Source organism: Microcebus murinus, chromosome 17, assembly GCF_040939455.1.
Source record: "Microcebus murinus isolate Inina chromosome 17, M.murinus_Inina_mat1.0, whole genome shotgun sequence".
NCBI classification, from domain to species: Eukaryota; Metazoa; Chordata; class Mammalia; order Primates; family Cheirogaleidae; genus Microcebus; species Microcebus murinus.
In genome coordinates, this window is record NC_134120.1 from 57983385 (window position 1) to 58042306 (window position 58922).

Genomic DNA, 58922 nt, shown 5'->3' on the forward strand with positions numbered 1-58922 from the left:
TATTATTTTCTTTCTATTTTTAGTAGAGACGGGGTCTCACTCTTGCTCAGGCTGGTTTTGAACTCCTGACCTTGAGCAATCCTCCCGCCTCGGCCTCCCAGAGTGCTAGGATTACAGGCTTGAGCCACCGCGCCCGGCCAAGGGTCTTCTATCTTTTATGTGATGCTATACTGGAATCAGGTTGGGAGTCATCATAAAAGCCTGTTTACTGTGATTTTATCATTTGTAAGCATGACTCACCAGGCCCCCTTAGAAAGGAATTTTTGGACAAAGAAAAGATCAGTGTTCAGTACTCAATAAGCTATTCTGGTCAATGTTCTTATTCCTAAGGACTAATATAATAATAATAATAGAATAATAATAATAACAACAATAATAATAATAATAATAAAAGAATGCTCTTGTTCTTGAAAAATGTTCTAAAAGCATTCTTGTCTAATGGAATAGAGCATACTGAATATAATCAAAGAATTTAGTATTCTGGGGGAGGCTCATCAGTGCAGTCTTTAGTTCTCCCCACAGAGTAAACTAGGTAAAATTCAGAAGGTCTAGAGCCTGAGCTTTTCCTACACAAACTCCACGACAGTGTTTTTCCTTTAACTAAATCTCTGATAGCTGTTTCTTTTGTCTTTCTCCTAAAAATGGAATGCAGACATTCTATTTTGGTTAAATAAGGATTCTGGTGTTTTGAGTCCAGGATAACTGAGCTTTCATTTGACAGTAACACCTAAGAAACAGCTGTGTTCTCTTCAACTCATCCTCACGTATGTCTCTGGGTGGTTGGGTGCTTTCATTCTCTAGCACATGCACTCAGGACAGTTGGAACGAATATATCTTTTAATAATCCTGGACCAAGGAGAATGGTTTATATTTAGTTCTTATTCTAGTTCTTACACAAACTTGGGAAAACACAGCTGCCTGCTGTGTGTGTGCACCAGTCTCAGCGGAGAGGTGCAGATGGATGTGGGGCTCTCCTTTGGTGTTCAGCAGCGTCTGTGCGTCAGCACCGAGCTGCCCTGCAGGTCTGAGCTGTCCTAGCACAGCTGGAATTCGCTGTGGCCAATACACATCACAGGGCTGAACGGGGAGGCATGGCCCCCTTGCTGTGTTTCCAGGTAAGCAGAGGCAGTTGCAGTTGCTCCTTCCAGTTAGGCCAGGCAGCCAGTCCGAGGCTGTGGCTACCTGTGTGACCCAGGGTGGGACGGGAGAGGAGCATCGTGGGGCTCCAATTCATTTCTAATAGCCATCTTTCCACACGTCCATTGCTAGCCTCCAAAATCATATGAACATTTACCCAGGCCTGGGACATTTGGAGACATCAATACCAAATCTAGACTTTTCAGAAATACTCAGATTGTCTGAGAACTGATAAAAAAATCTGAATGTGTCAAGTGCAGCCACATTTGGAGCTGGGAAACAAACATGCTGTCAAGGTTCGCTAGCACAGCTGCCTGGTCGGCTAGGTGATGGGGGCATCCATAGATGAACCTGCGTGCACGATGCACACCTGGGGGAAGGGTCCAAGTGAGAAATTTTAGTTTTACCCACATCTCAGCTGTGCTGCCCGGGAGTTTGCTCTACCCTTACCCTGCCACACCAGCGCCCAGCTCACGTCTGTCTCTCCCACATCCTTCCCTCCTCCTTAGCAGCCAACGTCCAGTTCTTCCTTCCTCTAATATGCAGAGCAGTTGAGCTGCTTTGGTTTCTGCTCCTTGTAACAAGTGTTTAAAGAGCACACAAGTGGCCGGGTGCAGTGGCTCACACCTGTAATCCTAGCACTCTGGGCAGCCGAGGTGGGCGGATTGATTGCTCAAGGTCAGGAGTTGGAAACCAGCCTGAGCAAGAGCGAGACCCCGTCTCTATTATAAATAGAAAGAAATTAATTGGCCAACTAATATATATAGAAAAAAACTAGCCGGGCATGGTGGTGCATGCCTGTAGTCCCAGCTACTCGGGAGGCTGAGGAAGGAGGATCGCTTGAGCCCAGGAGTTTGAGGTTGCTGTGAGCTAGGCTGACGCCACGGCACTCACTCTAGCCTGGGCAACAAAGCAAGACTCTGTCTAAAAAAAAAAAAAAAAATAGCACACAAGTGTCATGATAATGAGTCCTCAATATGCCCAGTATATTCTGTTCATTGTTAATTGTCACTGGGCCCTCCCATTTGAAAATCCCCGCATATGCAATTGTTTATTCACTCAACAAATATTTACTGAGCAAACTGCCTGTGCTAGGCATTGGGGTACAAAGCTAGAGTGCAGAGTCAGTGGTGAGACTCCCTCGTGAGCATCAACTCCCCTGTCCTGCTTCTTGGCTTGAGGCTGTGTACAAGCCGTTCTCTCTGCCTGTGAACACTTCCTCACCCTCAGTCCCTTTTGTTAAGCTTGATTCAACAGCATCCTGGATGGACTAAGATGGTCCTCAAAGTTTATCCATGTTGTAGCATATGACAGGATTTCCTTGTTTAGAAGCTGAATAATATTCCATTGTATGTTATACAATGTTTTCTTTATCCGTTCATCTGTCCATGGACAGTTAGGTTGCTTCTACGTCTTGGCTATTGTGAATAATGCTGCAATGAACATGGGTGTGCAAATAACTCAAGATCCTATTTTTATGTCATTTGGATGCATACCCAGAAATGGGATTGCTGAATCATATTGCATTTGTATCTTCAGTATTTTAAAGATTCTCCATACTGTTTTCTACAGCAACTGTACCATGTTACAATCCCACCAAAAGTGCACAAGGGTTCCAATTTCTCCACATCTTCACCAATTTTTGTTATTTCTGTTTTTCCTTTTTTAAAAAATGGCCAGACTAATGGGTATTAGATGATATCTCACAGAATTTTATTTGCATTTCCCTGATATTAGAGATGTTGAGCATCTTTTCATATGCTTGTGGCTCATTGGTACATCTTCTTGGGAGAAATGTCTGTTCAAGTCCTTCAAATGTTTATTGAAATATTTTCTGCCATTCTAGAGATTGCCTTTTCACTCTATTGATTGTTTCCTTTGCTGTGTAGAAGTTCTTAAGTTTGATGTGGTCCCATCTATTTTATATTTTGTCACCTGCACCTTTGGTGTCAAATCTAAGAAATCATTGCCCTTCCAATGTCATAAAGTACCCCCCCCTCCTTTTTTCCGTTTAGTTTTGTAGATTCAGGTCTTAGGTTTAGGTCTTTAACACATTGACTGCCACATTAGAAAACAATTTTCCCTGGGACCACAGTTTTTTATTAAAATAAAATGATCCTTTTTTTTCTCTTGGAGACAGAGTCTCTCTCTGTTGCCTGGGCTAGAGTGTCGTGGCGTCAGCCTAGCTCACAGCAACCTCAAACTCCTGGGCTCAAGCAATCCTCCTGCCTCAGCCTCCCAAGTAACAGGGACTACAGGTCTGTCTCACCATACCCAGCTAATTTTTTCTATTTTTAGTAGAGATGGGGTCTTGCTCTTGCTCAGGCTGGTCTTGAACTCTTGACCTCAAATGATCCTTCTGCCTCAGCCTCCTAGAGTGCTAGGATTACAGACATGAGCCACCAGGTCGGCCGATTCTTTCTAATTTGTTATTTTTTATTGTTTTCTCTGCATGAGTTACATGCAACACAATCCACATTTTTAGAATTTAATTATCAATATTAATTGTAACAATAAAAACAACAAGTAAGATTTTTTTTCTTTTTTATTTTTTTTTATTATTTTTTTTTATTTTGGCATATTATGGGGGTACAGATTATAAGGTTTCAATAAATGCCCATTTCCCCCCTCCCCCCAAAAGTCTGAGTTTCCATCATGACCATCCCCCAGATGGTGCACATCTCACTCATTATGTATGTATATACCCGCCCCCCTCCCCCCTCCCACCTGCCCAATACACTATTACTGTAGTACCTATGTGTCCACTTAGGTGCTACTCAGTTAATACCAGTTTGCTGGAGAATATATCTGGTGCTTGTTTTTCCATTAACAAGTAAGATTTTCATTAACAAACTGCAGGGTTTTCTTCACACAGCCCCAGGCTCAAAACTAGCCTGAGTCAAATATAACTCACATGGTAGTCAACGTGTTAATCCATTTTGAGTTAATTTTTGCATAGGGTGTGTCTTCTTTCCCATGTGCATATGCAGTTTTTCTCAATAGCATTTGTTGAAGTGACTATCCTTTCTCCATTGTGAAGTACTGGCACCATTGTTGAAGTTCATTTGACCATAACCATGAAGGTCTATTTCTGGGCTCTGTATTCTGTTCTGTTGGTCTATATGTCTGTCTTTATGCCAGTATCAAATTGTTTTGATTACTATAGCTTGGTAATACGTTTTGAAATCAGGAAGTGTGAGATTTCCACCTTTGTTCTTTTTCAAGATTGTTTTTGTTGTTCGGGGTCCTTTGAGATTCATTATGAATTTTAGGAGTTTTTTTTTCTCTTTCTTAAAAATACGCCATTGAGATTTTGATAGAGGTACATGGAATCTGTAGATTGTTTGGGTAGTATGGACATACTACCAATATTAAATCTTTCAATCCATGAATATGAAATGTATTTCCATTTATTTGTGTTTTTAATTTCTTTAAAAAATGTTTTGTAGTTTTTATTGTGTAAGTCTTTAACCTCCTTGGTTTAATTTATTACTAAGTATTTTATTCTTTTCTATGCTATTATAAATGGGATTGTTTTCTTAATTTTCTTTTTGAATTATTTATTGTATAAAAGCACAACTGATGTTTGAGTGCTGGTTTTGTGTTCAGCAACTTTGCTGAATTCAGTTATGTTTTAACTGTTTGTGGAATCCTTTGGGTTTTCTATGTATAAGATCATGTCCTCTGCTAACAGACAATATTTTATTATTCCCATTCTAATTTTTTTTTTGGCAGGGGGAGAAGGTCTCACTCTGTTGCCCAGGCTAGAGTGAGTGCCGTGGCATCAGCTGAGCTCACAGCAACCTCAAACTCCTGGGCTCAAGCAATCCTGTTGCCTCAGCCTCCCGAGTAGCTGGGACTACAGGCATGCACCACCATGCCCGGCTAATTTTTTCTATATATTTTTAGTTGGCCAATTAATTTCTTTCTATTTTTAGTAGAGACGAGGTCTCACTCTTGCTCAGGCTGGTTTCGAACTCCTGACCTTGAGCAATCCGCCCGCCTTGGCTAGGATTACAGGCGTGAGCCACCACGCCCGGCCTGGTATATTTCATTTATTATTTTTCATATGTTGAAACATCCTTGCATCCTACAGATAAATTCCACTTGGTTATGGTGTACAATCCTTTGAATGTGCTATTGAATATGATTTGCTAGTAAAGGCACAACTCGTTTTATTGCACTTTGTGTTTGAAAAATGTTTTTTTTACAAATTGAAGGTTTATGGCAACTTTGTGCCAAGCAAGTCTATTGGCATGATTTTTCTAACAGCACGTGCTCACTTTGTATCTCTGTGTCATGTTTTGGTAATTCTCACAATATTTCCAACTCTTTCATTATTATCTGTTATGGTGTTCTGTGATAAGTGATCTTTGGTGTTAGTATTCTAATTGTTCTGGGGCATCATAAACCACACCCACGTAAGATGGTGAACGTAATGTGTTTTAATGACTCAGAAATAAAGATTCCCTTCAAAACATTACTGCTCGTTGACAATGCACCTGGTCATCCAAGAACTCTGATGGAGATGAACAAAGAAATAAATGCTGTTTTCATGCCTGTTAACACATCTAGTCTGCAGCCCATGGATCAAGGAGTAATTCTGACTTTCAAGTCTTATTATTTCAGAAATATATTTTATAAGGTTATATTAATAGCTGTCATAGATAGTGATTTATCTGATGGATCTGGGCAAACTCAATTGAAAACCTGGAAAGGATTCACCACTCTGGAAGCCATTAAGAACATTGATGATTCAATTGCAAAGCTGTGGAAACAACCCAAGTGCCCATGAGTGGATTAATAAAATGTGGTATATGGATACCATGGAGTACTACTCAGCCATAAAAAACAATGGTGAACTAGCACCTCTCATGTTATCCTGGATGGAGCTAGAGCCCATTCTTCAGAGTGAAGTATCACAAGAATGGAAAAACAAGCAACACATGTACTCACCATCAAATTGGTACTAACTGAGCAACACTTAGGTGCTCACATGGAAATAATTCATCGAGTGCCAGGCAGGTGGGAGGTGTGTGGAGGGGATGGGTAAATTCATAACCAATGGGTGCAGAGTGCACTGTCTGGGGAATGGGCACTCTTGTAGCTCTGGCTTGAGCGATGCAAAGGCAATATATGTAGCCAAAATGTTTGTACCCCCATATTCTGGAATTTTTCAAAAAAGAAAAAAGAACATCAGTGATTCATGGGAGGTCAAGATATCCACATTAACAGGAGTTTGGAAGAAGTTGACTCCCATCCTCATGGATGACTTTGAAGGGTTCAAGACTTCAGTGGAGGAAGGGTGGAAATAGCAAGAGATCTAGAACTAGAGGTGGAGGCTGAGGTGACTGAATTGATGCAAAAATCATGATAAAACTTGAATGGATGAGGGGTAGCTTCTTATGGATGAACAAAGGTGGGGTTTTTTTTTTGTTTTTTTTTTTTTGAGACAGAGTCTCACTTTGTTGTCCAGGCTAGAGTGAGTGCCGTGGCGTCAGCCTAGCTCACAGCAACCTCAAACTCCTGGGCTCAAGCGATCCTCCTGCCTCAGCCTCCCGAGTAGCTGGGACTACAGGCATGCGCCACCATGCCCGGCTAATTTTTTATATATATATCAGTTGGCCAATTAATTTATTTCTATTTATAGTAGAGACGGGGTCTCGCTCTTGCTCAGGCTGGTTTTGAACTCCTGACCTTGAGCAATCCGCCCACCTCGGCCTCCCAAGAGCTAGGATTACAGGCGTGAGCCACAGCGCCCGGCCAAAGGTGGGTTTTTGAGATGAAAACTACTCCTGGTGAAGATGCTGTGGACAGTGTTGAAATGACAACAAAGGATTTAGAATATTCCATAAACTTAGCTCATAAAGCAATGGTGGCATTTGAGAGGACTGACTTCAATTTTGAAAGAGTATATTAATAGAGTTTTCTTTTTGGTTACTCTAGCACAGGGGTCCTCAAACTTTTTAAACAGGGGGCCAGTTCACTGTCCCTCAGACCGTTGGAGGGCCGGACTATAGTTTTAAAAAAACTATAAACAAATTCCTATGCACACTGCACATATCCTATTTTGAAGTAAAAAAACAAACGGGCAAAAACACCCGCATGTGGCCCGCAGGCCGTAGTTTGAGGATGCCTGCCCTAGGGCTTACATAAAACATCTCATGTAACAATCTATTTTAAGCTGACAACTTCAACTGTATACAAGAACTCATTTAACAACTCTACTTTTACATTATTGATGTCACAAATTACATCTTTGGCTGGGCGTGGTGGCTCATGCTTGTAATCCTAGCACTTTGGGAGGCCAAGGCGTGCAGATCGCTGAAGGTCAGGAGTTCAAAACCAGCCTGAGCAAGAGTGAGACCCCCGTCTCTATTAAAATATACAAATTAATTGGCCAACTAAAAATATATAGAAAAAATTAGCTGGGCATGGTGGTGCATGCCTGTAGTCCCAGCTACTTGGGAGGCTGAGGCAGGAGGATCGCTTGAGCCTAGGAGTTTGAAGTTGCTGTGAGCTATGCTGATGCCATGGTACTCTAACCCAGGCAACAGAGTGAGACTGTCTCAAAAAAAAAAATAAAAAAAAATAAGCAAATTACATCTTTATATGGTTTGTATCCATCAAGATATTTAACATATTTTTATAGTTATAGGTATTTTTATGTTTTTCTTTTAAATTCTACATTAGAATTAAATATGCTTGATGCACCATCATTATAGTACTAAAGGATTCTGTATTTATCTGTATTTACTATTACTATCAAACTCTATATTTTTGTATACTTTCATGTTGCAGTCTGTCATCCTTTCATTTCAACCTGCAGGATTCAATTTAGCATTTCTTGTTAGCCACTTCTAGTGGTGATGGACTCCCTTAGCTTTTACCTCTCTGGGAAATTCTTTATTCCTCTTTCAATTCGAAGGACAGTTTTGCTGAATGGCACTCTTGATTGGCAACTTTACTCTGTCACCACTTAGAATATATTGTCCCACTCTCTTCTGCCATGTAAGGTTTCCACCAAGAAATCTGATAATTTAGGGAAGTGCCTGCCCTTGTATGTGTGTGACAAGTCAGTTTTCTTTTATTGCTTTCAAGTTTCTCTGTCTTTGACTACTGACAATTTGATTATGTTCTTGGTTATTTCTTAGGTTCATTCTATTTGGAGTCCTTTGAGCTTCTGAAATTTGAATATCCATTTTCTTCCTTAGATTTGGAATGTTTTGCCATTATCTTTAAATAAGCTTTCTTCTCCTTTTAGAACTTCCATAATTAGGACAATCTAGGATGGAAAGCAATGAAAAAAAAAAAAAAAAAAGAACTTCCATAATGCACATATTGGTCCACTTGATGGTGACCCATTAGTCCCTCAGGTTTTCTTCATTTTTCATTCCTTTTTATTTTTTGTTTTGGTGGTTGTTCCTCTGACTCAATTTCAAATGACCCATCTTCAAGTTTGCTAATTTTCTTTTCTGCTTGATCAAGTCTGTTGTAACCCCTCTAGTGAATTTTTCCATTCAGCTATTACATTCTTCAGTTCCAAAATTATTTGGTTCTTTTTTATAGTTTGTTTCTCTTTGCTGATAGTCTCATTTTGTCATACATTGTTTTTCTGGTTTTGTTTAGTTGTCTGTATTCTCTTGTCGATCACTGAGTTTGTGTTTAAGACAATTTTTTGAATTTTTTGTCAGGAAACTAATAGATCTCTGTTTCCTAGGGGTTGGTTTCTGGAGATTTAATTTGTTCCTTTGACTAGGCTATGTTTCTATTTCTTCATTTACTTTGTGATTTTTGCTGTTTTATGCATTTAATAAAACAGCCACCTCTCCCAATCTTTACATACTGGCTTTGTATAGGGAAAACTTTCAGCAACCAGCCTGGGTAGAGATTTTGGAATCCTGTTAAATGTTTTTTGGAAGATTTAACTTCTCTGGCTGGTGTATGTAATTTCCCAATTAGAGAGTTTTGCTGGTTTTTCAGCTTGTAATCTCTTGCTCCCTCTGGTGTCTGTCTGCAGTATTGCAGGTTATCTGGTGCTGCAGGAGCAAGATTATGCGTAAAGTGACTGGTACATACAGTGTAGGCACTCAAAAATGAAAACTATTTTTTATTATTTCTTTTATACTAAAATCCTTTTGAGATGATGAAATTATCCTAGATTATTGTGATGGGCCCAATGTAATCACAAGGGTCCTTATAAGTGAAAGAGAGAGGGACATTTGACGATGCTGGGCTGCTGGCTTTGAAGATGGAAGAAGCCACCATGAGTCAAAGAACATGGCAGCCCCAGAAGCTTGAAATGGGCAGGAAACAGATTCTCCCCTAGGGCCTTCAGAAGGAACACAGCCCTCCCGTCACCTTGATGTTAGCCTAGTAAGACACATTTTTGGAGTTTTGACTTTTATACCTGTAAGTAAAAATAAATTTTTGTTGTTTTAAGCCACTAAGTTTGTTGTGATTTATGACAGCAGAAATAGGAAACTAATTAGAGTTTGAGCTTTTAAAAGAGGATATTATTTAAGACAAAATTACTTGGGAAATAAAATTTTATTGTACAAAATTTACATTTGTTGTATATGATGAAAAGCATGGCAAAAACAGCTTGTGTTAATCCTTTTTTTTGAGATTTTCCGTGAAAAGCAAATGTTTATTTCCTAATATATTCTCATATTATACAAATTTTTGTACAGAATGTTTAGCAGTTGTGTTGATAATAAGTGTCTTGGGATATAAGGTACAAAAACTGAAAACACATCAAAAAAGTGCAGGGGGAAGACCACTGCCAAAGAGTAATCTCCAAGAACTTGGTATTTTCCACCTCAAGGTAGATGCTGTGGGATCATCACTCTGTAAGTGAAGAACATAACATTTAATCTTTCAATTTTATCATCAAATCCCCTTCTAATGTATATTATGGTTCTCTGACACTTTTTGTCAAGTTTTACTTTAAGGAAAAATAAAGTAGTAAGTTTCTATGTCTTCATGTCAACTGAAGATAAATTTGTTCAAGTTCCAAATCATAAAGATATGCCAAGAAAGGCTGCAGATGGAGTCTATTAAGTAAAATCAAATTTAAAAGAATATGGGGTTTAAAAAAATGAGAGTCATCTGATTTGTATCAATTTTTTTCTTGCCAAAAACATGAATTAAAAAGATAGTTACGAGGCTGGGCACGGTGGCTCATGCCTGTAATCCTAGCACTCTGGGAGGCCGAGGCGGGAGGATCGCTCAAGGTCAGGGGTTTGAAACCAGCTTGAGCAAGAGCGAGACCCCGTCTCTATTAAACATAGAAAGAAATTAATTGGCCAATTAAAAATATATAGAAAAAATTAGCCAGGCATGGTGGCACATGCCTACAGTCCCAGCTACTTGGGAGGCTGAGGCAGTAGGATTGCTTGAGCCCAGGAGTTTGAGGTTGCTGTGAGCTAGGCTGACGCCACGGCCCTCTAGCCCGGGCAACAGAGACTATTGTCTCAAAAAAAAGAGATAGTTACCACTCATCATATATTGTAGACTTTGGTGCCTCTGTCATGCCTAAAGTCTGACTCATTTCCCCGGGTGCAATGCTCTCGTTTCATAATACAGAAACGTGTCTTAATTATAATACATACTGAATTTTTGCTTCTCTAAAAAAAATCCTGAATTCCAAAGACTTGTTTATTTTTATAAGAATCTGTCTGGCATAATTAATGTAACATGAACAATGAAAACAATGAAGAATTAGGATTTTCCTTTTTGGAAAATCAGCTTTAGTGAAACAACTGCCTTCTCTTATTTTTAAAAGTTTCACTTAAACAAAATTTTATGTAAAGATGTGTCTATATTTAATATAACATTTCACCTATATGGTCTACTTACATAGTATATGAAATGCAAGTTAATGACTACATAACCAGACAAGAAAGAGGCTTAAGCTGTAGTAAAACTTACACATGGTTTGATTATTTGAAGCCATTCATTAAGATACTCAACAAGACCTAATGCATCTGGGATATTGTCCCCTTCTGAAACAAATTTCAGCAGAACTGCCATTTGGATTTCTTTAGAACAGCTACAGGAAATAAAGAGAATAATTTAGTATTTTTCCACTGATAAAAGATGCTGACTCTAGCATGTCTGTCTTTATAGCTAAGTTAACCTGCCAGGTTTTAGGAAAGGAAAATATACCACATCATAAGATCACTTGCTCATCTCCCTTTGCCTCACGAATATTCTTTTATTTGTGGGAACAGGATTAGGAGCTATGTAACACCCACCTGGGGAAGATGCAAGTTCATGCCTTACCCCAAGGCTACATGAAAAACCATTCTCTCTGTCCTTGGATATAGCAAATGAGATATGTTTGACCTACTCCCAAAATCTACGTTAGAAGAGAGTGAGTTTTAGAAGCACCACAGTAAAGAGACAGAAAGAAAATAACACCCAGGTTATTAATAATCTACAGCAGTGAAGGAAAACTGCAGAAGAGGATGGAATAAAGGAAAGAAAACTTACTATTGGTTCTTACAGATACCATTTTAATGAAGTGATTATTATGTGCTTATGTGCAAATTTTATGATTCAATCCTTATAACAATTCCAAGGAAGCTATCATTATCTCCATTTTATTAATTAGTTTAGAATAATGGGAATAAGGACAGAACCCTAAGATTCAAATTCTACCTTTCCCACTTACCAGACATCTTGGGCAAGTTACTTAACAGGGCTCTAGCATTCCTCATCTATAAGAGAGGCATAATAATAGAGCCTACCTCAGAGGTGGTTGTGAAGTTTAAAGGAGGTGATAGAGGAAAATTGCTTAAAACAGTGAACAATGCATATAATGGGAGTGTTATTAATAGTTATTATTATGATGAAACAAGTTTAAAGAGTTTAAAAACATAGTTAATGTGCTCAAAGTTCTATTATCTTGTAAGTGGCAGGGGTGGGATTTGAACCTAGGTCTTCGTGTCCACCCAAACTTATATGTTGTGATTGTATCTGAAGATAGGGTCTTTAGGAGGTAATTAAGGTTAATGAGATCGTGGGGTGGGGCCCTAATCCAATAAGATTGTGGCCTTATAAGAGAAAGAGGGAAATCTTAGCTGTGAACACACATCAAGGCAGCCAGCCGTCTGCAAGCCAGGAAGAGGGTCTTCACTCGACAATGCCAGCACTGGTCTTGGACTTCCAGTCTCAAGAACTTAGAGAAAATAAATTTCTGCTGTTTAAGCCACCCAGTCTATAGTATCTTTTCATCGTACCCTGAGCTAATACAACAGTCTATAATTGAAAGCTGGTGGTTTGCAGGGCAGGTACAGAGAATGATTAGGTAGCCAGGGCTTTTAGGTCCTGGTAAGGGAATGTTTGAAGTGGTAGAGTCTTTTATGGGAAATAAGCAAGACAGGAGAAGAAGTAAAAACCTGAATGTCTAGTGGCTCATGCTCATAATCCCAGCACTTTGGGAGGCTGAGGATGGCTTTAGCCCAAGAGTTCCAGGCTACAATGAACTCAAGTCACTGTACTCCAGCCTGGGTGACAGAGTGAGACCCAGTCCCAAAAAAACACCAAAAACTTGAATGTGTGATGGACTAGGAAAAAAAGAAAAGTTGAAGGAAATGGTCATTTTAAATAAGAATAGAGTAGGTTCTTAGGGAAAAAGATAAAAGCTGGAATGATACACAAAGATGGCCAGAGATGGACAAAACAAGCTGTACTGCGAAAACAAGTTGAGATGCATATATCATTTCTGGCATAGAAGTCTTAACTATTTTTAAAAAAGAAAGCAGGGGTATAAATACAAGAAAGGGGTTCAACTTTATTTTTTAAGTTTGCCTTCACTTGGCATGGAGAGGTTCAACTTTTAGACAAAGAATAAAGTTCACTGTGCTCTTAGACCATGAGTATTACACCCTATAGCAAAGTGATTAGAAGTACAGGATTTGAAGCCAGAGGCCTGTGTTCGAATCCTGGCTCTGGCACTTACTACCTGAATCACTTTTATTTTTTTTTAAGAGATGGGTCACATTATGTTGCTTAGACTGGCCTCACACTCCTGGGCTCACATGATCCTCTCGCCTTAGCCTCCTGAGTAGCTGGGACAACAGGCACGAACCACTGCACCCAGCTTCCTATATTTTAGCAAATTATCTTGCTGCTCTTCAATTTTCTTATTTATTACATGTAGTTATATCTACATGTTTACTATGAGAATCATATGAGTTAATACATGTAAGGTACACAGAACACCATCAGGTACATAGTTTGCTGCTATTGCTATTACTACTACTTATACCCCTGTTACTACTACTATAACTTCTTCAGGTCATGTGTAAGTCACAATATAGATTTCAGAGCAAGCAAAGCAGTGGTTCTATTTTGCAATACTAGATTTATACTCCTGAAATGTATCATGATGAGGACACAGACCTACCAATTGACTCTGAGCAATGGTATTGGGGACATATTTTTCTAGGCCTCGCCCTGCTCAACTCTTGAAGCCCACTACTGAAGGGACCAGAGGAATGCCACCATTCATCTCTCCACAGGAGAGTGAAGAGTAGAACATATGGGTTTGAGAAGCAGCAGAAGCCACCTTCTAAAAAGCTGTCCTCCTCCTTTCATAGTCATTGGCTCTATTTCCCACAAACTCATCAGGCACATCAATCCCCAGCAAGGAAGAGTCAGAGGAAGTTAAAGCATACATCAAGACCTACTGGTTAGCCTCTAAGTTAGATTTGGGTCTTGTGAAGTAGGAGGCAAAGGGATAAGGCAGGCAAAACAAGGATAGTGTGTCTAAAAATAGAATGGCAGACTGAGTGTGGACATAAACATCAATGTATCAAAACAAGGGCTAAAGAAAAACAAGATCTTTTTCTAGTTTCTATCTTCACTTTCATTTGCCTTCTTAATGTTCATGATTCCTAAAGACTAATTAAGAGTGACTACAGGGGCCAGGTGTGGTGGCTCCCGCCTGTAATCCTAGCACTCTGAGAGGCCGAGGCGGACAGATCGCTCAAGATCAGGAGTTTGAAAACAGCCTGAGCGAGAGGAGACCCCATCTCTACTAAAAATAGAAAGAAATTAATTGGCCAACCAAAAATATACAGAAAAAATTAGCCGGGCATGGCGGTGCATGCCTATAGTCCCAGCTACTTGGGAGGCTGAGGCAGTAGAATTGCTTAAGCCTAGGAGTTTGAGGTTGTTGTGAGCTAGGCTGACACCACAGCATTCTAGTCTGGGCAACACAGTGAAACTCTGTCTCAAAAACAACAAAAAAAAGAGTGACTGTAGGCCAGACATGGTAGTTCACACTTTGGGAGGCTGAGTTGGGAGGTTTGCTTGAGGCCAGGAATTCTAGACCAGCCTGGGAAACATAGCAAGACCTCATCTTTACAAAAAATAGAAAAATTAGCCAGGTGGAACACACCTGTAGTCCTACCCACTCGTCTCAGGAGGTTGAGGCAGCAGTATTGCTTGAGCCCAGGAGTTGGAGATTGCAGTGAGCAATGATGACACTGCACTCTAGCCTGGGCACTGAAGTGAGACCCTGTCTCAAAATAAAGAATAATTGTAGAGGATTTAAAAACAAATGTACAAAAAATAATTATAAACCTATGTCACTGGACATGTAATGTATAAAAGATGTAATTTGTGACAATACAAGAGTGGAAGGACAGTGCTATATATAAGTAGAGGTTTTGTATACAATTGAACTTAAGTTTATTATAACTTTGAGATGTTATATGTAATCACCATAGTAACTACGAGACAGTATAGAAAATACACAAAAGAAAATGAGAAGAGAATAAAAGAGTGTCATTATGAAACATCAACTAAACACACAAAGGGCAGTAATGGTGGAAATAAAGAACAAAAGCAGCCTGTAAGACACAGATAACAAACAGCAAAATGGCAGAAGTCCTTCCTTATCAGTAATTACTTTTAATGTAAATGGATTAAACTATAATAAAAAAGGAGAGATTGGTAGAATGGATTAAAAAATGATATAACCATATGCTGCCTAGAAGATTCACTTTAGACCTAAGGATACACTCACAGATTGAAAGTGAAAAAGATGGAAAAAGATATTCCATGCACAAAGTAATCAAAAGAGACAGGGGTGGCCATAATAGTATTAGACAAAATAGACTGTTAAGTCAAAAACTGCTATCAGACACAAAGAAGAACATTATATATTGATGCAGCATCAGTTCATCAAGAAAATATAACAAATACAAATGTGTACAAAATAACAGAGCCCCAAAATATACAAAGCAAACACTGATATAATTGAAGGGAGAAAAACACAGTTCTATAATAATAGTTGAAAACTTTAATATCCCATGTTCAATAACAGATAGAAAAAAGAAAAAGGAAGAAAAAAGATAAAAAATAAATAAATAATGGATAGAACAACCAGACAGAGTAATAAGGAAACAGAAGACTTGAACATTATAAAACAATTAGACCTAACAGACACATATAGAACATTCTACTCAACAGCAGAATTTTTCTCAAGTACACATGAAACAGTCTCCAGCACAGACCATATATTAAGCCACAAAACAAGTCTTGATAAATTAAAAAGATTGAAATAATACAAAGTATCTTTTTTGATCACAATGGATGAAGCTGTAAGCCAATAACAGAAGGAAAACTGGAACATTTACAAATATCTGGAAAATAAACAACACATTCTCAAACAACCAATGAGTCAAGGAAGAAATCACAAGAGAAATTTAAAATACTTAGAGATGAATGAAAATGAAAACATATGCAAACTATGGCATGCTGTGAAAACTATACTAAATGGGAAATTTACAGCTGTAAATGCATATAATAAAAAACAATAGTTTGGGGGATGGACACATTTGAAGCTCTTACTCAAGAGGAGGGGGCATGGGCAACATGTAACCTTAACGCTTGTAACCCCATAATACACTAAAAAAAAAAAATAAAAATAAACTTTTCAAATCAATACCTAAGTCTTACACCTTAGGAAAGAGGAAAAAAAGGAGCAAACTAAACCCAAAGCTAGCAAAAGGAAGAAAATAAAGATTAGAGCAGAGATAAATAAAATAAAGAATAGAAAAACAACAGAGAAAAATCAGTGAAATTAAAATTTGGTTCTTCAAAAAGATTAACAAAATTGACAAATTTTTAGCTAGATTGACTAAAAAAGAGAGAAGGCTCAAATTATTAAAATGAGAAACGAAGTGGGAACATTATTACCAATCTTACAGAAATAAAATGGAGAGTTTTTATTTATGGGTACAGATTTTTTAAATAGGATGATGACAAAGTTCTACAAGTAGACATTGGGGAAAAAAAACGAAAAAAATAGAAGTAGACAGTGGGGATGCATACACACACTGTGAATGTACTTATTGCCACTTAATTGTACAATTAAAGATAGTTAAAATGGTAAATTTTATATTATCTACATTTATCATAGGTTTTAACAAGTGTTCTTGTAGAAGAAGATCCCTATGTCACACATAAGAAAGCATTAAATACAGCTTTTTAGGAACCAATTCGTCTATAGCCAAATTTAAATCTTTTCCTTAAATGCAAGATCTCTAATATAGTGCCTGTTTTATAAACACATTTTCAAAGTTCCAATAAGTAATCTACTACCCTCTCCCAATTGTCTTAATTTCATTCTTAAAGTATGAAATAAACAAATAGGCAAACAACCTCACCTTTCATCATAGAGTGCTTTTGTGATACCTCCTCCTGGAATACGGATACAAAACTCAGAGTCATTTATTTCAGGAATGCATGGGCTTTTCTCCATTTCTTCCCAGTTAAGACTCTTTATTTTATTTTGAACACTTTTTTGCATGGAAGGTGTAAATAGGTACCGGAAGGGAGTACTAGAAAAAAATCACATAAGTAACTTTTTAAAAACTCACAAATACAAACACTAAGGCAAGTTCTTTCAGCTAAAACTATCTTGTTCTCCACATATTCCTTCTGCTATGAGGCCTATAATGTCTATTGTGAGTGCTAGAAATTTTGCCAGAAGGCAAAGTACAAGTTTCAGCAGACTTATGTAAAAAATATTGCTCCAGTTTGGTATTTACACACTTAAGAAAGAGTGTAAAGAGACAGGAAAAGTAAAAACTTAAACTAAGGCAAGGTCATTGTGAAGATAAACCTATTTCCCACAGATATGCTCCCTTCTGTTATGAGGCCTGTTAATGCCTACAGTGAGTGCTAAAAATTAGCTCCAGTTTTGAAGGGTAACTCTTGTCTTATTATTTTGTCATCCTGATTTTATAGGTGTATAAAAGTTATACTCTAAATGATCTAAAATTATTTATCTTAGAATATCAGAGTATTCTATATAGTATTTAATCAACTTTATGTGATGATAGTTTATATTTCTATTTCTGGGATACTTGTTTTGTTTTATTTTATTTTATTTTTTACCTCTGAGCTATACCCCCACTTTGTCTCATATTTAAGAATTCACTCTGACATGCCAGGGAGCACAACTTAAAGTTAACTGGATTGCTACAAATACAAATGGTTGCATATGTAACAATAAATAGAAACATCAATTTAATCTTTCAAAAGTTATCAACCAATAAATCTTGGGGACCCTTTCTCTTTTTTCACTTAATCAGCTGAGCTCCATGCATATGACAGCAAACACTAAAAGCATGGTTCCAAAACTGTCTCTTTCTTTACACAAAAGCCTTCCTCATGTCCCAACTGTACTAACCTCAGAGGAACTAAAAGGATGTACCTAACTGTACTCCCTCCCATCTCCTTTTACCTTCCTCTTTCTAAATTCCAGTGAGGAGAGATAAGGATACACATAGCTTAGCTTTTAACTTTTTTTTTTAACTTTTCAATAGAGAAATTGTCATAGTATAAACCATAATAAAAATACTTTTTCAAAGACAAGAACATACCTACGAAGCTGTAGATCATTACGGTGATATGAATGACTGCTTGAAAGAATAATAACTCTTGTAAAGTTACTACTTCTCACCCAGGAAAGTAGTTTTTCACAGAATGGCTTTGATTTATACTTTGTATACCATTAAAGGAATAAAAAGAAAATCTAAAGTTAGTCTTAGAGTATAAGAATATTCTATATGATATTTTATCACTTGATGTGCTAATGGTATGTAATTTATATACACTGAAATTAGTATTTTCACTATCTGAATTGAGAATACATAAGATCTAAGCTAGAAGTCCCAATTCCTTTCTATAAAATCATTAAATGATGGTAAAACATCTGCTATGAGATTATTTCTATATAGAATCAGATCTTAACTATTCGTACAGTAAAAACAGAAATAATTTTGAAGTCTTAATTCTTAATTATACTAACTTGGTATTTTCTCATTTCATTTTATTTTAATAAATGTAAAAAGGCAAATATAACATACTAACCTTAATAAAAAGGGATCTTAATTGAAGAGCCACTAGCTTTCTTGAAGGCAATGAATATACTACGAAGACAAGAAAATGAAATCATATGACAGTCAAAAATGAAAGGGTTATACAAGTTGAAATTAATATAATAAAAATTAAAAGTCAAATAATATCTTTTGTAGCTAAATATTTTCAATAATTAAAATAGAGAACATATATACTGTATCATTTGATTAAAATAAAACATTTTGGAAGTACCTTAAAATGTGCCAGTGGGCTTTATTCTATGCAATAGATTCATTTCTGAATAGTTAACTATAAGAAAATATCAAAAATTATTTTTCTTCTGACTTTAATTTACTCTGGGAGGCTGAGGCGGGCGGATCGCTCAAGGTCAGGAAATTGAAACTAGCCTGAGCAAGAGTGAGATCAAAAATAGAAACTGCCGGATGCGGTCGCTCACGCCTGTAATCCTAGCACTCTGGGAGGCTGAGGTGAACAGATTGCTCGAGGTCAGGAGTTCGAAACCAGCCTGAGCAAGACAGAGACCCCCGTCTCTACTATAAATACAAAGAAATTAATTGGCCAACTAATATATATAGAAAAAATTAGCCGGGCATGGTGGCGCATGCCTGTAGTCCCAGCTACTTGGGGAGGCTGAGGCAGGAGGATCGCTTGAGCCCAGGAGTTTGAGGTTGCTGTGAGCGAGGCTGACGCCATGGCACTCACTCTAGCCTGGGCAACAAAGCGAGACTCTGTCTCAAAAAAAAAAAAAAAAAAAAAAAAGAAATTAATTGGCCAACTAAAAATATATAGAAAAAAAAAATTAGCCGGGCATGGTGGTGCATGCCTGTAGTCCCAGCTACTTGGGAGGCTGAGGCAGGAGGATTGCTTGAGCTCAGGAGTTTTAGGCTGCTGTGAGTGAGGCTGACGCTCCAGCACTCTAGCCTGGGCAACAGAGCAAGACTCTGTTTCAAAAAAAAAAACAACAAACCATCCTTAAGAAAGGTAAACTTTTGGTTTCTGATATTCTCTCCTCTTCTCTCTAGACAACAGCAAAAGTCATTGGCATTAACAGAAGAAATAGCACAATATAAGAGAATGTTAGCCATGTAATAAAATCTCCAAAATAGGTACATTTGTGTTAAGATTTTTTTGAAAGACCTAAAATAACATGTACGTTTCCTGTGAGGCAATGTGTACATTTTTTCTGGGAAAAGGATCTATATAGCCTTCAACAGATTCCACAGGGGCCCACTCTAGAGATACTTAAGGTTTCCCTGCCCAACTTCACTTCTAAGAATGAGAAGCCCTTGTATAAACCAAGGACAAAATAGAGTCTCTAAGGACACAGGATTAGGCCACTATGCTAAGGAGTAAGCTTTTGGTCACTAGATTATAAATAACCCTGGACTGGGCAAGTCTTTCGGAGACTGTCTGCTTCTGGCTGGTGTGACATGGCATGAGAGAGGGCTATGTTGAACTCAGCAAGTCTAGTGAGCACCAGGTATATTGGGGCCAAAGGAAGTTTAGAAATTAAGGAGAAGGGTATACATTTAGGGAAAAGGGACTAAGGCATAGGCTACTCAGTCAGGAATTTAATATATCTTTGACATATACAGTCCAATTCAACAGACCTAGGTGTGAAAAGAATTTATCTATAGGGGGTGGGCAGGCTAAGCTTTAAAATATAAGATATACCATCTTCAATAATAGGAGTATTTTCCATCAGTGTATCATACAATTATTGTTGTTAACCCTTTGCACTCACTTGCTTTTTTCTCGATTCCTTTATTCTACTCAGGATTTAATTTTTTAAATACCCCAGATTTTACAAAGCGTGGCAGTAGAATAAAAAACTGGAGTTTCTTTTCATACAAATTTATTTGGATATTGTTTTTTTTTTTTTTTTTGAGTCTACTTTGCAGTGATATTTGGATATTTTTATATTTCAAATTATTGATACATTCAAAGAGTAATGTTAATCTCTATAAAATTTTTGCTAACTGTGTTGAGTCACACTCGACATCTGAGTGCAAAGGGTTAGGTTCCTGTTTCATAGTACTTTTTAATTTTTGCATAATATAATATGAAGGCAACATCACCTTTTATGTATTCTGCCCCAAAATATTTACCATATATCTAACCAAGCCTTTAGACCTAACTCTAGTTACAGAAAATACAGGGGCTAGAGGAATAAACCAAATGAGACTAGGAGAAAGTAATCAGACAAATGCAGAAGGCAACAAGACATTCTACAGGACAACGGGACCAGTATTTTTTTCAATGAACCAGGTTTGTGATGAAGGGGAAATAGGGACTAGAGTAAAAGAGATTTCAAGGACACAACAATCAGGCGTGCTATGAGTCCTGGTTTGGACAAACTAAGTTTAAATGACATTTTGGGGATAAACTGGGCTAATCTGAATATAGATAATGTATAGTAAGAGATTAAGAAATGATTAATTTTGTTACAGTAATGTTATTTTAACTATGTAAGAAAATTTAATCTCTTAGGAGATGCATATTTATATATTAGGGAGTGGCATGTCATGATCATAATTTAATTCAAAATACTTAATCTTAAAAAAAAAGTGGATTAAAGAACTATAGCCATACAATTGATTTGCTGTCAGTTTGTGTGAAAGGAAAGCCAGTGGATCTTCTACTTGAGTGAAGGTGCATTAGCAGTGGGGCATATTGCCAAGAAGTAGGTCTCTGGAGCCAGGCTGCCTTGATTAGAATCTTGGTTATACCAATTATTAACCAAATGACCTTGAATAACCTAGTTATCTTCTCTGTGCCATGGTTTCCTTATCTATAAACCTCCTTTATGGAATAGTTGTAAGTATATGAATTCTAGTCTTACCATTCATAGTTCTTTATCTTTTAAAGCAATAAGTTCTTTATCTTTTAAGGCAATAACTGAAATTTAGTCTTGGCTGGGTGCAGTGGCTCAAGCCTGTAAGCCTAGCACTCTGGGAGGCTGAGGTGGGAGGATTGCTTGAGCTCAGGAGCCCAAGACCAGCCAAGCAAGAGCAAGACCCTGTCTCTACTAAAAATAGAAAGAAATTAGCCAAACAACTAAAAATAGAAAAAAATTAGCCAGGCATGGTGGCGCATGCTTGTAGTCCAACTATCCAGGGGGCTGAGGCAGGAGGATCCCTTGACCCAGGAGTTCGAGATTGTTGTGAGCTAGGCTGACGCCACAGCACTCTAGCCCAGGCAAGAGAGTGAGACACTGTCTCAAAAAAAAAAAAAAAGAAAAGAAATTTAGTCTGTATTAACAAAGCAATCTTTCTTGTAGGAATTTCAATAATAGACTTATTTCTCCAAAATGCACTTCATTATGGCAAGCTTAGAGGCCAATAGGGTACTCAGTCAATCAAAAAAAGTAACTGGATACTCCTGTGTTTCATGATCAATATGAGCTTTTCCTTTACTCCCTTGGTACTGTCTTGCATTATAAGCGAACAGTGGTCAGTGCAATGCAAACTGCGTTCCCTGACTAATCAAGCCTGATAATCCAATGAGGAATTATGAAGATTTATGGTATGGGAAAAGTGTATACCTACTTGTGCCACACAACTCAATCTCTATGCTAATCAGTAAAATCAGGATGTAAAAGAATAGGACAATGTGATTGGATTGTGAACTCTACCCATAGCTGGCACTACGTAAATATTTAGTAAAAACCAGTATCCATAGAGTGTGTGTGTATATATACATATACATATATATATATATGTATATATTTTATTTCTCTTTTTTTGAGACAGAATCTCACCCTGTTGCCTGGGCTAGAGTGCTGTGGCGTCAGCCTAGCTTACAGCAACCTCAAACTCCTGGGTTCAAGCAATCCTTCTGCCCCAGCCTCCCAGAGTGGCTGGGATTACAGGTATGTGCCACCATGCCCGGCTAATTTTTTCTATATATTTTTAGTTGTCCAATTAATTTCTTTCTATATATTTTTTTTTAGTAGAAATGGGGTATCACTCTTGCTCAGGCTGGTTTCAAACTCCTGACCTTAAGCGATCCCCCGCCTCGGCCTCCCAGAGTGCTAGGATTACAGGCGTGAGCCACCGCGCCTGGCCAATAGAGTATATTTTTAATTTAAAAACAACTCTACCTTGTCTCCGAACCATGCTAGTGTTTTACATACCTTCAGTATTTGTACTAAGTTCTGTGGAATTTGCTTCTGCAGTCGCATATGGATTGTTTCCAACCATTGGCACCAGACAATCAGTATAGAAGTAACCAATCTTACACATATTCAGTGTAGAAATAATCAGATCTATTGCAAGCTGGCCAACATTTCCAACAGAGACTGCTGGCTGAAATTTAAAAAGATATATTCAATCAGTCACCAAAATTAGCAGCACTTTAAAAAATTTAGAAGATAATAATCATAGTACTAGTATTGAATGCTTATGATGAGGTCCATCATAGGTAGATTATTGACTTTCATTAGCTATAACCAAGATGTCAACTGGGGCCTCCTTCACCTTTAACAAATACTTATTGAATACCTATTGAATGATTGTCAATCATTGCTGTAGACACTGGGAATACAGCGAAACTCATCAATGAAAGTTTGTGTCCTTGTGAAGCTTCCATTCTAGTGAGGGAATGGCTTACCTGAATAAATAAAATAAACAGTAAAATATATACTGGTAAGCACTATGGAGAAAAATTGAGTGCGAGTGTGTGTGTGTGTGTATGTGGTTAGTTGCAATTTTAAATAGGGTGATCAAGTTAAGACCCTGTTCAGGTGACAAATGATAATAGACTGAAAGAGGTAAAGGAAGGCGCCATACAGAGATCTGGGAAAAGAATACTCTAGGGAGTGGAAAAGCATGCTGTGAGGTATAAACAAAAGCACTCCTGGGTTTTCTTTCCATTCACTTTGTTAGTGCCTCTTTCTCTAACTATTCCCAATGGGTCAAGTGACCTTCTTTTCATAGTAAACATACATACTTATCCCCATGACTTTAAGTAGCCAAACTGCCAAATCTCTACCTACAGCCCAAAACACGAATCTGAGCTCCAGAGCCTAATGGATATCTCCATATGGTTGGGTCATAGGCAACTCACATTCAACATTTAGTTGTACACAACTAAATTTTTGCTCAAACTTGTCCTCATATTTTATATTTCAGAGAAAACAACATTATTCACTCAATCACCTAAACCAGAAATCTTCTTTTTCCCTTATCAACTGTATCTAATTAATGACTAATTTTTATTGATTACATCTCCAAAGTAGATCTTTAATGTAGCTCCTTCAGCAATTGTTTTTTCTTTTTTGGCCTTCAGAGTATTCTCCCACTTATCACTGCTGTCATCTACCAATCCCCTAGTTAACTCCTGCAATTCCCTGCTCCAAGATTTTGCTTCTTGGGTTAGACTTTTCTGCATCATCCCTCTTTTCCTTGCTATTGGATTATTCCCATCAGCATGTAAACGTGCTCTAATATCTTTCATTTTAAAAACCCTTTCTTGACCCCACTTAGTCCCCTAGTTGCTACCTCACTTCTTGTATTTCTACATAGCCAAAATTCTCCAAGAGTTGTCCATTAAAACATAAGCAGGAACTTTCTGAGCTAATGAATGAATATACACATAGGTCTCTACCTCCTCTTTACCACTTATTCAACCTGCTCCAATACAGCTTCCCTCTTCACCACTCCACTGGTAACTGTTTGCCCAGATGATCACCATTAACCTACTTTCTTCATCTTACACATCTCTTGGCTATTTTTGAAAGATGTCCATTCCCTCCTTCTTGAGGTTATATGTTTGATATTTAGTGAATAAAAGAATGATAGTTCTGTCTCTCTCCAGCCTTATGCCACTTCAAACAGTGCATTCTCTAATGGTGCCTTCTGGGTGCACAGGGCTTCCGGCTTATGCTCTCAATGTGTCATCTTAAATTCTTTGCAGTCCCCAGATCCCCCATGCCTATGTGCCTGTTTTAGACATGCATCTTTCCGAAATGTCCTACTCCCAGGTACCCCTATCTCACCCCCCCTCCCTCTTTTAGTAATTACTTTCTCTATGAAGTTTTTCTTAGCAGGCCCATCTGTCCCTCCCCTCCCAATTATCTCAGGGCCTTATTGATTTACATGTGTTTCCAACTAGACTGTAAACTCCATGAGAAGCACCTAGTCTTATTCTAATATTGGCATATAATAAAATGTTGATAAAACAATGAATTAATATAGGCCATATGGAAAAACGACAAAACTGTGTCAGCTGCTGGCAAAAGTTTTTTATCACCCTATCAGTAGTTCTCTGGTTAAGGATAATGACGTACTAGCTTAAGACTGACTCTAAAACAAGTTGAAAAAAGACCTTCTAGGATAAAATTTAAGGATGCCCTAAACAATGTATAATGAATCTGGAATTATACTAACATATTACAGGCAACAAAGACTACAAATGCAAACTTGAATGTTTTAATTACAGCGCCAACAAAGGTTCTATTTGGACCGCCACCTCCACAGACAACCTCCTATCTTTTCAGGCTGAGAACCTGAAACAGAAACTAGTGCCCTCTTTCTCCCAAGGCCCCGCGACACACGCCGGGTGAAGGTGGTGACACCGCAGAGGCCTCCCGGGAGGCAGCAGTCCCAAGCTCCAGCGGAGACTCACCATCAGAAGGGTGAAGCCCGTAAGGTCGGGGACCGACTCCCCGCAGGGAACAAACATGGTCGCAGCGGTGTTGGGGGAAAGAGGATAAGAGCGAGCCTGGAAAGAGCGAGGGGCGCGGGAATGCGGGCTTCCGAACTAGGAGCCAGGTCCGCGCGCCGGAGTCCCAGGGGCCTCGCGCGAGGCGGCCGGGGTCCTTCGAATCCCTCAGGGCCGATCCTGAGGACCTGTCCAGCTACCTGCCGGTCCAGGGGGTAGAAAGAGGCCGCGGGAGGTGTGTGAGTAGGGGGACCGGTAGCGTTTTCGGCAAGGCAAGGCAATGGGGTGCGTTGAGGTCGCGGGGTGCAGGGCTCGTGACAAGGTGGAGCGGAGGCGGAGATGATCAGGCAGCGCGGAGGACAGCCCTGAGCCCTGTTAGTCCGCCACCGTTTGAAAACAGTTAGTACGGCCGCCGCCGCGGCCTCGGTTCCCGCCCGACCCCGGGTCTGACGCGGCGTCGCGCCCCCCGGGAGCTGCGCGAGGCGAGGGCCTGCGCCGCTTTGTGCTTCAGCGGGTACTAACGCTCCCTGGCCGGGCCGGGCGCGCCGCGCGGGTAGGGCGTCTGCGGCGGGGAGGAGCGGCTGGGAGGCGCTGGCTGCCAGCATGTCTCTGCCTCCGGAGAAGGCCTCCGAACTGAAGCAGCTCATCCATCAGCAGCTGAGCAAGGTGAGAGCCGCCCGGGCGCGGGGAGTGACCGCTTCAGGCCGAGCCGGGGCCTTACCTGCCCGCAGCGCCCGAGCCCCCAGCCGGGCAGCCCTCGGCCGAGCCGACTGCGGCGCCTTTTTGCCAGGACTCGAGCAAGGGCTGTGGGACGCAGAGCGCGAGGTGGGCAGAACTTCGAGTTTGGAGCCAGAAGAGCTTTCTAGCCTCCATGAAAGTGAACAAGCCGAGGAGTGCCAGTAAGAGTCTGAGGTGATAGGACGGTTTTGGTTATAGGACACTGAAAGCGAAGGGCTTAGTGAGCGATTTCTGGAAGTCTAATTGAGTGTCAGTTGTGTTTGGAGCGGGTTAATATCCTGAGGTGAGATATTAGGGTTACTTTAAGAATGAAATATATGGGTATTGTAGAAGTAGAACCAGGAGCTTCAATCAGCAATTCACAAAGAAGTCATGGAAAATAAGTTCCTGAAGGATTTTTAACAAAACTATTTGGAATACTTGGGGGCACTACAAGAACCCGGAGTGTGTGAGGACCTCAACTGAATGCAATATGCTGAAGTAATAAAACCCACCATGTGTGGTGCACTTGCAAGCCAGATTTTGTTCTAGGTTTCTAGCATCTTTCATCTAATCCTCACGACACTCTTGTGAGAGGGCACTAGGTTTTCCATCTTACAGGTGAAACATTCACAAAGAGTAAATTAGTTAGCTAAAGGTTACAGATACACCTAAGTTGCAAGCTGATCAGTTTATCATTAGACAGATTAAAGTATGAAAGACATAACATCATTGATCTGCCTAGTCCAGGTCTGTGTTCTAATTATACTATACTTTATCTCAAAAGATTTGTTTTGTTTGAGTGTTATTTGTGGGGAAATTGTAACAGAGGTAGCAGAGAACCAGTAGAGATTATTTCTAGAATTCATACTCAAAAGTTTCATCTTTTAAAAGGTTACTTTTATTCAGTTGGGGTAATAATTGTAAGTTTACTGTTACAAGAAGCCTAAAACATAAAAAGCAATATTTGACTTTGTAATGTAAATTATAATGCAAGTTTTCTACATAGATGGATGTCCATGGAAGGATAAGAGAAATCCTTGCTGAGACTATACGAGAAGAATTGGCACCCGATCAACAACATTTATCAACAGAAGATTTGATCAAAGCCCTTAGACGTCGAGGAATCATTGATGATGTGATGAAAGAACTTAATTTTGTTACTGTAAGTAATCTAATAGGAAAAAAATTTAGAGTATGAGTATATGCCCATAACACTGTTTATAGGGTCCACATTTGGGGCCTCTCCTAGTAAAGCCATTTTAAAATAAGGCCATTTTGTCTAGTAATATCCTTCTTTAAACTATAGGCTAGCTCTACCCTTGAGTATAGCAAATAGTATTGTGTATCAGTAAAATCTGAGTTATATACCATATTCCTTTCTGTACAGTGACAAAATTTTCTCTTGTTATTTTCTAGATCTGTAATTTAAAATATGCATATTTTAGTCAAATTAGTTCACCATAAAAAGGTTCTTTTTCACTAAGATAGTTCTATAATTTTTTAGATTAAGCTTATTTTTAAAATAAACATTCTTTTGGGACTATATGATTGACAAATTATAAATTTCTTTAAGAAAATAACTGCATAAGAGCCCTCAAAACTTTTCATACAAATAGGTCGGTATTGAGATGATAGTTGGCCTCTCAGTGCAGTTAGTAAGTAGGCCTTCTTTTGAAAATGAGGCAATAATGAAAAACTATGACCTCAATACCTGGTAATATAATGTAAAAATTGGCTGGACTTCATAATACGCAAGGGAATAAGTATTTTAATACACCATCTTTTTTTGGTTTTTGAGGTCTATGAACTAATTTGTTATAAAAATTGACCCAGTAACGGCTTCTGCGTGTGAATGTCACTTTCTTATTAAAATCAGTTCATGGTGGAATTGCAAGCCAAATGTCATATAAGGTTTAAAGAAAGTTTCACCTTATTTAAGGTGTTAAGGATTTGTTCTTAGCATTCTGTGGATGGCACTGTTTGAAGAAAATTTAATTCCTTAGTATTAGGTTTTAGGAATGACCTGTTGTGTCAGTTGTATCATCTTTTATGCTGGCTTTTATTTTCATTGTTTTGATTGTTCTAGAAAAATAAGTGGTTTTTTTGAAGGGGCCTTATCATATCTACTTTTGGTTCAGTGTTTAGTCCCATTCTTGGCATTTTCTTACTTAACTATAATTTTTGTTTTCTAATTTGTTTTGTTTTGTTTTTTCTGCCTTTCTAGGACAATGTTGATCAAGAACTCCCTTCGTCTCCAAAACAGCCTATTTGTTTTGATAGACAATCAACATTAAAAAAAAGTATGTATTTTTTTTAACATTAACTTAATTGTGGTTAGTAATGAATATTGATGTGCTATAGTGTTTGGTATTTGATAGAAAATGTTTTAATTTTTTTTCCAGAAGCAAATATTTAATTTTTTTGGTTAGTTAGCCAAAAATTTAAAATTCTGTTTTGGATGAAGTATCAGAAGATTTAGCCTATAGCACAGCAGAAGGAAAAGCAGGGATGCTTTTCTCATTTTTAATAATATGTTTCAGTGTTTGCTTCAGCAGCACATATACTAAAATTACAATGATACAGAGAAGATTAGCATGGCCCCTGTGTAAGATTGACATGCAAATCCATGAAGTGTTCCATATTAAAAAGTATAGGTATATATTTTATAGGAACTGCACAGCTTGTTTTTTTAGTGCTAATTCAACAAATAAACTTGCTGAGTTGATAATTAGCTGAGTTTATAATTGTCTGAGTTGGGTTCTGAAGATGAAGAAATGTTGAATAAGAAACAAAAAAGCAAAGGTATACTAGACCTTGTTTGGGTCTGTCTGCCACCTTTCTTGCCTGGAGAAAGTAGCCAAGATTTAATCTCAGAAAAGGATATCATATTATGTATCTATTCTTCCCAGGATGCAAATGATCCTGGTATATATAGCAGTAAATTTGTTACTCTATCTCTTTTTTTAGTCTTTGTTTTTTTTATTTTCTGTCAAATTATTTCCTTATGTTTTTATCACATTCTTTAAGTTATTTGGCAGTTTCCTCATATATATTGCTACACTTTACAGCTAATATTGATCCAACACGGAGGTATCTTTACCTTCAGGTTTTGGGTGGAAAAGCTTTCTTGGAACATCTGCAAGAGCCTGAGCCTTTACCAGGACAAGTTTGTTCAACATTTACTTTATGTTTACATTATCGAAACCAACGTTTTCGTTCTAAACCTGTTGCATGTGCCTGTGAACCAGATTTTCATGATGGCTTTTTACTTGAAGTACACAGAGAAAGCTTAGGTAAGAAACAATAATAAATTGTCATTTAACTGAGTAAATCTTTGTTAGGTTTTATTTTGAAACAACTATAGCAACTTTTGCTATAAGAAGAGATTTATAATGGATATATCTCCCTAGTCTTTGTTTTAATTTTTTTCCCACTGCTCTTCTCAATTTAAACTACTACTTAACTTCTTGCTTTATTCTCTGTTTGCTAATGAATTTTCTCTGAAGATTTTTTTTGGATTTTTAAATGTTGACTCTTTAGTAATAAACACTTAAATACCTATTGTGTGCATAGTACTATACTAGGCAGGTCCTGGGGATATAGTAGAGAATGAGACATGATACTTCTGTTTATGAAGGATGGCCAGGTTTATGATGTTATATAACTTTAATAAGTCATAGTTTAGATTTGAATATATAACTCTCATAATTAAATTTTATGATAATTAATTCCTGTAATTGTTTTAAACTACACTTCTTTCAATAAAGGTATTTTTTACATTTCAGTTGTCAATACAGAAATTTTTATATTATAATATATTTCTATACTAAGCAAAGTTGTAGAAGTATACCTTCAGAATTTTAGATTTTAAGATGGCTAATGTACTACTAAAATTTATTATTTTTTCTCCTCTGAAAAATGTAGCTCCCCTAATGTAGTTAATGGGATAAATTACTAGATTCAATGTGTTATGTTTTTCAGTTTTGTTTAAGTAATATAGTGATAATTTCTGGAGGTTAAGGAATAACGGTAGTTTGGGGATTAATGTGGACATATTTGAAGGCTTTTTATTATAGTAGCATATACTTTAGTTAAGTACTTTTAAAGAACAGTTTTCTCTCTTATGGCTTAGAAAACATTGATATGCTGTAAGTACCTAGATAACTCATTACAATCTTGCCAGTCCTAAAGTTAGTGATAGAAATAGAACTGTACTTTTATTTCCTGTCTTTTGCATTTTTTCTGAGATATTACCAAATTGGGTTTTATGTAAGCTTATTTAGTATACTTTTTAATAAACGTATTCTTTTATGTTGGCTTAACTGAATATGTAGTGTGGCTTAATTTTCTTTGTTTTATATTGCTAGGTGATGGAACTAGAATGGCTGATTCAACAACAATGTTATCAATAAGTGATCCAATTCATATGGTGCTAATCAAAACAGACATATTTGGTGAGACTACTTTAGTAGCATCTTATTTTCTGGAATGGCGATCAGTTTTGGGCTCAGAAAATGGAGTGACTAGCCTGACTGTGGAACTTATGGGTGTAGGTATGATGATTAGTATTATTGTTACTTTTTTGTAGCCAGTTTGTAAATATTTTTTTATGTCTTTAAAATGCCTTTATAAGCCAAGATGGAAATCTGTAAAAACGTTTTAAAATAGAATTTCGTTAGAATTACAATTATACTCTAGCACCAGTTAATCTGGCCTTGTTTTAGGGAATTTTTTTTTTCCTTTAAAATGAATATAGAGGCTGAGAACTGTAGGTCACTCCTGTAATCCCAGCACTTCTATAATCCCAGAACTTTGGGAGGCTGAGGTGGGAGGATTGCTTGAGCCCAGGAATTTGAGACCAACCTGAACAACATAGCAAGACCTGTCTCTACAAAAAAAATTTAAAAATTAGCCAGGTGTGGTAGTGTGTGCCTGTAGTCCCAGGTACTCAGGAGGCTGAGGTGGGTGAATTGGCTTGAGCCCCAGGAGTCTGAGGTTGCAGTGAGCTATGATGATACTGCACTCTAGCCCAGGCACCAGAGTGAGGCCTGGTCTCAAAGAATAATAATAAATAGAATGAATATAGAAATTTTGAGGGTTTTAATTTTTTTAAGTTTATTTGATTAAATATAATGTTATAAAGAAAATTAATATTTTTCACACATTGATTAAATATAAGGCTTAAAGAAAATTAATTCACACACACATACACAAAAACTAACTCCACTCTAGCCCTCCCTGAAATACAGTGCATCCCCATCAGTACCAGTGGTTCTTACAAAACATGTTGTAGGTGTTCTCCCAACCTTTTACAGTTTGTGAGAATTAGAAGAGGTGATAACTTGCTCGATGTTAGTATCAATGAATAGTACTCCTTAAGGGCAGAGATAGTATCTGTCTTATTTACCACTGCCTCCTTGGAATCTTGCATACTGCCTACTCTGTAATATATTTTTGCTAATAAAATGAAAAAACAGAACTTGCCAATATTTTATCCATAACATATAATGGAATTACTTTGGTACTGAAACTTAGTCACAGAGTTAAACCATGCCAGTGGACAGCATAGCCTTAGTAGTTTAGATTTTAATGAGTCAGACCCAGAATTTGTTTAAATAAAAAGTTGAGAAAAACGTTTTCTTATGTAGGAGATCTATTTTCAAAAAAGATACCCAGTAAATTTGTCTTCAAGAATAGGCCTAACATGATAATCATAGTAATGACCTGAAAACAAGCATATTCTGACTCACTAAAAAAATATTAAATAGTTCTGGTCTGAAGTATGTTTGTTTTCTAATTCTTTAAATCTAGGCATGGATTGAAATTTTCGTGCGATGTGATAATGGAAAGGGGTAAATGGGAATACTATAAGTGATGAAGGGTATAAATGCTTTCTAACTTTTTTTTGTATAGATGGAATGAGTGTTAACAGTTGCTTTGACTTTGTATTTAATGTAAGTCTGGTTGGTGTTATACATTTAATGAAAATACAAATTAAGAATACCAAATCTTTTAGGTTAGAAATTTCCTTAAAACATGATTAGAAAGCTAAGAAAATCTTCTTGTTTTTATTTTTTTGTACTTAAGTAAATGCCATTGTAAAAAATAAACTGATTTGGTTCATTTTTAGTATGAATATTAAGTGTGATGTTGAATGTTATCTTTATTTTGTGTAAATGGTAAAACACCAGGTTCTTAAATTATTTTGGCTAGAGTTTGGTTGACTAAATATACATAGTGTTGAAAGCTCTAAAGTTCTAAATATTTGTATTTACAGGCACAGAATCAAAAGTTTCTGTGGGAATCTTAAATATAAAACTTGAAATGTACCCACCACTCAATCAAACGTTATCTCAAGAAGTAGTGAACACACAGGTAAATAATTCTGAGTTTCTTTTTTGTGTGTATTTATTTTCATGGTAGTATATTTACCTACTAGATAAATCCTAGAAAATACTCTTTTCTTTTTAAAGAAAATTGTCATTTATTACTTTTTAGATTAGCACTCAAAGGTTTATAAAAAAGATGAGAAAGAAAATAAAGACAAGATTGTTTTCTTAGGGAAGCCTATAGTCTAGTTTGGGAAATAGAATGAATATTCATTGAAACAACATAAGAATTGCAGAGCTGAAGGGGATAAAGGAGTAGGAGATGACAGTAAACGGTGAGATTTTAATGTTAATTTTACCGAAATTTTTGAGAGCGTGCTGCTCCTGTCATTTCTCCTGTATACTCTCAAGGTAGAAGAGCTTGGCACTTTTGGAATGTGTTTTGAGAGGCTTGCTTTCCGAATTGTACTGTCAGGTCTCTGAGGAATCACTTTTTTCTGGATCTTGTAAGATCAGTGGGTTTCTTCATCCCTTCAAATTGGATTTGCCATACCAGTTTAGTCCTTGCCAGTCCTTAGTTTTTCAGGTTCTGATTATCTGCTGACTTGTTGGGATGGCACTTGTGGAAAGATTCTCCTTGATCACATACTTTAGTTCTGAAATTGTTCCTTTATTCCACCCTGCCTGTTATGTATTCCTTTTATAGATCTGTGGTTACTTAGTTTTAGATGGCTTGACCCTTCTCCCCTAAGCAAATAGTGTCCTGCCCTGTTTCGTTGAAACTTCTGTTCTAAACTCTCATCTCCCTCTAATCTCTAGCATCTGAGATATGTTATGGGTGGTATATATACCTGAAACTACATAGTGGGAATCAACATTGATATTATTTGAATAAATAAATATGTACATGTGTATGTACACACATTTACATATGTGTATATATGAGTCGATCATGGTATTCATAAATTTATATAAGTAAATGGATTCTGTTTTTTTGATAGTAACTTTTTATTTTATTGACAAGTACAGGGGTTCTATTTTTTAAACTTAACATCATTTAATAAACATTTTCTCATATTTCTCTCATATCATTTTTAATGACTAAACCATAAGCTTATTTTCCTATTTCTGTTATATAAATTGTTTCTAATTTTCCAGGCTTTCTCTTTAAAATTACACTATTATTACATTTTTTACATCAAATATTTATTGATCTTAAACAGATGTTAGATGTGCCAGACACTGTTCCAGTCACTGGTGGTATGGCTGTGTATAAGGCAGACAGCTTGCTCTCAAGGAGTTTAAATTCTGGTGGGGAGAAACAATAAACAAATTTGTAAACAAAATATCAGATAGTATGTTTTTTGTTGAGAATGATTGCAGATGATGTGATAGAGTGGTTATTGAGGAGGCTGATTTAGGTCAAGTGCTTAGGGTAAGGAAAGGTCTGAATGGTAGGAAGCAGCAAGCCATGCAAACATGGGTTTTGAACTTCTGGGCAATAGGAACAACATCTATAGCAAAAGGCCCATGGCCAGGTGTGGTGGCTCACGCCTGTAATCCTAGCACTCTGGGAGGCCGAGGCGGGTGGATTGCTCAAGGTCAGGAGTTCGAAACCAGCCTGAGCAAGAGCAAGACCTCGTCTCTACTATAAATAAAAAAGAAATTAATTGGCCAACTAATATACATAGAAAAAATTAGCCGGGCATGGTAGTGCATGCCTGTAGTCCCAGCTACTAGGGAGGCTGAGGCAGGAGGATCACTTGAGCCCAGGAGTTTGAGGTTGCTGTGAGCTAGGCTGACGCCACGGCACTCACTCTAGCCTGGCAACAAAGTGAGACTCTGTCTCAAAAAAAAAAAAAAAAAAAAAGGCCCTATGCAAGAACAGAAGCCCAGTGTGGCTGGAGTATATAATGGGTCTGGGGGTAGAAAATGAAATAGAGGCCAGGGCAGGTAGTTTGCAATGTGATGGAAAATGATTAAAGTGTTTTAAACAAGGGAATAAAAAAATATGCTTTATTGTTTACAAATTTCTGTCTTGGGGGAGAAAAATAAGATCACTTACGACTATTGTATAGAGACTGGATTGTACTGGGATAGATACAGAAACAGGAAAGTCATTAGGTTCTTACAGACAAGATGATGGTATGGCTCAGATTAGGGTAGTAGTAGTGACAAGGAGAAGTCGATTTGTTACATATTTTGTAGTAATTAAGGAGAATGAATAGAAATTAAAAAATTTTTTTCATTTCAAGCTTGCTTTGGAACGCCAGAAAACTGCAGAGAAAGAGCGATTGTTTCTTGTATATGCTAAGCAGTGGTGGAGAGAATATTTGCAAATTCGACCCTCACACAACTCACGGCTAGTTAAGATTTTTGCACAGGTTTGTAATTCCATTAGGAAAGTTTCATGCCTGTATTTGAGATTTACTGTTATATATGTAAATTTCATTTAATTTATATTTCTAAAATATATTTATTCCCCCAAAAAGTTTATTTGTAAAATGTTGGTTTTTGTAATACTCTTTCACTATATAGGTGAGTGGCATAATACAATCTTTGTTTTATTTTGCTTTCAATTTTAATTATTGTATTTTAACCTCTTTCTGAATATATTTCATTTAAAATAAATGAAAATCCATTTTGTTTAACTTGGAGTGTGTCCTTACTTGGTACTTAGAATAATAAATAGTCACTTGTGGACACTTTGCAGTTTATATTAAATTCAGCCCTTGTGTGCAGAACTGAGGTTTTGAACATTCATAGTTTTTTGTTAGTGTTTTTTTAAAAAAACAAGCAGCGTTACATGTAATAATGTATATAACCAAGATCTCCAAGCCCGTGACCAGTGATATTTAACTGTAGCATTTCAGCTATATAGCCCTGCCTCTGTTTTTCCTGAGTCCTAAACCCATTTCTTTCTTTAACAAACGAACATAAAATGTATGGTCAAATCTGTATAATTTTTATAACTTCTGAGAAACCATTCAAATATTTTTTATGTATTCAGCCTCATATAGATAGATGCTTATATATAAATATAGTGTAGTTTTATTTTGACTTATGTTTGTCAGATCCTGTACATTGATCTAGCTTTACCTTACTTTTCCTAGATTTACCACTACAGGCTAAAAGTGGTTCATTTTCTAGGTAGGGAGCTTGGGAATGAGAGACCCTAGTTGGCTACTGGTGGGAATAAAGGAAATGGCTTCTGACTTTTCTGGACATGTACATTGAATGCCTGGGTTGTCAAGGTGGCAACAATATTAGAACCAAGGGAAAGGAGAAACCAATCAAAGTATAACTGGCTCCCTGCTGTATCTAGTCTGAGGTAGACTTATTCATTGCCACATAGTTTCTGGGACCAGAGAGGACTAAGGAAGGGGTGAGGTGGTAGATCAGAGAAATGGCAAATCAAAGAAAAAGAGGAATAATTTGAGATGTTGCTAAGGATATCAAGCAAATGGGATTTTCTTTTAGTAAATATTACTTAAGTCCCTGCCTCTTAGAATTGATTGTAAGATTTGAAGCACATAAGATCATTTAGTCTCATAATAATCATATAAGATTGTCCAGTGGCCAGGCGTTGCCTGTTTTTGTAAACAGTACACAGGATAGAGAAGTGAAGAGTCCAAATAGCAACTTGATCCTGGCAGAGTCTGTATTAAATTGTAGTTTTGATAAGTGCCTTTTTGGTTTGTGCCACCTCTTCCCATGTACACAAAGTACATGAAATGGTTATTTTACTTAGATTCTCAGAGTTGTTTCTTATTGCTGCTTCCTGTATTTGACAAGCTATGTAATTAAGGAACAAGTTACTTAAGGCAGTCAATCTAGTTATAAAAACTATAGGTATAAACCACAAAATTATTATGCATAGTATGAAAAAGAATTTCCAGTGCTTCCAGACCCAAGAGGAAATAAGTTTACAGCAGTACTATCCAATAGAACTTTTCTGCAATAATGAAATGTTCTATATTGTACTGCCCAATATGGTGACCATCAGCCATGTATTGAGTACTAAAAATGTAGCAAAGGTGACTAAAAACTAAAATTTAAGTTTTTAAAATTTTAATTAAAATTTAAATAGCCACATGTGGTTAGTTGCTTTCTTATTGAACAGTACAGGTTTAGAGGTTGAAATACTGAAATTTTTAAGACATACAAATAGCTTATGGGAATATATTTAGGTAATATTAGAAATACTGCTGTAATGAAATATATGTAAGTGGCCCTTTCACTTTGCCGTATCAGTAACTATGAAATTAAGGAAAATATGGGCTTTGGTAATATTTTCTATTTATTTATTTATTATTTATTTATTTTGAGGCAGAGTCTTACTCTGTTGTCCAGGCTAGTGTGCCGTGGCATCAGCCTAGCTCACAGCAACCTCAAACTCCTGGGCTCAAGTGATTTTCCTGCCTCAGCCTCCCGAGTAGCTGGGACTACAGGCATGTGCCACCATGCTCGTCTAAGTTTTTTATATATATATTTTTTAGTTGTCCAGCTAATTTCTTTCTATTTTTTTAGTAGAGATAGGGTCTTGCTCTTGCTCAGGCTGGTCTTGAACTCCTGAGCTCAAACGGTCCTCCCACCTTGGCCTCCCAGAGTGCTAGGATTACAAGAGTGAGCCACCAAGCCTGGCCTGGTAATATTAACTCTAAATAAATGGTGGACAGCCATCAGAGACCTTTATATGCACGGTAGTTATTCAGCACAAGCACTAAGATAGATCCTGTATTAAGAATGTAAAACTTTCTAAAATGTTTTTCAAAATTTTGCTTTCAGTTGACTTAGTTAACAAATTATTTCCTGTGGATCTGTTATGTTTGATACCCTAATAGAAACAATGTAAAAATAAACTTATATCATTGTTATTTTACCAATCAGAAAAGTTATTTGTTCTGTGCGGATATATATTGTTAAATTCTGTATGGTAATACAAAAGAATACTTCAGCTTGGAGTCCCTCTCCCTTCCTTACCTTTCTGTCCACCCTTTTCTCAGGGTAGTTCTTACTGTCACAGGCTTTGGAGTCAGACAGCTCAGGGTTTGAATCCTAGCACTGTTGCATAATAGCTGTAGCTTCAGTTTTCTTCAGCTATAAACTGAAAATAGATGTTATGAGGATTAAAAGAGAAATTATATGCATAGCAGTTGGCAGCCTAGTGTTGGATGCAAAGTAAGTACTCAATAAATGGTATCCAGAATTATTTTATCTTACATTAATGTATTCTAAAAAAAAAAAGTTAAAATTGGGGATGATTAGTCTGTCATAAGTAATATTTTCCCCTTCTTCCTCTAGGATGAAAATGGGATAAATAGGCCAGTTTGTTCTTATGTTAAACCACTTCGAGCTGGACGGCTTCTGGATACTCCAAGGCAAGCAGCAAGATTTGTTAATGTCCTTGGTTATGAACGAGCCCCTGTTATTGGAGGAGGAGGTAAACAGGAACAGTGGTGCACTCTGCTGGCCTTTCTCTGTAGAAACAAGGTATCATACACACATAATAGAACTAAATATCAGTACATCATAGTTATTCTGAATTTACATTTGTAAAAAGATACCTTAGAAAAATGAACATACAGTTGGCCCTCTGTACCTGTGGATTCTGTATCTGTGGATTGAAAGTATGTTTTAAAAAACCAATAAAAGGTAACAATACAATACAAATAATATAGTATAAACTGTTTACATAGCACTTACATTGTATTAGGTATAAGTAATCTAGAGATAATTTGAAGTATATGGGACAATGTGCATAGGTTATATGTAAATAATATGCAATTTTTTATAAGGAACTTGAGCATTGACATGTTTTGGTATTCATTCATTCATTTATTCATTTATTTTATTTTATTTTTTTTTTGAGACAGAGTCTCACTTTATTGCTCAGGCTAGAGTGAGTGCCGTGGCGTCAGTCTAGCTCACAGCAACCTCAAACTCCTTGCTCAAGCAATCCTCCTGCCTCAGCCTCCCAAGTAGCTGGGACTACAGGCATTCGCCACCATGCCCGGCTAATTTTTTGTATATATATATTAGTTGGCCAATTAATTTCTTTCTATTTATAGTAGAGACGGGGTCTCGCTCTTGCTCAGGCTGGTTTCGAACTCCTGACCTTGAGCAATCCGCCCGCCTCGGCCTCCCAGAGAGCTAGGATTACAGGCATGAGCCACCGCGCCCGGCCTTATTTATTTATTTTTGAGACAGAGTCTTGCTTTGTTGCTCAGGCTAGAGTGAGTGCCGTGGCGTCAGCCTAGCTCACAGCAACCTCAAACTCCTGGGCTCAAGAAATCCTTCTGCCTCAGCCTCCCGAGTAGCCAGAACACAGGCATGCACCACCATGCCAGGCTGATTTTTTTTCTATGTATTTTTAGTTGGCCAATTAATTTCTTTTTATTTTTAGTAGAGATGGAGTCTCGCTCTGGCTCAGGCTGGTTTTGAACTACTGACCTTGAGCAATCTACCTGCCTCGGCCTCCCAGAGTGTTAGGATTACAGGCGTGAGCCACCGCGCCCGGCCATGTTTTGGTATTCAAAGGAGTACTAGAACCAATCCCCCACAGAATCCCACAGATATATTTGGATGAGAAATTGACTTGTCATTAGATTGTGTCTTAAACACAATTGAAAAACAAACATTACTTATCAAAAAAATTATTTTGATTTTTTATGTCCAAGTGGTAATTCCCTAAAGTTGTGTATATATATAGAAACTTTTTTATTGCAAACATAGTAGGAATGGTACATATTTAAAATTATTACATAAATATTGATTTTGTAAAATAATCCCTCCTTTCATTCACTATTTTAAAGAGCTCATCTTAAAATAGAAGCTTGAAAATTCTTTAAATTTAAAATATTTTTATTGTACAACAGTAAATGTGAAACTTGGCCCATAATTCTATTCCCAGTTTATCATTTCTTTCTATATTTTTGTTTTTATTCTGTATATGTATTATTTATTCCATAATTATAATTAATATATAAATAAAATTTTGTATCATGCTTTATAACTTAACATTATATTACATTTTTTCATGTGTTGCTGCAGTCTTTCCATTTTTAATGGCTGTTTAAGTTTTCTTGAGTCAATATTACAAAATCTACTTAACTATTTCCCTCTTGTAGGAACTGTTTATTCTGGCCAAGTTTTTCTTGCTTCCAATTATATTTTGTGAATGAACTTTTATATTGAATATTTACTTTTGAATTTTTTAGTATAAAAATCTCATAAATTATTAGATCTAAAAGATTAGCTACTATGTTTTTGTAAAGTGAGTTAAATATAAAATGCTATATTTCATTACAATTAATTTTTTAAAAACAATATAGAGCCAATAATGTAAATTTTTTGGAGAAAAAAATTATCCTTCATCCTAACAGTCAACTCAATAGTTATTTTTGGCCGGGCGTGCTAGCTCACACCTGTGAATACCACACTTTGGAGACTGGGGCAGGAGGATTGCTTGAGGCCAAGAATTGGAGACCAGCCTGAGAAACATAGTGAGACTCCCATCTTTACAAAATATTTAAAATTTGCTGAGTGTGGTGGCATTCTCTTGTAGTCCCAACTACTTGTGGGGGGTGGTGTGGGGGCAAAGTGAGAGAATTGCTTGAGCCCAGGAGTTTGAGGCTACAATGAGCTCTGATCATGCTACTGCCTTCTAGCCTGGGCAACAGAGCAAGACCATGTCTCTGCAGGGGGAAAAAAGTTATTTTTGCTTTTTCATATTACCTGTAGTTTTCCTATACTTAAATACATGTCCTTACATAATTGAAGCCATACTGTTTAATATTTTAGTAATTTTTCATAGACCATGTCAGATATTTTCTATTGTAAAGTCTTCATAATTTTTAGTTTATTTTTTTTTATTTTTTTGAGGCAGAGTCTCAATCTGTTGCCCAGGCTAGAGTGCCATGGTGTCAACCTAGCTCACAGCAACCTCCAACTCCTGGGCTCAAGTAATTTTTTAAAATTGTGAAAGTAACATAAGCATATTAAAGAGAATTTGGAAAGTATAGGGGAAAATTATATATAACTTACCCTACTAATAGCCTTTGTTGGCATTTTGTCCTTTCAATCATTTTTTTCTGTGTGTATATTTTTTTGAAAATATCACATATAGATGCCATTAATTCATTAACAATTTGAGTGGTTTTCCATTTATTTACATTTCTTGCTGTATGATTTGTCTGCTTGTTTGTTCAAGTCCTTAAGCTATTATATTTATTATATATCTATTAAAATCTTCCTACTTTTCTTTCTATGTTATATGAGTTTTTTATAAACTTTTGAATCTGAATACCTTCTATTAAAGTATACATGTTATGACCATCAGATTTGTAAACACTAACTTTGTAAAATAATTTAGGCTTTTCTAAAATTAGTATATTATCTTTTTTCCGTATTGTTTCTGCTTAACAGTGGGCTAATGATTAAAAGTGAAAAACTGGCGGGGTGAGGTGGTTCATGCCTATAAGCACAGCACTCTGGGAGGCCGAGGCAGGTGGATTGCTCGAGGTCTGGAGTTCAAAACCAGCCTGAGCAAGAGTGAGACCCAGTCTCTACTATAAATAGAAAGAAATTAATTGGCCAACTAACATATATATAGAAAAACTTAGCCAGGCATGATGGTGCATGCCTGTAGTCCCAGCTACTTGGGAGGCTGAGGCAGTAGGATGGCTTGAGCCCAGGAGTTTGAGGTTGCTGTGAGCTAGGCTGACGCCACGGCACTTACTCTAGCCCAGGCAACAAAGTGAGACTCTGTCTCAAAAAAAAAAAAATAAATAAAAGTGAAAAACTTTACTAACACATTTTTATTATAACTTTGTATGTGAATATTTAATGAGGAAACAATATGAAGGAATAAATACTTCATTTTAATTTATCTTCTAGGGTGACTGTGAAGATCATGCTAATCTTCTGTGCAGCCTTCTTCTTGGGTATGGATTAGAAGCCTTTGTCTGTGTTGGGACTAAGGCAAAAGGAGTACCTCATGCATGGGTTATGACTTGTGGAACTGATGGAACAATCACTTTTTGGGAGAGTTTAACAGGACACAGGTTAGTCTACTAAGTTTACAAGGATATTAAAATGAAGATATAAGTGTTTTAAATTACAGGGTTTTATGTTCATGTTGATGATACTTGAAGGCACATGTTGATAGTTTTAGTTATTAGAACCTTTTCAATGACTAAGAAAATACTTAAATTATAGCAACTAAGTAAATGAACTCCAAGAAAATGTGTACCTCTAAAATATTCTTTACTAACATGAAATTGGTAAGAAGTAAATTATATTTTAATGTTGTATGATTGGCATCTTTTTTTTCTGGTGATCATCCATAAGCCTAAAAGTAAGTTCAAGTTGTAAATCATGATTTCTTTTGAAAATTTGACATGGCTACGAACTTGTTATTGGTAAATATACTGGACATTCTTTTCAGAAGTTTAGGCTGTTATCAGATTTTGAGAGTTGAGTGCTTCCTCCTTCCTAGAACATGGTTTTTTCTTAGCTCTCTCATTACTGTCTTTCAATTTTCATTATTCCTCTTTGGCTATTCCTTCTCAGTTTTCCTTCATCTTTCTTTAAATGTGTGTTCTAGAGGCACAGCCCTGGGCCCCCTTCTCATTCCCCTGGATGATAATCATTTTGGTTAGTTATGCCTAATAATGTATAGTTAAGTTTTTAAATTATGTTATCTGAGATAGACTTTTTTGATCTTAACAATGTACATGGAATGTATTCTGTTGTTAAAGGAATAGAGTTGGTTTCTATATTAGAAGTTATACCATAGAATTATTACGAGTAATCAAATTATAGAAATATAAGAAAGAAAAATAAGTATAGGAAGTAGTTATGGCCATAAGTGTTCGAATTTTTTTTTTAGTAAGATGCTGCCTTCTTAATTTTTAAGTTCTCATTATATGAAATTATGATTTAATTTTTCTAGATACATCCACAAGCCTACCAATCCTGATGAACCTCCACTTGCTGAACAGCCCAAACCATTGTACCCATATCGAACAATTGGTTGTGTTTTCAACCATCAGATGTTCCTGGGAAATTGTCAACCCTCTGATGCAGTAGAAACCTGTGTATTTGATTTGAATGATGAATCCAAATGGAAACCTATGAGTGAAGAAGCAATTAAATCTGTATGTGCTCCAGGAGCTACAACATCCCTTCCTCCCTTTCCACCTCTGTGTGCGTCCACAATTGATGCATCAGTAACAAGTAATGAAATAGAAATGCAACTGAGGCTCCTAGTGTCAGAACATAGGAAGGTAATTAACATTGAAATAGTTATAATTTCAAACTTTTTTTCATTTGTTTGTTTATTTTATTTATTTATTTTGGGCTATAGGGCCAGTAACTATTCTAGCCCTGAACAAAGCAAATATAGTTTTTATGAAGTTTAGAGTTTTGAAAGTCATAAGACTTTCTCAGACTTAAGTTCTGAGACTCAAAAATTTCCAATTTCACTAATACTTAAAGAATTTATTATTTCCTCCTACAAATGAAGAATGGTACATCTTAGAGTCAGACTTTTGCTGAATTTTGGATTTCCTCTTTGTGAAATGCTTACTCAAATAATTTCCTTAGTAAAAATGCTTGGTTATTTTTTTTCAAATTCATTTCTCCCTTCAGATTGGTTTCTGTTTGTTTTCTTATTACACTCTACTGGGTAGTTGTAAAATGATATTATTCTGACTACTTAATTTGCATTTCTTTGATTACTAATGAGATCAAGCCTCCTATGTATTAGTCATGTGGATTTCTTTTGTAAATTGCCTTGACATAAAAAGCACTAATCCTATAGGAAAAGATTAATACATGTTCATCAAAAGAAAATTAAGATACTGGAGCCTTGGACTGGGAAGTTATTTACAGCACATGTAACCAACAAAGGACTTGGAATTCAACATTCCTACAAAAGATTTATGTCTGATTCACCTTTTGAGGTTCCCTGTTACATTCCCCACCTTGGGTGAGCCCCTTTTACTATGTTCCCTAAAGCCATCAGCAGCAAACTGATTTATCAAATATATTATCTGGGTTTCCAATTACTTTTAGCTTTGGCCTCTAACATATTCTTTATTCACTTGCCAACTCATCAAAGCATTTAAAAGTATATTTTAGAAAATCTAAGGCATTTGTAGTATGTTTTCAGTAACAGAGTTGGTCAGGAAACCTGGTCCATTACACTGCTGGAAATGAAAGCCTCTCATTACTTTCTCTTTCCTTTCCATTTCTCATATTGCCTTTAGCTTTCTTTTCTTAGGTTCTTTTTACAAATAAAAGCAGTATTTTATTACATTATAAGAATTACTTTTTATAGAAAAAGAAAACAAAGCTGAGATAGATGCCAGTGTTGATTACTAGCTAAGTTGCCCAAAAATGAGCAAATAAGATTCATGTTTTGCCATAGGAAAAGTACAATTGATCATGGACCTTTGAGATCACTTGTGACCAGTTAAAACCTTGAATGTGAAATTAGGAAATGCTAAAGATGTATTATGATCATCAAGATATTTAGAATTTTGAGAAGTTTTTTATGTTTGTAATTGAATATATATATTTTTTTACTTTATGTGTCTAGATATCAGTAGTTCACTTGGTATTATAAATGAAATCTTATTGCTTGTTTTTTGTTATTTTTTATTTATTTTTTGAAACAGAGTCTCACTCTGTTGTCCTGGCTAGAGTACCGTGGCGTTAGCCTAGCTCACAGCAACCTCAAACTCCTGGGCTCAAGCAATCCTTCTGCCTCCGCCTCCCAAGTAGCTGGGACTACAGACAGGCACATGCCACCATGCCTGGCTAATTTTTTCTATATATTTTTAGTTGGCCAATTAATTTCTTTCTATTTTTAGTAGAGACAGGGTCTCGCTCGTGCTGGTTTTGAACTCCTGACCTTGAGTGATTCTCCCACCTAGGCCTCCCAGAGTGCTAGGATTACAGGTGTGAGCCACCACACCCAGCTGAAATCATATTGCTTTTAACATTCTGTAGAAACATATTTTACAGTGTAAAAGTCTGTGCCTGTTACAGAGTAATTGATCAGTAAATATTTGTTTAATTACATATGGAATTAATTTGTGACATTTCTCCCCTACTGCAGTTGAATTTACAGTAGGAGCAATCAAATTAGTTAGACTTAATCTTACTAAATTTTTTTTTTTTTTGAGACAAAGTATTACTCTCTCCCTGGGTTGAGTTCAGTAAGTAGCATTGTTGTAGCTCATTGCAACCTTATAGTCCTGGGCTCGAGCATACCTCCTGCCTCAGCCTCCTGAGTAGCTGGGACTACAGGGACACACTGCAATCAATGCCTTGCTAATTTTTTCTATTTTTAGTAGAGATAGGATCTCACTTTTGCTCAGGCTGGCCTTGAACTCCTGAACTCAAGCAGTCCTCTCGCCTCGACTTCCCAGAGTGCTAGGATTACAGGCATGAACCATTGCGCCTGGCCTTACTAAGCTCTTTAAATAAAATATGATCTCAAAATTCACTAATACTGTGTCTTCCATATTAAGACTATTCTATATGGTCTTTTTTAGTAGATATTAAAGATAGTCTAGTAGATATTAAAGAAGTATAGTATTCAAAGCCTTCATGAAGATAATTGAATGTTTTTTGGTTATTTCTCTAAGAAGTGTTATAAAACCTGATCACTTAAGTTTATTTTATTTTTATTTCTATGCATCCTTAATAGGAAGTTTAAAAAATTATGACAGCTTTTAAAAATATTTTCTTAACATACATTACCATAGTCAACATTTTCATTTAATTGGTTTTTAAAATATTAATGTATTTCACTTTTTCTTTTGATTGATATAGGATCTTGGCCTCACTACTGTTTGGGAAGACCAGCTCTCCTACCTTTTATCACCAGCTTTGGCTTCTTATGAATTTGAGCGTACAACAAGTATATCTGCAGGCAATGAAGAATTTCAAGATGCCATAAGGAGAGCTGTACCTGATGGTCACACATTTAAAGGGTTCCCAATACATTTTGTGTATAGAAATGCAAGACGTGCGTTTGCCACATGTCTTCGGTAAGGTGTAATTTATGGATTCATAATTTTTTTGGTTTTTTTGGTTTAGGAATCTTAGAGATCATTTAGTGTGGTAGTTATTTAGTTATTTAGAAGTGAATTGAGAGTCACATCAGCAGTGGCTCACACCTGTAATCCTAGCACTCTGGGAGGCCGATGTGAGCGGATATTTTGAGCTCAGGAGTTCGAGACCAGCCTGAGCAAGAACGAGACCCCATCTCTACTAAAAATAGAAATAAATTAATTGGGCAACTAAAAAAAAATATATATATATAAAAAAAATTAGCCGGGCATGGTGGTACATGCCTGTAGTCCCAGCTACTCGGGAGGCTGAGGCAGGAGGATTGCTTGAGCCCAGGAGTTTGAGATTGCTGTGAGCTAGGCTGACGCCACAGCACTCTAGCCCAGGCAACAGAGTGAGACTCTGTCTCAAAAAAAAAAAAAAAAAAGAGTCACGTGAAGTTTTACAATGGCTTACCCTCCTTGCCACAGATTTCGATTCATTAGGTCAGAAACGTAGTCCTGGATAGTCTGTGATAATTTTCCCAGTGATTTTGGTGCAATCTCAGTTGAGGATCTCTGATCTTGTCTATACATTTATTAAATTTATAAACCATGATGAAATAGTCTAATTTGAATAGCTTGACCAAAATTACAGGGTCATTCGTAGCAGAGGCAGAATTTTTAAAAATTGTTTTAAATACTTGGTTTATTTGGAAATAAACTAAAGTGTATGGTCACTTTTTAATTGGGTAAATTTTTGTCTTATATAGGTCTCCTTTCTGTGAAGAAATAATCTGTTGCCGTGGAGACCAGGTGCGACTGGCAGTTCGTGTCCGAGTGTTTACTTACCCTGAATCTGCATGTGCTGTTTGGATCATGTTTGCTTGTAAATATCGCTCTGTATTATAGGGCTAACATTTCTATATGCATTGTATCTGTGTTTTATTAACTTTACACATTGTACATTATTAGCTATTTAGAGGTTTCTTATTTTAAAATCACAATCTGTCTTGGATGTCCTGTTTCATTTTTGTATATAACTGAAAATGTTTTAAAAAATCATGATGTGTATATTTTAAAATTAAGGATGAAAAACTTGCATAAAATCTCAGTGGAATTTAGTATAAATTAAGTGTATATTCTATTTTAATAAATGCTACATTGTTTACAGGTATTCAATAGTTTAAATATGAATATAAAATATACTCAGTTTACATTAACAAGTAATCAGAGAAATTTATCTAAGAGTTTGAGCCATAGCAAAGTCAATATGATCATTATTTTGGAATTATCTTGTGCAAATTAGGAGAAATTAACCTCACAACAAATTTATTACATAGACGAAAATACATTTTGGTAGATTATCACTTTTGTGGTTTATTCATGGCCCTAGGGATATTTGAGATTTTCTAGAAATTTATAGTAAGACCTTGAATTAAGAGTAGGAAAAAACAAATACCAGGGAAGCATAAATATTAATAACTTCACATGAAAGTATGTGAATAATTTGTAAATATTTATCAGTCTGATTTGTTATGAAAATGAATTGGGTGTTTTGGAACAATAATTATTATACCCCTTTTGTTATAGTACTGATAAATTGTTTTCTGTAATTAATCTTAGCAGTCTATCGCTGATTTTCTGTGGTCAAAGGATTTATTACTAGACTCTTCATGTATTCCATCTTCTGAAACTAGTTTTTTCTTTCTTTTCTCATTGTGCTAAAAATATCTGTGTATATGTATTTAATGTAAATGAGAGATTCGTGTGAGGCCACTGAAGATAAGTATATGCGACTGACTCCATGCCAATACTTGTTTAAAATTGAGCAAGTTTTAAAAGTTAGTTTTCAGTGAGCAAAAGTGAGAATTAAAAGACTCCAGCAATTCAACTTTTTGCAAGAAGCTGTGCGATATAAATGATATGACTGTCCATTTGATATCTCTGCTTGGTTCTTAATTCAGTTGCTTTATCCATTGATCTTAAGAAAGCAACTGTATACCAGTTGGCTATCCAAGTTATTGATTTTTTTCCTCATCTTAATGTACCGTTGCAAAGAATATGATTTTATTTCCTTAAAATTAAAATTTGAACATGTCTTAAAATTTGCTTTTGGTTTTGTATATGATAAATATTTATAATTTAACTTGTTTAAAAAGTTTGGAAATATTACTATCCTTCTTTTACCGATTTTCATTGAAAATGGTTATCAGATGATTCCTGTGAGACTGACATGAATGTAGAGAATAAGCAAAAGAATAAAGACTTTTTTTTACTTATATGCCAAAATTATACCATAAAGCTATCAACAGAAAATTGCTTGTAATTTTCAACTTTTGAGACAAACTATGATTCATGTACTAAGAGGCAGAATTATTTTAAGATTGAGGCTGTATTAATGTTGAGGCTGAGCTTCCTGCCTTACTGTACTAGAGTAACATGTATTTTGAATGTGCTTTTGGTATCAATTCTAAAATAAATTTGCTTTTTATGCACTTTAATAGAGTCTGGCATTAATATTTTTCTCTGAAGATGTTTTGCTTCATAAGATTATTTCAGTGCATTTATCACTAGAATTCTACTATCTTCTTAACTTTAATTTTTAAGAATTAAATTTACCTTGTATATTTAGCTGTCATAAAAGTTTTTCTATTAAAAATATAAAAATTTTTTATATAATGTTTCTAAGGTGTTCTTTTTGACAATATGTATACTGGCATAGTCCCCTCTATATAGTATATATGTATATATTTAGTAAAAAATATGAGAAACCCAGAAACTTCATTTTTCATTACTCAAACATGAACCTTATTGAATAAAACTTCCTAAATTCACTTCCTACTAACTGAATGCTCCAGGTACATTCAAAATTCTTTCTGATATTGAGATGTACATTCCCAGATATGATCTGCAAAAACACATCTGTAACCTGGCAGTTCTGGGAAATGCACACATTTGAAACCCATTTTTCTGCTGCTTAAAACAGGCAAGGTTTGAGCCAAACAAAGTGTAGGCTTTATATTTGAAAAGAACCTTGTTCATAAAGTAGTATTTTCTGCCAAATATCTGACCATCAGAAAGTGTTAGTTATGAACCATTGATTGTTTAAACTCACACTTCTGATTTCATAACTTAGCAAGAAAATAGCTTAAGTTGTATTACAGTTTGCAATTTTATTCTTTTGACTCTATGATAACAATTTCACACTTTGTACTTAAGTAGATAAATTTAAGAATTAGATGGTCTGTTTTTAACATGGATTTAATCTTTATACCAATGAAAGTAGCATTACTTTCTAGCAGTTGGTATTTAAGAAATAATTTGAAATTAGCCAAGGGCTATATAAAATCTTAAAAAAAAATAGCCAAACATGTCAACTAGAAACCATTCCATTTTGAAGAGCCTTAACATATTGTTGATAGCATATTCTATATTTTTTTATTTTATTTTATTTTTATTTATTTATTTATTTTGAGACAGAGTCTCGCTTTGTTGCCCAGGCTAGAGTGAGTGCTGTGGCGTCAACCTAGCTCACAGCAACCTCAAACTCCTGGGCTCAAGCAATCCAATCCTGTCTCAGCCTCCCCAGCAGCTGGTACTACAGGCATGAGCCACCACCATGCCCGGCTAATTTTTTCTATATATATTAGTTGGCTAATTAATTTCTTTCTATTTATAGCAGAGACAGGGTCTCGCTCTTGCTCAGGCTGGTTTCAAACTCCTGACCTTGAGCAATCCGCCCGCCTCGGCCTCCCAGAGTGGTAGGATTACAGGCGTGAGTCACCGCGCCTGGCCATATTCTATATTTAAGTACAAGTTAAGTCATAATCATTAATGCATCTAAATATTGATATTGAATGTTTAATATATTTTTCTGAGATTTGGTTGGTATATTTGTTGTAGTTACTTTTTCTTGTATTTGGTTTATGAATTAGCTACTTGATAACCAGTGTTGAAATAATCATGGATGTTAGAAGAAAAAGGGAGGGGATTATTCACTAACATTTAGTTCACATAAATTTCTATGAAACAAGATTTCTTTCTCTGATTCTACTGAATTTAGATTTGTGCTAATACTCCAAAACATGTTTTCTAGTGTTTTTGGAGATAGCTAATTTTGGAGTTGTTTTTCTTCTTTTTTTTTTTTTTTGTATTTGATCAAAACTAGAGTTTTAACTACTTTTATATTTATATACTCTATTTTAGACATGATTTAATATTTCATGTCCTGGAATTACAGAATTTTGGACTTCCAGAATCTTTGGCTTTCCAGCCCATTCAATTTGTAGATTAATGAAATGGAGATTGAGAAAATTTAAGTTCTCTGTCCAAGGATACATATCTCTAGTAGTAGATCAGTTCTAGGATTGAAGTTCTGACTTTAAGTTTACTTCTTTCCGCTGTATTTCAGTGAGCACAAATGTGTTTTTCTCTCTGCAGGGATGGCATTGGTATGACCAAGCCATGATTCAATAGATAGTGTGGAAAAATGTTCATGATGTCATATTTATTATCTCCATTAACAAAGGTGCTGCTCACCTCTCGGGCCACTATTCATTGCAACTTTCTCATTTTAGTGTTTCTACCCAAGAGGTAGGAATATGGAAGGTATCTTTCTCTTATGACATCTATCACATAACCTAGCAAAAATTACAATAATATACAGGGGATCAAGTCACTGTGGCAGATGGGGCTAGAATTACTTTTTGGAGAGGATGGCCTGGGGAAGCTGAAGCCCCAAGAAGGACAGTGGGCTACCTGAGGTTACTTGTGGTGTGGTAGATCAATAAAATAAGACGTGGAATTCTATTCATTTGGATACTTTAAGAGAGATTCAATGAGTGACTGAGGTACTGGGATTGTGCCCACTAATGTGCCCAGAAAATATTTCAGTCATATTCAGTTTTGTATTCTGAGAGAATTAATTCTGAAATCTATTTTTAAATTATTAATATGTATAGCTGGCCAGTTATTACTTAACTTTTAGAAAATCTTTTCTTTGCTAAAATGTATGATGAGGAAATGGAAGCAGTGATAGCACGAAATAAGGAGAAGACAAGGCATGAAAATGATGTGAACATAAGCAAATATTTTATCACCAATTTTAAATTTTTAACACTTTATTGAGATATTTACCTACCATACAATTAATTTAAATTGTACAGTCACTGGTTTGTGGAATATTGAGAGATATGTGCAACCATCACCGGTGAATTTTAGAACATTTTCATCACGTCCAAAAGAAACACTATTATCTTTAGCTATCATACCTGTATCTCCACGTCTCTTACAACCCCCAGCCCTAAGCAACTCCTAATCTACTTTCTTTTCTTTTCTTTTTTTTTTTTTTTTTTAGTACTAGATGGGAAGATCAACTAATCTACTTTCTATCTCTATAGATTTCCTTATTCTGAGCTTTCATCTGAATTGAATCAAATATATAGTCTTTGACGACTAGCTTCTTTCACTTGGCATGTTTTTAATGTTAATCCATTTCATAGCATGTATCATTACTTCATTTCTTTGTATGAGCTAATGTTTCATTGCATGGACATCTATATTTATCAATTTCTCAGTTGATAGACATTTTGGTTATTTCTGCTTTTTGGCCATTTTGAATAGTGCTGCTACAAACATGCATGTAAAAATTTCTGTGTGGGCATGTTTCCATTTCTCTTGGGTATATACCTAGAAGAGGAATTGCTGGACCATATGGTAACTCTGTGTTTAACATTTTGGTGAATTGATGAACAGGTTTTCAAAGAAGCTGTACCATTTTACAATCCGACTGGATGTGGATGAGTGTTCTGATTTGTCTATGTGCTTACCAGCACCCATTGCTATCTGACTTTTTGATTCTAGCCATTTTAAAGGCTATGAATTTTGATTTGCATTTCTCTGATGACTAATATTATCAAGCATCTTTTCGTGTGCTTATTGGTCATTTATGTATCTTGGAGAAATGTCTATTTAGATCCTTTGCCTATTTGTAAATTAGATTGTCTTTTTATCATTGTGTTGTAAGAGTTCTTTATATATTCTATATAAAGGTCACTTGTCAGATATATGATTGGTAAATATTTTCTCTCATTCAGTGGATTGTTTCTTTTTTTTCTTTTTTGAGACAGAGTCTCGCTTTGTTGCCCAGGCTAGAGTGAGTGCCGTGATGTCAGCCTAGCTCACAGCAACCTCAAACTCCTAGACTCAAGCGATCCTCCTGCCTCAGCCTCCCAAGTAGCTGGGACTACAGGCATGTGCCACCATGCCAAGCTGATTTTTTTTCTATCTATTTTTAGTTGGCCAATTAATTTCTTTTTATTTTTAGTAGAGATGGAGTCTCGCTCTGGCTCAGGCTGGTTTTGAACTACTGACCTTGAGTGATCCACCCTCCTCGGCCTCCCAGAGTGCTAGGATTACAGGTGTGAGCCACCGTGCCCGGCCAGTGGATTGTTTCTTCACTTTCTTGATGGTGTACTTTGAAGTACAAAAGTTTTTAATTTTGATGAAGTCCAGTGTATCTATTTTTTCTTTTGTTGTTCATGGTTTTGGTGTCATATCTAAGAATTCATTGCCAAATCCAAGGTCATGAATATTTTCCCTTATATTTTCTTCTATAGGTTTTATAGTTTTAACTCACACTTAAGTCTTTGATCCATTTTAAGTTAATTTTTGTATATTGTGTGAGGTAACAGTCCAACTTTATTCTTTTGCATATGCATATCTAGTTGTCCCAGCACCATTTCTTCAAAAGACTATTTTTCCTGCTATTGAATGGTCTTCTCACCCTTGTCAAACATCATTTGACCATTGATGTATGGGTTTATTTCTGGACTCTCTATTCTATTCCTATTTTGCCAGTACCACACATTTTGATTACTATTGCTTTGTAGTAAGCTCTGAAATTGGGAAGTATCCTCTAACTTTGTTCTTTTTCAAGATTATTTTTGCTATTCTGGGTTCCTTGCAATTCCATATTAATTTTAGAATCAGCTTGTCAATATTGCCATCTTAACAATGTTAAGCTGATTCATGAACATGAGTTTTTTCTTTATTTGGATTTTCTTCCTTCAACAATGTTTCATAGTTTCCAGAGTATAATCTTTGCACTTCTTTGGTTTATTTCTATTTTATTCCTTTTGATTCTATTATAAATGGAATTGTTTTCAGCTTTTTCATTGCAAGTGTATACAAATACAGTTAATTTTTATATATTGATCTTGTATCCCTCAACCTTGTTTAACTTATTTATACTAATAGTTTTTTAGTGAATTCTTCCTTAGTATTTTTTTATACAAAATGTCATCTGTAAATAGAGATAATTTTACTTCTACCTTTCCAATCTGGATATCTTTTATTAATTATTCATTGATTTGCCTAATTGCCCTGGCTAGAACCTCCAGCTTAATATTAAATAGAAGTGGTAAGAATGGACATTCTTGTCTTTTTCCTAACTTAGGGGAAAGCATCCATTCTTTCACTGTGAAATATGATGTTAACTGTGGTTTTTCATAGATGCCCTTTATGAGGTTGAGGAAGTTCTCTTCTGCACTTTTTAAAAAATTGTATCATGAAATGGGGTTGGGTTTTGTTTTTTGTCAAATGCTCTTTCTGTGTCTACTGAGATGATCATGTGATTTTTGTTTTTTATTCTGTTGATATAATGCTAAAATATTAATGTAATCATTAATTGATTTTTCTTTTAAATGTTAAACCAACCTTGAATGTCTTTTGTTTGTTTTCTGTCTGTGTGCTTGAACCAGAACCAACCTTGAATATCTGTGATAAATCTTACTTGGTTATGGTATATAATTCTTTTTATATGTTGCTGATTCAGTTTGTTAGTATTTTGTTGAGGATTTTTGCAAACATATTCATAAGAAATTCAGGTTTGTAGTTTGTTTTCCTGTGATGTTTTTATCTGGTTTTGGTATAGGGTCATATTGGCCTCATAAAATGAATTGAGAAGTCCCTTCCCCACTTCCATTTTTTAGAAGAGTTTGTGAAAAATTGGTATCAATTCTTACTTTGGTGGAATTTGGAAGCCAACTGGGCCTGGGCTTTACTTTGTGGGTAGTTTTTTGATTACTAATTCAATCCATTCACTTGTATAGTTATTCAGATTGTCCATGTCTTCTTGAGTTAGTTTTGGTAGTTTGTGTCACTCTAGGAATTTGTCATTTCATCTAAGTTATTTAATTTTGGCATACAGTTGTTCATAGTATTCCTTTGTAATCCTTTTATTTCTATTATATAAAAATAAATATAATGCCAGTGGTAATATTCCCTCTTTAACTTCAGATTCTAGTAACTGGAGTCCCCTTCAACTCTCATTCATGTTCTCTTTCTCTCCCTTATCAGTCTAGCTAAGGTTTTGTCCATTTTGTTGATCTTTTTAAAGAATCAGCTTTTGGTTTCATTGATTTTTCTTTGTTTATTTGTTTCTTATTTTTTTATTCCCTATTTCATTAATTTCTACTCTAGTCTTTACTATTTCCTTCCTCCTTCTTACTCTAGGTTTAGTTTGTTCTTTTTCTCCCTAGTATCTTAAAGTGGATGATTAGGTTATTAATTGGAGTTCTTTCTTCTTTCTTTTGTCATTTATAGCTATAAATTTCCCTGTAATCACTGCTTTAGGAGAATCCTATAAGTTTTGTTATGTTGTTCTTCATTTCCATTCATCTCAAAGTATTTTTTAGTTTTTCCGTTTGATTCCTTCTTTAATTCCTTGTCTACTTAGGACTGTGTTGTTTAATTTCCACGTATTTGTGGAAATTAAACATTTTTAACAGTTTAAACATTTTTTTCCCTGCTATTGATTTATAATTTTATTCTATTGTGGTTGGGGGACATACTTTGTATTATTTCTACCCTTTTAAATTTATTGAGGTTTGTTTTATGGCCTAGCATATAGTTTATTCTGGAGAATGTTCCCATGTGCATTTGAGAAGAATATATATTCTGTTATGCCTGGGTGGAGTGTTCTATAGATATCTGTTAGTTCTAATTGGTTTAATATTGTTATTAAAGTATTTCCTTGTTAATCTATCCATTGTTCTATCTAATTGTTCTATTATTGAAAATAGAAGCCAGGCGTGGTGGCTCACGCCTGTAATCCTAGCACTCTGAGAGGCCTAGGCCGGCGGATTGCTCGAGGTCAGGAGTTCAAAACCAGCCTGAGCAAAAGCGAGACCCCAACTGTACTATAAATAGAAAGAAATTAATTGGCCAACTAATACATATAGAAAAAATTAGCTGGGCATGGTGGCACATGTCTGTAGTCCCAGCGACTCGGGAGGCTGAGGCAGCAGGGTTGCTTGAGTCCAGGAGTTTGAGGTTGCTGTGAGCTAGGCTGACGCCACGGCACTCATTTTAGCCTGGGCAACAAAGCAAGACTCTGTCTCAAAAAAAAGAAACAAAGAAAAGAAAATAGAGTATTCAAGTCTGCTACTATTATTGTTCAATTGTCTATTTCTCCCTTCATTTTTATCAATTTTTGTTTCATGTATTTTGGTGCTCTGTTAAACATGTTTATAATTACTATGTCTATCTATCTGTATATTTGGATTGCCTCTTATCATCATAAAATGTTCCTGTATATATAACAACACTTTTTGTTTTAAAGTCTATTTTGTTTGATACTCACTTGTGATTGCTGTTTGCACGATTATATCTTTTTCCATCCTTTAACTTTCAATTGATCTGTATCTTGGAATCTAAAGTGTGTCTCCTGTAGATAATATATAGTTCAATTTTTTAAATCCAGTCTGACAATTTCTGCCTTTTGATTGCATTGTTAAATCCATTCACATTTAATGTTAATGTTAGTTGAATTTATGTCTGCCATTTTACTTTTTCTCTTATGACTTTTTTTTTTGAGAGAGTCTCGCTTTGTTGTCCAGGCTAGAGTGAGTGCTGTGGTGTCAGCCTACGTCACAGCAACCTCAGACTCCTGGACTCAAGCAATCCTTCTGCCTCAGCCTCTCCAGTAGCTAGGACTACAGTCATGTGCCACCATGCCCGGCTGATTTTTTTTCTATGTATTTTTAGTTGGCCAATTAATTTCTTTCTAATTTTAGTAGAGATGGGATCTTGCTCTTGCTCAGGCTGGTCTCAAACTCCTCACCTTGAGCAATCCTCCTGCCTTTGTCTCCCAGAGTGCTAGGATTACAGGCGTGAGCCACCGTGCCTGGCCTGGTGTATTTCATTTATTTATTTTTAACTCAAATCAATCATGATAAGATTATGGAACTTTAAATTTTTTAATATATTTTTTTCTTTTTCTTTTTTAGTAGAGACAGGGTCTCACTGTTGCTCAGGTTTGTGTCGAACTCCTGAGAGCTCAAGCAATCTTCCCATGTAGGCCTCCCAGAGAGTTAGGATTACAGGCGTGAGCCACTGCACCCAGCCAAATTTTTTAAACTAAAGTTATAAATAATGTTTTGGGTAAGACTTGATTACTTTTAATTCTGGCAATATATGTTACTAAAACTAATGTCTGTGGGTTAGTTAAAAGATTTGGAATCTTTAGGTATTTTTTTTTTTTGAGACAGAGTCTTGTTCTGTCGCCCCTGGCTAAAGCATAGTGGGGTTGGCCTAGCTCACTGCAACTTCAACAACCTCAAACTCCTGGGATCAATTGATCCTCCTGCCTTAGCCTCCCTAGCTGGGGGGATTCTAGGCATGCGCCACCACGCCTGGCTAATTTTTCTATTTTTAGTAGAGGCTGGTCTCGCTTTTGCTCAGGCTAGTCTCAAGTCCTGAGCTCAGCCTTCCAGAGTGCTAGAATTACAAGCATGAGCCACCACACCTGGCTGGAGTCTTCAGTTTTTGATAAACCTTATTATAAGAATCAGTTAAATAAAAAAAAAAAAAAAAGAATCAGTTAAATAGTTTGTGTAAGTACATGTTATTTTAAATATAGTAGGACAAATCAATTCAAAGTTATTTCTTTGTCATTTTCCCTGGCAATATTAGGTTCTTTTTCAAAGATATTTTCAGGCCGGGCGCTGTGGCTCACGCCTGTAATCCTAGCTCTTGGGAGGCCGAGGCGGGCGGATTGCTCAAGGTCAGGAGTTCAAAACCAGCCTGAGCAAGAGCGAGACCCCGTCTCTACTATAAATAGAAAGAAATTAATTGGCCAACTGATATATATATAAAAAAAAAATTAGCCGGGCATGGTGGCACATGCCTGTAGTCCCAGCTACCCGGGAGGCTGAGGCAGAAGGATCACTTGAGCCCAGGAGTTTGAGGTTGCTGTGAGCTAGGCTGACGCCATGGCACTCACTCTAGCCTGGGAAACAAAGCGAGACTCTGTCTCAAAAAAAAAAAAAAAAAAAAAAAAAAAAGATATTTTCAGTATTATTTTTGAAATATGCCTTTAAGTGATATATTTTTCTTCTAAACTATGCAGAGAGTCTAATAATTTGGTATGCTGCTTAGTTTCTGAAAAATCCTAGGTTTTGTACTGTAAAATGCATAGGTAAAACTTAATAGCAGGATATTAGTATTGTAATTCTCATATCTGAATCAATAACTGTAGGACATCAGTAAGCTAGTCTTTCTGGGCCTCATTTGCCAAGAATGGTAAAGTCTGGATTAGGGAGTTGACGTGCCTGAAGTTACAGATCTGCATTAATCTCTTGAGATCTTTTAATAGTCTTTTATTTGTTACTTTATAAACTTTTATTCTTAGCTATTTTACACCATTTTCAGGTGCTCTGAAATAATTTAAGTTACTAACATGATTGATTTACTTTCAAATAATTAAAATAAGCTCAAGGTGTTAACACTGTCCTGTGGGGCTTTTAATTATGTCATGTTCATTCTCTTGCATGATGACAAGACTTCTGGAATGGGAGAGAAATTCTCAGCTTAGGTGACTGAGAATTTTAAATATCCGTAGATATGCTTAAAGGAATGTTGTATAAATGAATGTCCTCTACCTTATGTTTTAAATTAGGATAAGGATTTTGAACAGTTGGCCTAAATTATTTAGGTGGTTACTTCAGTGCCCTCCTTTAGCTAAGGAAAGTTTCAAGATTTATAATACTACAACATAAATAAAATTAAAAATTGCTTTTACCAAAGTAAAAAAGAAAAGAGAGAGAGAGACTACTATACAATTTAGTTAACCCTAAAAATATCCATGGCATTATGACAATATCATAGTTGAAGAATAACCATTATATTGTAATATAGCAGAAGAGCTGAACTGGTCAGGCCTGGATTCCAGTCCTTCCTTTATCATTGATTAGTCCTGTATTTTGTCCTATGACTGTAGTTTTCTCAACTATAAGATAGAGATAATAGTATCTGGCTTTTCGAGTCATATAACTGAAGAAGGCACTTGATAATATAAAATATCACTGTAGGCTTATAAGGTTTTATAATTGTGGGCAATGAAAATTTAGGTTATCATTTGAAAAAATATGCTATTCTATTTTTTTTCCTTTTTGATGCACTTTTCTAGGTGAATGTGCCTCTTAGGAGCAATTATCTGGGAGTGTTGGGATAAGCTTGGGCTGCACAGACAGACTGTGCTTCCTGAAGGCCATGCTCCCTGAAAGACTCAGAGCAGCTCAGCCAGCACATCCAGAGTATGAAGCATGAAGTGCATTTATTCTGCAAAAATGATAAGTAAATATAATAAAAGAAAAAATTTAAAGGATTCCATTTTTTAATAAATACAGCAAAATCAATGAGAACTAAAATCATATTCAGAGTAATACATGACATCATTTTTCAGATATCACAGCCCTTTGAAAAAGACATTTAAATGTTGATTTGAATTGTTCATGTTAATTACATAGAGCATTTTTTTTTAAAGTAGTGAAGTCACAAAGTAAAAATAAAGTCAATAACTAAAAACTGGAACAAAATATACTGAACACAAAGGCATTTGAGTCTTTGAATTTGAATTCAAAATGAGAAAATGGGAAGGTGCCAAGGTATTGCACAGGGTTGCTTAAACCCCACTGAGGATATATCAACCTCTGGTAGACTTTGTGTTGTCAGCAGTCACTTTCAAAGAGTATTGTAATGGGCTTATCAGAATTTAAATGGTACTGAAAATCATATAAAAGTTAGTAGAATCATAGTGTCTTTATATAAAAAAGTACCAAGTATTCAGGCTATATAATGAGTAGACTTATATTTAATAATAGAAGATAGCTAGGATTTTTAAGATTTTCCTTTTATTTATGCTGTTTAGAGAAGGATCAAGTAACATTCTCCTTGGCCAGCAGTGGCATGGTGGTGCATGCCTGTATTCTCAGCTACTCTGAAGGCTGAGGCAGGAGGATCGCTTGAACCCCAGGAGTTTTTGAGGTTGCTGTGAGCTAGGCTGACGCTTCGGCACTCTAGCCCAGGCAACAGAGAGAGGCTCTGTCTCTCTCTCACACACACACACACACACACAAATTAATTACATATAAGTTCAGAAAGCCAAAGATTTACTTTATTAATAAATATAGTAGACCATAGCCATGAATTTGTACTTGACAAAAAAGAAAAAAAAAGCCCTTCTTAAATAACCTTTCGGTGATTCAATGCAGTAATGTTTTCCCTCTCAAAATGTGTTTATCACTTAAGAGAGAAAAGA

At 36.2% G+C, this 58922-nt stretch overlaps 2 protein-coding genes and 1 non-coding gene across 6 annotated transcripts; 2 read left to right on the forward strand and 1 right to left on the reverse strand.

Annotated features, from left to right (window-relative positions):
• Positions 1–9668: 9668 nt before the first annotated feature.
• PSMG2 (proteasome assembly chaperone 2) lies at positions 9669–25868 on the reverse strand. Of its 2 annotated transcripts, XM_012746060.3 has the most exons (7): positions 25171–25369; positions 22679–22850; positions 18535–18593; positions 18045–18163; positions 16824–16997; positions 11071–11191; positions 9669–9987 (listed from the first exon to the last, which is right to left on the reverse strand). In XM_012746060.3, exons 1-7 carry the CDS (start codon positions 25225–25227, stop codon positions 9895–9897), a joined length of 795 nt encoding a protein of 264 aa, XP_012601514.1. In that variant the 5' UTR covers positions 25228–25369; the 3' UTR covers positions 9669–9894. The 2 variants fall into 2 exon arrangements, 1 of the variants encoding a protein (XP_012601514.1); XR_012912823.1 differs by lacking the exons at positions 9669–9987; positions 11071–11191; positions 16824–16997; positions 22679–22850 and having other exon boundaries at positions 18134–18163; positions 25171–25868.
• On the forward strand, positions 25748–57909 carry CEP76 (centrosomal protein 76). Of its 3 annotated transcripts, XM_012746052.2 has the most exons (13): positions 25748–25872; positions 26933–27088; positions 28151–28226; positions 28995–29219; positions 30294–30479; positions 32204–32301; positions 34511–34639; positions 37560–37748; positions 41154–41320; positions 42211–42544; positions 45102–45319; positions 46093–46208; positions 57792–57909. In XM_012746052.2, the coding sequence occupies exons 1-13, from the start codon at positions 25810–25812 to the stop codon at positions 57806–57808; spliced, it is 1974 nt and encodes a 657-aa protein (XP_012601506.1). In that variant the 5' UTR covers positions 25748–25809; the 3' UTR covers positions 57809–57909. The 3 variants fall into 3 exon arrangements, with proteins under 3 accessions (XP_012601506.1, XP_012601505.1, XP_075849818.1); XM_012746051.3 differs by lacking the exon at positions 57792–57909 and having other exon boundaries at positions 46093–47774; XM_075993703.1 differs by lacking the exons at positions 25748–25872; positions 26933–27088; positions 57792–57909 and adding an exon at positions 27677–27724 and having other exon boundaries at positions 46093–47824.
• LOC142861760 (U6 spliceosomal RNA) lies at positions 28466–28572 on the forward strand. Its single transcript, XR_012912913.1, has one exon. It is a non-coding gene; the product is annotated as a U6 spliceosomal RNA (small nuclear RNA).
• Positions 57910–58922: the final 1013 nt, after the last annotated feature.

Bases quoted from the DNA above. Each gene is read 5' to 3' on its own strand.
- PSMG2 (XM_012746060.3), bottom strand. From the start codon at position 25,227: ATGTTTGTTCCCTGCGGGGAGTCGGTCCCCGACCTTACGGGCTTCACC. The intron at 16,998-18,044 runs GTATGTTCTTGT...ATTTTTTTCTAG, and splicing joins AATGATCTACAGCTTCGTAG to TACTCCCTTCCGGTACCTAT. The intron at 9,988-11,070 runs GTAAGTTTTACT...CTTCACTTACAG, and splicing joins TTCAAATAATCAAACCATGT to AGTGATGATCCCACAGCATC.
- CEP76 (XM_012746051.3), top strand. From the start codon at position 25,810: ATGTCTCTGCCTCCGGAGAAGGCCTCCGAACTGAAGCAGCTCATCCAT. The intron at 25,873-26,932 runs GTGAGAGCCGCC...TTTTCTACATAG, and splicing joins TCCATCAGCAGCTGAGCAAG to ATGGATGTCCATGGAAGGAT. The intron at 30,480-32,203 runs GTATGATGATTA...TTGTATTTACAG, and splicing joins TGTGGAACTTATGGGTGTAG to GCACAGAATCAAAAGTTTCT.